The sequence below is a fragment of the Saccostrea cucullata genome, unplaced genomic scaffold, assembly GCF_032062105.1.
Source record: "Saccostrea cucullata isolate Sc308-1 unplaced genomic scaffold, CSIRO_AGI_Scuc_v1 ctg3557, whole genome shotgun sequence".
Lineage (NCBI taxonomy): Eukaryota > Metazoa > Mollusca > Bivalvia > Ostreida > Ostreidae > Saccostrea > Saccostrea cuccullata.
Window position 1 is genome coordinate 39,360 of NW_026930106.1, and position 71,398 is coordinate 110,757.

The window sequence follows — 71,398 nt, forward strand, 5'->3', positions numbered from 1 at the left end:
TTAAACATCTTGTTCTTAACAAAAAAATTAAATTCTGTTGTTCAAATATATTCTTTTTTAAATGTGTACTTCTGAGCATTATTGGATCAGTGATTAGATGCATAGATTTATCCTAGACGAAGCATGAAGAGATAGGAATTCTCTTCATTTCAATCAATGCGTTTTCAATCCGTATTCTGCATGTTTTCTATCAATGTTAACAATACTTTTTCCGGTGATAAGATTTTAACAATATTTTATTTTTAGTTAATATATACATCTATATACATTTTCGTTTCGTTTTAGACCAGGCGTGAAAATATGTGGTCGAGTACTTCGTACTGGATAAGTAATACAAAATATTCTCCAAGACGAGGTGTGAAAAAATACAGATTATGATTTTATAACCAATGTGTTTTCATTTATTTTCTATTTCTGTCAAGATCTTTTGTGATTATCGGGTTTTTAGATTGTAAATATAATTTTCTCTCAATGTGTACATTCATTAATATATTTTTTTACTACTTGTTTTACTTATTAATTTCAAATGGGTAAGTGTAGTCTATATTTTGTATAAATTTTTCATTTACCGTACGTTTTTGAAATCTTTTGATATACATTCGCTTCTAAAGAAAAGTTGGTGTACTGTTCCGCCCTGGTGTGGGGCGGGGTGTAGGTTGGGATAGGGAGGGTTTACGTGTGTGTGTGTGTGTGAGGGAGGGTGTGAGTGTGTGTGTGTGTGTGTTGGTGAGAGTGTATGTCTAGATATCTGCTCGTTCGCCTGTCCGAGTAGCTGTGTGTCTATCCATAACAAATTTTTCCGAGTTTTCCTGGAAACTACTTATTGCAGATGTACACATTTTGTTTATCAAGCACGCCATTTTGTAGGAGTCATTATTGTACAAATCCCATGTCAACTTCCTGTACATCTGTGCTTCTGCCCGAGTCAAACTTTCGTATCAGATTTATTAGCAACCGTTGATTACATATGCTTGAAATTTAAGCACACTCATTATTTTAGCATGCTATATTGTGGAATTCCTTTTTGTACGAACCCAACGGCAATCTCCTAGATATATACACGTTTGTACGTATCAAATTTCTGGCGCAGTTTTCTCAGCTACTGCTCAAGGCAGATACATGTACGTAAAAATTTGGTCACTCCTTGTGTAGGCACGTAACATACATGTATCAAGGGATCAATTGTTGTGCGAATCCAAAGTCCACATTTTTTTTATAGAGTACAATTGTTGATCTGTTCTTACCTTTTAGTATACCCACCTCTCTGGAAATACTTACACCAGAGGCGGGGGTTTACTGTTGTATTAGTTTTCTGATCTTTTTTGACACGTTTGCACATTCAACTAGGTTGTAAAAAACGCTGCCCCAACAGTTTTTTTTACATTTTAGACATCCTTCATCATAAATGCACACATTAAGAAAAAAATGCAACAAACCTTGATATTTCAAGAATATTAGGGTTGTTAGATAAATTGCAGACAGTGGCAATATTTGTTTAATTTTTAATTTCAAATAAATCAAGGAAGAAACATAGCTAAATCTACCCTTATGAAGAGTTTATAATTATTCAACGGAGCTTATGTCACTTTTTTTTTTATAAAATCAATGTTTTGATACCAAGGAGAACACTAAACAACATTTCAATTTCAATTTCACAATCTTACTTTCATTACATGTACACTCATTCACTCGAAACTTAAAAGCTTTTCCTAAGCATCATTTTTTTAGAAGTTTGAATGCGTTTGAAACTTATCATAATAATATATAAAAATTAGAATTTTAAATTGAATAGAATCAAATTAAAACTTTTCTAACGAAATCATTATGAACGTGACCAAAGCTTGCGGAATTGGAACAACCCTGATATATACATTTGTGCATTCAAATTGATATATTTTTAGAAAAATTCAGTTTGATTTCTATTTTTTGTGTTAATAGTTTTATTTATTAATATTTCCTTGTTTTGCTAATATGAACCATTTGAAAAAAAAATTTTCTTGTTTATACATGTTATACTCATGTGAAGAATTGGTTGATTTTGTTATTAGAGTCTCTCTCGAGAATATTTTATTCATATTGAGACGCCACCAGTGGCCGGGTGAGAGCTTTAAACTTTGACCTATTTTTTGCACTCAGGGATAATGAGCAATGAGCGATCTTTTTTGTACCAACACCTACTATACTGCGACTCAGTACCTCGGTTTTTACGGTCTCATCCGAAGGACCGTTCTCCACGTCACATAGTGGGATTCGAACCCGCGACGTAAGGATCAACTGCTGACTTTACATGTATGTCTTTAACCAATGCCCTACGCGGGCGGATGCGTTGAATTATAATGATTATATACACAGAGAACCTTACGCTAAAATGACCTTATAATGGAGTGACAGGGATGATCATGAACATATTACGATATAGAGCAAGAAAAAAATATTAAGATTATTTTGATGCTTCTTAATATGTTAAAGGTTTAGAAAGAGGAGTTTTGCATTTGAACTACATGTATTAGTGTGTATAAATAAACTTTGCTAACACTGGTTAGCTATTCTCATGAAGCACTAGCTTGCTTCATGAAATATGCCTACGTGACAAGTCGATGTAATTTACGTACCAATAACTCACACAAAACAAAAAGAATTACCTTTAATATTCAATTCAATGTCGACCATCGATTTTTAAAGATAATGATTTGTTAATTTTGTACATTTTTTGTTTAAATAAATAATATATAAAAGCATGAAATATTATCTTGATTCTAATCTCTGTTCATTCACTTTTTTCACTGGAAGTGAGGAATATTAATTTTTGATCGGTTTTTTGTGATGGTATTTTAGGCAAAAAAAAACACTCTTTGGTCTAAAGCAGATCTTTTCTTTTGAATTTGAGGTCAATAAGCATTGTAAAAGATTTATATAATATATTATATAGAATCGAATGGTTTCCAAATGATAACGGTAGATCTCGGGAGAAATTTTATATCTAATCCCTTAGCGACCCTGTTCATTTGGAGATTCAAGGTAAAAAAATATTTACACTGGGAGCAAAAAAGGAACGCAGGGTAACACTTTTTGATATTCTATGAATATTGAAAAAGGTTCGATGAATATACTCACACTACCGACTTGCATTATTATATATTTTTTAATATCTTAAAGACCAATTTCCTCACATTCAGGATCATGTGCGCTTACACACACATGTTTCTTGATAGACAAAATACATTCATAGGTAATTTAGCCACATATAATCCACATATGCATTGTCTTTCATATGAGGATCATATGTAAATCATATGAGAATCATATGTATGTAAAATCATATGAGAATCATAGGTGGCAAATGATATTAGAACCACATATTTACACTTATGTATATCATGTGATTATATTTACATATGATTTTCATATGAAAGGCCCTGCATATTAGAATCATATGTATATTTTGACAGTTGTCATATGAGAATCATATGAAACTGATCATATTAGTATCATGTGAAACCATATTCACTAATTTGTCCTTGTTATACTCAGGTGAAAATCATATGAATTTTCACAGTGATCATATGAGAATAAAATGAAACAGTGATCATATGAGAATCATATGAAACAGTGATCATATGAGACCATATGAGAATCATATAAAACAGTGTTCACTAAGTTGCCCTTGGTATATACAAGTAAAATTGCAATTTCAATAATATTTATATCAATAGTAATTTAAATGTTCGTTAATTCTACTCTTTTTTACACCCCCTCCCTTTCCCTTAAAAAAAGTTCACATTTTTTCTGTAATAATGTATTTCCCAGTTAAAATCATTAAATAATAAATTTGCTTTTTATTTCAAATCTTTTGTGTTTGGTTAATTACTTGAGTAAAATAAAAAAAAATCCGTACTTTTTTCCGGACCGATTTTGACTTTTATCGGATGAAAGTACTGTAAAATCACAAATATTCGTGGGGGATTAAATTTCGTTTATTTCGTTGTTTACATTATTCAACGAAATTAAATCCCACACGAAATTTTATATGACTATATATTGTATAGGGTTACTTTCAAAACAACGAAATTAAATGCCAACGAAACTATTTTTCATGACAAAACAACGAAATTTTATGCCCACGAAAATTTGTGCTTCTACAGTATACGTCATGTTTGACGTCACTGCTGTAGCAGAAGTGCTGGGTGTTGGAAAAAGTAAGTTAGCCTAGATCTATCTCCTAACATTTTTTATGAAGACCTTTAATTCATATTGTTTAAATATACTTTCATTACGGTTACAGGTTCGTATGAACTTATTTCTATAATACTCTCATCAATTGTAATTATTGAATTAATGCATTTCGCAAACCTTACATAATTTAAGTGATCTGTAAGTATATTTTGGATAAATTTGTTTCTCATTGGATGCAAACATTACAATTTACGTGTTAGGCTAAAGGCATTACTTTGTTTTCTTTTTGTTTTGACTTTTGTTACGTACTGATTTGAAAGTGAAAGTAGAAACCCTGTATAGCAGTTGGCGTTTTGTTTGTTGAAATCGTTATCAAGTCGATTCTTTCATCGACTTAATGGCAAATGTTTGTTTTAATGGCATATATATGCATTCAACAACTTGAGTTCAGTGTCACAGTGCTGCTTTTTTTATGAAGTCCACGAGGCCCAGAGCTGATAAGACTGGCGATTGATCCTAAAGCTGATTCTGACAGACGATTGCACCATCACAATAATATTTACATTCAGTGTAATATTCTTTATGAAATCCATTAGAAATCCACGACGTTTAAATTTCTATAACACACTTGAAACCTTGTCACAGCGCGGTAGAATACACAGTAGGAACTACATGCATTTTCAGTATTTAGGAATACCAAAATGTATATTGTTTTGACTCAAATTCATTTAAAAAAAAACTACCCTTTTAAAATTAACATAAAATACAGCAAATGTCCTTTAAAAACTAGTTGTCATTTTTTTCCTCGCAATGATTATTTGCGTTATTTAACTTTTCAACGTCACAAACGGCTTTCCAACGTCACGAACGGCTATTACGTTTATTAAGCACACCAATACCGAAGGGCTCTAAATTCACATTAAACATGAAGGAAATAAACAATTATGATAAAGGAAAATTAAAGAATGTAAATATAAGCATTGAATTCATATTTTGGGATGTCTTTGGTCCTATAACACACCTGGCCGTGCGGACAAATTATCATACAGCGCGTTAGCGTGGTATGATAATTTGCCGGCACGGCCAGGTGTGTTATAGGACCGAAGACATCCCAAAATATGAATTCAATGCTTAATTAAAGGTAAAATTATGGCAATAAAATCTGCAATTACTCCTTTATGAAAAAATATTTCTTGATAATTTCTTTTTGTTCCTTTATAATTCTACATTGTTTGCACAGCTTCATCAAAAATAAATTCAACTCAATAATATAGAAGTATTATTCTACATTATGAAACAATTTTAATTGTAAATGCACTTTTTAAATATGTAAATATGGATTGTATGAATAGAATTTTCTTGCTTTAAAAGCTATGAAACTATAAAATTACTTTAGGGGGTAAATTGAATTTTTGAATTTCAGCAGAAAAAAATAATAATAACTTAACAGTGGCAACTTTTAAGGTACAAATACATGTGCATGTGATTATGTGTTGAATGTACATCCATTGAATATTTACATCTATGTATTCATTGACATTTATAAATTTTTTCCAACACTAGAGAACCTAGTTTCAGGAAAATTGTAAGATATTTAGGAGAATTGAGACCCTACAAACTTGTACTCTCTCTTTTTGTAGTTCAATTTTTAGTTATGCTTAGAAAATATCTACTGTGTGAATATTTGTTTTACATGTTAAATATACAGTCAGCCTCTCATAAGAAAAAATCCAAAGATCCAAGGCTTGCTTCAAAGGTAAGGTAACTACACACTGTTTAATAGACTTTGTTATAATCTTCTCAACAAGGTCCGGGATATCCTTGAATCAAAAAGTCTGTTTTTTCTGCCTATTTTTGTCAGAATCTTCCTAATTTTTGGCAATTTGAATTATTATATACTATTTGAACATTCCAAATTCAATTGTCAAATAAAAAAAAATGCTTTTTAAATTATTTTAATATGAACATATCTTCCAAAAGTGTACTTGTCTTGCAAAATTAAATTCAATTGTCAAAATTAAAAAAAATGCTTCTTATAATTTTATTATGAAGCATATCTTCTAACAGTGTAATTGTCTTGCAAATTACATCATAGGATTCCACAAAACATCTTGTATAACATATATAACATTAGGTTTATCTCGAATCAAATCTGTGTCGGTGAATTGGGAATACATTTGTTTGCTGATGATAAGTTACTTTAATATAACTTGTAGAATTGATTTTGTAATTTTAGAATCATTTTAATTTTATATTTGAAATTTTTGTAGAGACCATTCTGTGCCACAAAGAAATTGTTTTGGAAGGGGAGACCTGGTGGCTTTGCATTTTTGGTACAGTTCAAAGAGATTTTAAAAATGGTCAGATCAGAGGGAGGACAACTGAAAATAATGGTTTTACAGAAGGAAAAGAACAAAGAAAAATAATGAATAATTATGAAATGGGAAGGATGTACACAATTTTGTCTGAATTTGACCTGTAAAGATTTCCCATTCTTATATGTATGCTGGAATATCAAAAAACTTGATTTTTCATAAATTTATAATAGAGACAAATGTTATTGCTGATGTTTCAATTTTGGTGTGGACACCTATATGTCATATGGTATTTTTATACAAGTACATGACCTAATCATGTTATTCATTTGTACATGCATACATATTTATATACTTTATCATTTTGCTGAAATCTTATAATTTGTACTCATTTTAGAATATGTTAAATACATGTATCGACAAACGCTACTGACTCGTTTGTATATTCTCTTGTTTAAGATGTACACTGTGAAAAATAAGTTACTTCTCTTGATGAAATAACTTTATCAAAAAAGTTGTGTTAGCATTAAAAGATAATTTAAAATATGTAACCAATGAAGATAGATCATTGTCATATTATGAATTTTCATCTAAAGCAGATATATCAGATTTTAAAATGTGTATAAGAATGTGAAAAATGTTGAAAGAGAACACACATAAGTGTTTCACATGATTTACATATGATGCCCTTTTCATATGATTCTCATGTGAAAATGGCTTTAAACACACTTAAATCATCCATATGAAAATCATATGTAGTTATTTTTATATGATTCACATATGTGGATCATTTGTAAATCATACGATTTGCTTCATATGATTCACATATGATGCCCTTTTTCTATGATTCTCATATGAAACCAATCTTGAGAATCATATGATACTCATATGAGATTCATATGTGGATAAGTTGCCTGTTTACTAGGCCAATATTTTTTAAAATATCACATAAGGTCGAAATTTAAATCTGTTTATTCATCCCAAATGCAAATAAAAAAGTATATCAGATTTCATGCTATCTTTATATAAATTATGAGAATCAAAGGCAACTACAACGAAACTTGCCTTACAGTATATGTTTAGGTGTGCTCTCTATGTATGCTATTTTGTTGATTCTAATTAAGAGGATAAAAGCATATTTTCAATACCCATTGCACAATGTTCCCAGAATGACTACTGTTTAGTAGTACTGTTTAATTTCGAATCATGCCAGCCTTAAAATTTTTTTGCATGTTGAATTTTGGGAATTTCTTTCTCCGCGAATATTTAATCGGCAAGTAAAATCATCATTAAACAGAGTAAAAGAAAAAAAAAATCAAAAGATAAAAAAGATTTTCTGCCTGAGTTTATCAGCTTAAAACATATCGATATTTCCTTTTGAGGACCTATTATATATATTAGGCAGCTCTATTACATTACCACATTTAAATAGATAACGACTGTGGGATGGTGGATTGGGGAAGGTCAGTTAATAGCAGATATTCATTGAACGAGTGAGTAAATACGGAAATTCCGAGATAAGTATCCGATCTGGGTTGTATGCTTTGCTTGTGTCAATTGTTAGGCATATTCAATTCCGGATTACAAAAATGGCATCGACACCGCTGAACGATTTCGATTCCTGGCAAATACCTGGTCTACAGCATTTTTTATCAACGAAGAGTATTAAATGTTCCGTCTATATGAAGAAAAATCTTATCAAATTATGTAAATTGGCGGTCGAAAATAATTTAGAAGATCAAGAAGTAAAGAACCTTCACCTAGATGCATGTTGCATTTGCAAAATGGTGAACATGGATAATGTCAACATGAGAGCTTGCAAACAGTTTGTACCTATTGTCCTGTTTGTACAATATCAAATGTGGGGAATCCTATCCTACGCGGTACAGCCAAACCAGAACGTCTCCAATCTCAATGTAAGGTAATGTTTTTAAGTCTGACAACTATTCATCGGCAGAAATATCCATGATGTGCGGTAAAACAACTTTATTGACTGTTCAGCTTACCACGTCGAAAGCACCAAAGTCATTATGGAAAAATACAGTCTCGTTGATGCCCTTTTGTTTCGTAAGAATCCTTTATATTTAAGGAAAGGGTCACTAATATAAAACTGTAGAAGATTATACGAATTCTGGAATATATATTCATTTCCTTGATATGAATGAATTTAAAAACCATATTCTTTTTTTAATTACAGAAATGATGATTCATGCAAGCAGCACTTGGCAGCACTTCTTTCTTCTCTTTGTTCGATAATTAATGAAAGACACAAAGACAGACACACACTAGTCGGAACTGATGTCTTATGTTCATCGGATTAACCACGCTCTGTATTACGACATGAAAAAAATCAGAATGTACAGTTTCATAGCTCCAACTCGACTACTGAAAGTGATCAACACAGCCCTTGTCATACTGTATACTCCTTGTAAAATTCTTCAGAATGAACGCGAAATAAAAAAATCATTTGATTTGCGCAAGGACTCTAATTCACTTTTACTACATACACTTGACCCACCATCTGATTATGAAGATACCAGTGAGGACATTCTAGGATTACATGACGCAAATATAAAAGTATATTGATTTCAAATTTAGGTGTTCTTTCCCTTCCGTGGTGCAATTTTGTTTAATACCAAACAAGGATTACTTACCTTTAAGTTATATTCAAATTTGATAGTGAAGTTTTTAATTCCATTGTACAAAAGTGTACACTTTTCATTGAAAAGTAACTTTATATGAATACTTTTCTATCACAGAGAACATAAAATGCGTACAGGATGAATAATTCTATGCATCATTGACATGATAATTCAGTTTTTTACTTGAAAAATTGTATAAATTTTTCTTTCGAGCATTACCATGCATTCATTAAAATTTACAAGTCTTAGGTAGTTTAATTCTGAATTGGTTTGGTTTATAGCCTAATTCTTAAGTGGGTTTGGTTTATATTTTAACTTTTTATATTACAGGTACCGGTACATCTTCTCTGACATTTTTGCAGATATTCTAAGCATAAAGTATACAATAAAGTTAGACCAGGTTAAACATACTGGTCACAGAGACTTCAACGCAGCACTGTTAAGGTTTACTATGAGAAATCAACGGAAAATAGAAGTGTAAAAACGGGAATTGTTTTTAAAACTGAATTTATTTTTATTCAGCTATCCTATTATCACAGAACTTAAATACTTATGGGAATAGCATAGTATAACCTATTCTGTACTGTATGGAGTTTGGTCCCATCGATGGACAGTCACGTTATGAATGCATAGTAGGTACACGGAATGTAGGTCATTAACAAATTTCAATATCGCAAGGGCATACCCTAGTTGAAATTAAAAATTCAAACTATTAAATGTTTCTGCATACTTTGTACTTTCTGGAAAGTGCTGCTGCTTTGAATAGAATTCGCATTTTAATAGTTAAAATTTCAAGTAAATAGGCTGATGTCGAAATATGTTTTACTTTTACCAAATATTTTGTGTACTAATGAAGTCATGCTCTCGATTTAAAGAAAGCAACAACACTTTTCAAATTAAGGAATATATCCTTTATTTATATTCAAAAAATGGTCAAGATTTATTTTAATTGTGTTTACTTGACGATCAGCCTTTCCCCTGTCGTTCGTAACAAAAAAAGATGCAAAAATTCAACACCACGCCGCATACTTTGAAACTTTATTATTGTTTCTATCTAAAGTTCTTATTCTATTGTTTTTGGAAAGTGCCGCTACAATCGTATGGTTTACGGGAATTGATGCATTTGTTTTCGATGTTATGAACAAAATGTAAAAATTTTTGGAAGGTTTCCTCCGAAAAATAATTATTTTTGTGATAAGACAGTGGGATTCTAGCAGCAGTTTTCATGGAACAGAGGTGTTTTTACATAAATGTTATAACAAATTGAAATTGATTATCCCCGGGTGATGTTGAACTTTTCACTTTTCATTAAGGCATACTTTCTAATTAAAGACGTCACGTGGTGACCTCGTTGTGAAGTGCCGCTAGTAGTATAAGTCTATAGAATGCATGGCGATAGGAAAAGTTTTATCCATGACTTTTCCGATTTATTAAATGTTACATATTATAACGCAGGGGTGATAAGAAAGCATACATAATATTCTACATTGACCAAGTCAGTAAAATAATATGACGTCATAGTAGGCGAGATAACGTCAATTTTAGAACACATGTTTTCGTAATATTGGTATTTAGAGATTAAATTTAACTCTAGGAAAAAAATTAAAAAGTGTAAAGATTAAAAAAAAATAAAATGTTTTTATTTTGTTATGCTGTATCTGTCAATTTAATTAAAATCTGACAACGATGACGTCATATGTGTACATAGAGTAAATTAGAAATTGATCATGTCGTGTAAAGAGAATTTGGCTAAGACAGCATGTACAAAGATACGCCAAATGGAGTTTAGAAGCAAATATCTGAAATATATTGTGAAATCCATAAGGAGTTCAATTAAATTAACAGGTATGCTAATTTATTTTCATCAACTATATTCTTTTTCGAGGACAGTCATCGAAATCCGTATCCCAGTCGGCCTATCCTCTGTCGTTCGTGACAAAAATAATGCCATAGAATAACAATGAGCTGGATATTTCAAAACATAAGATTTGTACAGATGGAAAGTTCGCCTTCTAAAATACTTGAAAAGTGCTGCTAGAATCCCGAGTAAAGTATGGTTTTATGAAAATTCTCGGTTCATATGTGTAAAATATAAAACGTAGGGTAAGGTTTCGTGCAAATGTGTGTTATAATTATTTTACTGACAGGACAGTGGGATTCTAGCAGCACATTTTAGGTAAAATAGATGTTTTTCGACTATATTATTTACTCAAAGAATGTATTAAACTCCGGGTAATTATTGTTCTGTTAGCTTTTTTATTAAGGAACATTTCGCTATTAATTGAAGTCACGCGATTCCGTGGTGGTGGCGCACGTCATTGTGTTAGATGCTCTTTTATCTTTATGTGATAGATCATAAAAGTTTACGTTTATCAGTGTTTTCGTAAATTATCAAACTTAATTTTCTTTAAAAAGTCTAAATTTCCCGAGAAATTATTGATATGCTTCATTAACATACCCGCGAAAAAAGTGTTAATTCGCCGAATTCTGATCCATGCGCTGCCTTAACAAAACTGCTCAAAAATGAAGTTTCGAAAAAATCATTTCAAAACACACACCAGGCATTTCATTTAATGTGTTATTTGAGGCATGATAATATTTTTACATTTTTAATAAATTCTTTTCGTCTGAAATATACATGTATCTTTAAATATCGGCTATAATAAAACAAAATCTCTAATCCAAAGTTAATTTATATCGTTTCAAATGATATATATTCTTCCATAGATAATACAAGTGGCAGCAAGAAAACATTAATGTAGCCATCAATTGTCGCCTGGAAAATATACGATGTAATAAAATATCCTGATTTAGATGTGCCTAATTTTTTTATCTTAAAATTCAGTCTTGAGGCTACAATGGAAATTATTCTTGATCATGCATGGAACTGCGTAGACTTGTCTGATAAAGATATGTGTCTGAAAGATGTAAACTCTAGTCATGAAGGTTTACGAAAAGCTTCCAATCGGATAAAAATCAAACAAACACGATACAGTTTTAAACTTTTATTTCCCCAAGTAACTGTTGGCTGCATAAAATCTTAATTAGAATCAGACACACGTTTCTCATCAAAAATAGATTTGGCTTAATGAATACAAAATAAAAACTGTGTTAAGTACGTTTTTATCTGATACGTAAAATCCAAATGTTCGAGTAAAAGGGAACCTGTCGTTATGTCGGTACTAAACGTTAAGCAACTTTGTATATTATGTGACACACATACATGTATAAATTTTCTAAGATGTACCTCATGGAAGTTTATATGTTGATTATCTCGTAATCTATAAATGTAAAAACTTTCTGATGTATAATCTTTTTAATGTTTAGATAACCTTTAAATCTGAAAAAAACTTCTCCCACCTCAATCCCCATAAACCAAAAGTTAAAGCTGACATGAACTCTTAAAAAGGCATCAGTTTTCATCTTTGTACGACTTACTACATTCCTGTACGCCTTTGTCCGCCATATTTCCTCGATTCCGCCATATTAAATCGAACATATTTGGCCACCTGTACCTGCTATATATAGCCTTTTAGAACTGTTTCACTTCAGTGATTTTCTATCCTGGCTGTCGACATGTGCACATCTCCGACAGCAAAGTTTCAAGAAGTCCATAAACTGACCAATATACATGTTTGAAAAGTAAAAATGCAACAAAAACTAGAACTATACCGAGAATTAAATTGTTTTTGAATGCATTTGCTGCAATATAGAAAATACACTTACACGGAAAATATTCAAGTAGAGCAAAAATTCCATGCAAGTCAGTCGAGAAAACGCGTCAAATGCAGTGATAGAAAGATTTACCTGAATACTGCTATCGTTACAGGGATGTGCACATGTCGAAAGAATTATCCTATTTTACTTTTATTGAAAAATGCATCTCATATATCATGTAATCCATTGCTAACTCGACAGTAAAAAACTGCTTGGACACACGTGGTCCAAGCCGATCAATTTATTTGGTCAGGGAAAATATCAAAGGTTGAAAGCGCCGTGGGGTTGACTGAAGAAAATGCAAATAATTTTTTTTTTTTCAAGAATAAACTTTACTCTTGTCTGTAAATGGTGTAAATAAAATTTTTGAAAACATGGTTTAACTTCATCAAATTTATAGTAAAGTATGCATTATTACGAATCATTCACCTATTGAAGATATGAAGACATTTTCCTGTGAAAGGGGGGGAGGTTAATAAAATATGCATAACACTCTCATAAAATTTTTTAAGAAAAACGTCTGAAACAGATCGGATTTCTTTATGATCAAATAAATACTGTATATTGGCTTAATTAGACCTAATATAATTTGATTTAAAGTTATTTATAATTCTATGCTCAATGAAAGAAAAAGTGAGCAAATTCACATACCCCACGCTCCCACATAAGTCGAAGTGCTGAAATTCACAGAAAAAATAAAGGAATCGTAATTTTCTTGTAAAATGCACATCTATACACATTGTGTCCTGATTATCTGCTAAGTTTGACGAAATTGTATGCACCGGTTTATGAGGAATTGTGTTGACAAACTGCTCATTTTTATATTCAAGATATGGCCAAAATCTAAATGTATAAAAGTGCGGAAATTCCCGAAAAAATAAAGATTTCAGAATTTCCTGGTGATGTACAAATACAGACACATTGACTCCTCTGAATATCAGCATAGTTCAACAAAAATCTGTGCATTAGTTTAAAAAAAAATAATGGGCTGACTGATGGGTCCAAAACATTATACCTCACGCAACTTGTTGCAAGGGGTATAATAAACGAATTGATTCTGTGGAACAATGATAATGAAAATAGAATTTAATGTGAATTAAATTTCTATACATAAATAATTAATGATTACTAGAAAAAGCAGATAAAAAGAGAGAGGAAACCCCCCATGATAATTCCGCATTCTACCTACAATTAGCTTTTTGAAAATTCTCTTGTTTGTTGTCCATGTTCAGCATTTAAGTGTCGGAACCGGTTTTTTTTTTTTTTTTTTTTTTTTTTTACAAATATATACTTGGTATAGACATTGAATATTGCTGCGTAGGTTTAGCCCCCTCCCAGCTTTTTACAGACAAGTCGCTGTATAAGTTAAAAAAGAGAAAAGTGTTGGTGTTTGGAGAAAAAATTTTGTTACTGAAGTTCGAACCCACCCAACCCCCTTTCCCCCACACGAAATAGGATATTTGTGTTTAGGAAAAGGACATTTCCCCTTTTTTTAAGCTTGTCAGATTTTTTGAATGTATAAAAAAAATTTCCTTGCGCTTAGCCCCCCCTTTCAATTTCCTTCCGAAAATATGTACTTTGCCATTATAACCATATGGGCGGCGAGTGTATCATTTAGTGAGCTCATTGCTCACAATACCTCTAGTTTCTCTTTCAATTTGGGCGTTCGGATTAACTTCTCGTCCAAATTAAAATTATTTTTCAATTTATGAAGTTTCGACATCCCGCCTGAAAAAAACCCTTGATCCGTCCTAAGGCTTAATAAATGGACAGCACAGAGTGCGTAGGATCTTATACCTATTATTGCCCTAAGAGATGGTTACAGATGGTTAAAGAGTGAGAGAGAGAGGGAGAGAGAGAAAGAGAGAGAGAGTTAGTTCAATATACAATTAGTAAATAAAAATTACTATCCGTATTCAACCAGTGTCAAGACTCCCTACCTTAGCTTTTAGAATTATCTCCCAAATACTAATACAGAAATTATTTTTAAATATAAAAAAAGTAGCTAGACTATCAGGCAGGGATACTTAAATCTCGAAAGCCTCTCTATAACACCATAATTATAAAACATTTATACATACCTCAAAATGCACATACACTGTGGTCGGAGTGACACATTTAAAATAAAATTTTCAAAATTGAATTCGGCAGAGAAGTCCATCTTCCAAGAATATTTAGATAACGGCCGTGTCAATTATTTTTCAGCCCCCCCCCCCCGCCTAAAAAATCAAATGCCTAAATGTCAATCTGAACAGGGGTTGGCATTTCTTCGTCACGTGTGTTTGTGTGTTAAAGAACGTATAGATCTATGTATACATAAAAAAAAATCATTCTGGTTAATTGCTTTTAAGATTTGAAGTAAATAATTGCCGTACATCAAATTACTAGATTTGAGATTAGTACTACAATTATCAGTTTTAATTGACAAATGAATTTTGCGACGCAAACCAACTACAGACTATATACATGACTTTGTAAATAATGTATATTAGAACTACATGTAGATAGACAATTTACAATTATAGCTTATGAACAGCAGTTATAACCCCCCCCTCTTCAGCCGCGCAAATACCAAATAACTTCTCTTTCCACTTGTGATATTTTCCCTGACCAAAATCTGATTAGCACGGACTAGGTGTATCGACGTGCTTGTATGTACGGAGTAATGACAGTGTGTTTTCTATTGAGCTTTTACGGAGTTTATTTCTTTTTTGTGATGCATATTTCAATAAATGGAATTCAGGGTGTATTTCACTTGACTTGTGCACATCTTCGAACCAATGCAGTAACCTTATTACCAGGTATGGGTATGTTTACAGCGTTCGAGGCGTTTTCTCGATATGCACCAATTGCATAGGGTCTGCAAATCAAAGACGTTGGTTGTTTTGCACCATTCAAATGATAATAATTTCAAAATGTGTTGCAGATTTTACTGCTTTTTATTTCAAGTTTATTCTGCATAAATTGGCGCACTGTAAAAATACGTACTCGTGCATTTAAATTTCTCACCAAACTTGCATTTTTTCTTTTGATTCATATCAATAATTATTCAGAAATATGATTATTATTTTGTCTATTGTGGTTTTGAAATGTCTTGATTTCCTTATGCGTTCTCATGTATGCTTTACCATCGGAGATGTGCACAAGTCGATACCCAAACCAAAAAATCATTCAAGTGTAACGAGCGCATTGGGGTATACATCGTTACAATGAGACAAGGTATCGGAGAGAAATATGGCGGAATACGGCTATCGTTGGTATGAAACAAGTCCTACATTGATGAAAATGTTGCGTTTTTAAGAATTCATGTCAGCTTTAAACTTATATGCATAGAGCAACCCGGTCCTCCGGGCTGCAATAAATACCAAAGTAGAGAAATTGCAGCTCTAGAAAATGCATAATGCTCTTTATTTTAAATAACTCTTTCTTTATCCAATTTCATAGAATTGCATTCATATCATCAATTCAGGGTTAAAAACATGTTGGCCTGAAATCCTCTCATCTGAGTATCAATGTCGGCAGAATTTAGATCATTAGATTATCGCACCTTCTCGAAACACAGAGAGGAGTGAAATTAAATTAAGAATTTTGTGCCTATGTTTAGGGAAAGGAAACTATTAAACTTGAACAGTTTGTTCAGTGTCCATTGAGTAAAACCAAACCGTGTGACAGCAGGTGCTATCCCATTTATCTAAAGGCCATAACTGTACCACATATTAGAATTCACTTTTAATTTACCAGAAATTATTTTGTGTTATTATGCAAGACGGTCTTTTTGTAAGAATGTTATTTTGGATCATATTATACAAGTTAGTATCGAATGTATACAACAGAAACAATCATTCATGAAATTTAATCTAGCGTTTTACAATAATACCAAATATAGAACTCGCAAAAATAAAGTGTAATAAAAAAAATTGATGATCTCCTTTAAATCGAAAATAATCCCCCATAAAAACTGCTTTTTAATTCGTAGAAAAAAATATTTAGGGAGTCTATGTACCTTTTAAGTTTTATCTTACCAAATATTTCATATTCAATCATATAATATTAACCATTATATAATTATACGTAAGATGTTCATTAGCTTTGAACCTTCAGAGTTAAATTTACTTTAAGATAAACAATTAAATTTACAGACAGGCATTCTTATTCAAACATAGTGTCCTTTCTATGACAACAGTATATAAGTATTCACAGTATAAATCAGAAATCAAATTCCATAGCAAATACGTATATTGTAAAATCCAGATAATTTATCTAATTTTTTTATGTGTTCATTATAATATGATCATATTTCAGTCATTGCCCTTTGATTTTTAATTTTGACCATAATTTTTATTAATCGGAAAAATACTATTGATTGATAACATGTATTTATTATCCCTCTCCACCCGTAGGTTGTACATAAAAATTCCTGATGATCTCGTCAATACACACGTTTAATAAGATCAATCATTTGACATTTAATAACCATTTTATCCCTGTACAAACACAACATGCCATTTAATTCCCTGTTGTCAATTATCACACTATTTCATCTCATAGTTCCTGTCATTTTAAATGCATTTTGGATTTATTATGAAATTTGATATTGCAATGGTCTATATATATTATTGATACTCAGCATTGTTAAGGCTGAAAAAGGGGGGGGGGGCCTTATTATGAGGAAAAAGTTTACTGTGACGTCACACACAAATATGACTTTTATGTATCCTCAAAATTTAAAGGCGAGGGCTTGTCCCGACACGAAGTTATTTTTTTTCTGAAGAAATGGAAAACCATAGAACAAGTCTGGTATTTTTTTTTAAATCTAACGATGTGAAATGAGCTGTCCTGATCAAAACATTTATGTCCTATGGTATCCATGTAGGTCTTTCTTTATTAGTCAGATCAACTTAATTCCCGAAGTAATTCCCAAAATGTCAACATTTAAAAGCACATTTTCAAATACCGGTAGGAGACATGTACAGTCCCTGAAACGTTCTACTTTCCCACCTGAACGGTGAACGAACGCTGAACGAACGGTGAACCAACGCTGAACGAACGCAGAGCGAACGGTGAGGGAACGATGTGAGAACGGTGAACGCAACTTGGTGAACGATGTGTGAACGGTGAACGGTGAGTGAACGCAGAACGCGAACGGAGCGCGAACGCGAGCGCAATGTGAACGGTGAACGAACGGAACGATATATTCGGAATGCCTTCGGTCTTTTCTTCTATTATTTCCGACATAATTTTGTTTTCATTTTCGGAATTTACCTGTGCGGGAATTCAATGTTTTCCAAGTAAATGAAAATAGAATGTTAAAAGTATTTATTATAAAATATTGATAAAAATTTAAAAATAAATCTACACATATATGCATATACATGTACTAGCACTAAGTCTAGGTAAAAGATTTCATTGAGCATCAATTTTTTCACTGCATCTAAAGTGCACTTAATTAAATGTCAGTGACAACACCACACTTATGCCCAAGTCATTGATAATTTTACAAAACTCAGATAATAGATTTCAAAGATTATTTATAATTTTTTTTTCTTTAAATCTTTCATAAGTAAAGTATTCAGATCTGTTACTAAAAGTACTACATATGTATTTGAAAAAATGTCGGAAATGAAAAATAAAAAATGTCGGAAATGAAAAGTTGATAATTACCAAAAATTCCGGAAATGAAATGCAGCCAGTTTAAATACGTGTTACTGTAGAAATAATTTTTTTTTTATGTATTCTTGTCCTGTAAAAGACTTGGATTAATTATTATTTATCCATTAATAATTTGTCATCTTTAAAATTACATCAAATTGATGCCGTGCGTGAAGCATTTGTACATTGCCCTTTTTCGAATTTATTATTTTAGCATCGTTCTACATACATGTAGGTAATTATATTAATTTTTTTCTAGGGAAAATTCATGAAATAAGTAACAGCTATAATAATAGAAATAGAAATATCATAGATAATTTTTGCAACGAAATAATTATTCTTTAAACACGATACATTAAAACTCGGTTATAACGAAGTCGCTGGGACCTATGAAATCACTTCGCTATATCCGTAATTCGTTATAACCGTATAAGAAAATCATTAAATTTAAATAACTGGGGATCCAAAATGACTTCGCTTTATCCATGAATTCGCAATATCCTTGTTCGTACTAAACGAGTTTTACTGTATCTAAGTTCTTTAATTAAAAAACATGTAAATCCTTACCATCAAAAAGATAAGTCCTTTCACTTCGGAGTTCCGAATGACATTGAAGACTGAACGATAAGTGAACGGTGAACGCAAGGTGAACGCAAAGTTAACGGAACGAAGAGCGAAGGGTGAACGTTTTGTGAATGGTGAACGCGAGCGCACGGTGAACGGTGAACGCAATACTTTGAACGAAGAGCGAACGGTGAACGCACGCTGAACGAACGGTGAACGAACGGAAAAATGGGAAAGTAGAACGTTTCAGGGACTGTATTTCTTTTACAATACTCTCAGAATTCTTGGTATTTGAAATAATACATAATTTGGGATCAAATCAATTTTAAGGCATACACAATTTGTTGTTTTTTTTTTAAATCTATTATTTAAGTTTCAGATAGGAAATTAGGAATTAAAAAAATAGATTCGAAACATAAAAAGGAAAAAAAACCTTCTAATTAATTCTAATGTTTTAATCATGCACCGTAAGGGACGGAATTATGTGATGAGAATGAGGATTTTTATTAAGGATTCAATTTTAGTGTAAACTTTGGTGTTTTCACTACTCAAAGGTATGCCAAAAACTTTGGCGCAATGTATTTTCGTGGACGCAAGGTTTCAACTCGTTGCAGATAAACACTAGGAAGATTTCTCTCTATTTAAGCGACTGAATATTTAAACGCCAACCCCCAAGCCCCCAAATTAGCACCCCGCTAAATAATATTATTACAGTATTTAGCAAGGATTTTGAGACCGCTAAAATTAAAAATCGCTAGCATGAATGCGTTTTTTTATAATTGATTTTTGAGTAAGCTTCTTAAAACAACAAAAATTATTCCATTTGAAGAACAGATGTAGGAGAGCCTGGTAAATTGCTATGAAAAAGAATATATATTAAATGAGGAAGGAAATGAATTGTGGTCCATGTTTGTCGTACAACATCCAATTTATTGAATTTATTATCTGTATCATTTAGAGAAACGGATAACAAACGATTTAACAGACACACTACGACTTGAACTCATATGAACATTACTAATCGTGCAATTTAATTTTTATTTTATTTGTGATGCGAATTCAAACTTCCTATTACCCTGGCATTCTTTTTATGACAAATATTTAAAAAAAAATACATTAACAATAAACGTGAAAAAAAATCGCTTGTAACGAAAGATTATTTCTATATATATTCGTATTTGACGCTCTAATTATAATATATGTTCATGTTTTCAGTTTTGCTTTTTATGCCTCAAATCGAAAGATCTGTCTGTTTATCTGTATGTCTGTTGTCAACTATAACCAAGCCCATAACGAGTGCGCTATTAAGAGTAAGAGTATACCACTTCAGTCTACCTTCCACTCCACCATCGGGAACATAGTGTTTCACAAACACATTTTGTTTACGCCAAAATTCAAGTGTTTTATTTAGTCTTATCAGACAACTTCAAAAGCAGTAACAGCAACAGGATTTGGGCAGGATGTGAAATTGATAAAAGAAATTTTTTGGGTAAGTCAGAAGAAACATATTGATCTTATATTGATTATTGAGAAAGGAAGTTTCCATATTTTCTAAACAGAGTACATGTATAAAAAAGTTGAGTTCTCAGTTTTGTTAAGTGGTCTTCCTATCATGATATCGTCTATCAACTCTTCAGATTAAATTTATGACTTCACACTAGCTTACACATTTAAACTAGATAAACAAAAAAGAAAAAGAAGAAAAATAGAAAATTATAAAAAAAAAATTTGAACTGTCACCAATCAAAATCACGTCTCAGTGAAAACCATATGAATTTTAAATGAACAATTTTATTCTTTTCTATTTAAACATTTCTTTTTAAATTGTATTTGAATCTTAGATGACATAAGAGAGCACTAAAAGAGCAGGATTCATTTTATGCAATAAATGGTCCGCGCTTTATATAAATGAATTTATATTGATCCTCTTTCCAATTTCATATTCCAAAATAAAGTATAGACTTAGTACTTTTATTTTCTATAAACAAATATTTCTTTTTGATAATCTTAATATTGAAAATCAAGCTTTGATAAAGAAGCTACGACGTTCTTGAATTTTGCGGAAAACATGCAAAATTGACTTTCTTTAGCAAAAAATTGATAATGAACACAACCAAAGATCAAACAATTTACACATATTTTTATCTTCAGAAACAGATCTTTCATTATGCAATTCCGTATTTTGGATCAGAGGTTGTGCTTCATAATTTTTTAAATGCTGCAATTTTAAGCCATTTTAAAAGAAACTTGCAGGATATCAGACACATTTTATGATGTCAAAATAAATTTACTAAAAGGAACATACATTATGTTTAATAGATACATTTTCACGAACAGTCCAAGAGATAAATATCGCTTTTTAAACCTAAGCTGAAGTTTTATTTTTTTCGAAATTGTCAGGGCATAAAAAGATCCTTAGTGTCGCTTGCTCTTTGCATTTTCTCTGTTTGGTGTACGGTATAATAAATTTTACAAATGTACTTGAACTTCTTTTGTTCTTTCTGAAAGATTTTTTTTTTGAAACAAGTCAAACGTTGAAAACGCTGGCCGATACTGTTGGAGTGACAAAACATTTACCTCCTATGCATCCCCAGAACTCCTTTACTCTTCATAGCCTGTGGGTTTGGACTCTGTCATGAAGACAATTAATGTAGTGAATTCCTCTTTCTGGCTCCCTCCTCTGATAAACCTTTCAATTTTTTGAAAACATGTTGCTTTCTAGACTCTTCCATAAAATGAAATTAATTCCCTAATAAGAATGTGAACAACAAGACCACTAATATTTAAGAAAATACCATATAAAACTGTTTTTGTGCTCTTCCAATTCTTTGCCCTTTTCAGCCCTTTTCTGTTTAGTCAAGTGTATCTCATTGTAAAATTGTTTTGAGGGTTTAAAGCAAAATAGCTTCAAATTTCTTGAATTTCATACAAACATGAATTAGAATAAAAAAATTAATGTAAAATAAATGTTTTATATTCCTACTTGCTATCGCTTTCACTCACTTTTCAAAATAATGGGTGACCTTTAAGTTTTAAACTTTATTACTATCAAATTTTCTTCAAAACAGTATGAACTACCCCCTCTCAAAGTCAAACAAACAAACTCAGGGATATTTTTTTGAAATTTCGCAAAAACATGTCTACATTGGTTGTTGTATGTCCTTGTAGCCAAAGACAGTACCTATTTCTGATGTCTATTATATCATTTTTGTTTATTGAAATTTACCTGCTCATGTGTGTAAAAAAACAGGCATTAGTTGCTGTAAATTAATAATAATTCCTGTCATAATCCTTAATAAATTTTAATATGCTTTTCAGCAGCTTTAATGAAGCGTTTAATTTCACTCTAGTTTACTGATTCCTGACTATTCATTTTAAATGCAGTGTCTCGAGTAGCCCTTGTTTTCCAGCTTCTCACAATGGAACTTTGTGATGAAAAGCGATCATCAACTCATTAAACATTCAATAATTAGAGAACGTCAAACTTAATGGCATATGATTTCTATGTTTTGTGTCATCGAGCTGATAACATTATTCATGGAACGTTCCACGTAATTTGTAAAAATATTTGTTTAATTTGTTGATGTGTGGAGTTTCTTTCCTCTCGATTTCAGAGAAATCAATTTACTTCATTTTAAAATCCCTCTCTAAAATCGTGTTACCATAGTGTTTCACAAACAAATCTTGTTTCACAAACAAAATTCAAGTGTTTTAATGTCTTATCAGACAATTTTAAAACCGCCAACAGCAACAGGATTTTGGGCAGGAAGTAAAATTGATAAGTGAAAATAATTTGTGTAAGTCTGAAGTTAAACGTATTGATCGTATTTTGATTATTGAGAGAAAAAGTTTTCATATTTTCTAAACAGAATAAAAATAGTTAAGTTATCCATGTTGTTAAGTAGTCTTCCTATCATAATATCGTCTACCCACACTGCGTCTCAGATTAAATTCGTGACCTCACACTCGCTTAAGTGTTAAGAAAAATAGAAAAAATCACAGAAATTTGAACTGTCACACATCAAAAACAAGTTTCCATAAAAAACATATGGAATTTAAATGAACAATGTTATTCTTTTGTATTGAACTAATTTTTTCAAAATTGTATTTGATTCTTAGATGACATAAGAGAGCACGGGAAGAGCAGGATTTACTTTATGCAATAAATGGTCCGCGCTTTAAATATATAAATTCATACTGATTCTCTTTTCCATTTCATATTCCAAAATAAAGTATAGACTTAGTTTTTTTTCATTTTCAATAAACAAATATCTTGATGTTGAAAATCAGGCTTTGATAACAAAGCTACAACGTTCTTGAATTTTGCGGAAAACATGTGTACTTCACTTTCTTTGACAAAAAAAATAATATATGAGCACAGCCAACGAGCAAAAAATTTACACATATTTTTATCTTCAGAAACAGATCTTTCATTATGCAATTCCGTATTTTGGATCAGAGATCAAAGTTCGTGGTTGATTTCAATCTTCGTTATATTACTCACTAGAAATTTGAAATAAGAACAATAAAATATGTGAAAAAATTGTGTTGTCGATGTTTGAAGTTTCTTTCCATTTGATTTAACAGAAATGAATTTACTACATTTTGAAATCAACATGGTTTGCACCCACGGAGCACAATTAACTGCAATGTAACGTCAAAACATAGCGTCAAGAATTAAAAAAAAATACTATCCCTATACATTTTACAAAATTGAATTCAATGTCCATTCATTAAATCCCTGATCTAGTACACTAGTATAATATCTTTGTAAGAATTACTGTCTTTGTACAACTTCCATTGTTAAGGTTTTTAATTTCTTTTAATACTTAATTCTGTTTTCACAGGATAATAACTCCGAAGCACCTATCTCTTTCCATGACCTTCCAACTTTTTAAAGTTTTTGCTCAGACTTTCACAATTAAAACGTTTTTTCACAGATTGTTCTCATCCGATACAGAATCTTTATCACTCAAATACCACCTGTACTATTTGTACACACATTCACAACTTGCTTGTGACATATTTTTTTATTCCTCCAATATTTTCAGAGTTTATTGTGGATTTTTCCTCAGTAAAACACAAAATTGCATTGTTATCTGCTGCTCCGTGACGTTCTAAAACATCATCGTTTTTGTCGTTTTCAATGACCTTCCTATCTTCTCAAGTGGATTTCTTTTCAACAAAGCATTATATTAAACCATATTTGGAATTCAAATCTAGTAATATTTTTTATTTGAAATACTAGGTTGTTCTTCGATTTTGCTCCAATTTACAGAGAATATGACTACAGTCGTTTTTAGTGTATTGTTGTAAGTTATTTAAGTTTGACCTGCTCCGTGGTTTGATTTTTACATTTTTAAAATCTGGATAAGTTTTGAATAATCGTCATTTTTGACAAAAAAAATAATTCAAATTTTTTGTGAAAAATATTTCTATTAAATTTGGAAAACATATGACGTCAAACAAAACGAAAATGAACTTTTCAAACAACCCTCTTATATTTTGAGAAAAGACCTTCCATTGGATACCAACAACTTTGAACTTTAGGCTTTGATCTTGGAGATTGACAACTTTAATAAAACTTTGACATGGACCATAATTTTTGCTCGACTTAAACAACATACAATCAATCAATCAATCTTAGCAAAACTTAGAATAAGCCACGGCTTATTTTCAAGGTTCTAGGGTATCATTGAATAGAATTCACTGTCCAGCTGTTTACTTCTACAGGGAAATAAATGTAAATAACATTAATTAAAATAAACTGGCCTTTTGAAAAAAAAGGTAAAGAATACTTGGATACATTACAAATTGTGTAATATACCGTGAATTTCTATTATTTAGAATTTACATCTAAGGGCAGATCACTCCAACTGCAGAAAAATACCATAAAATCAGAACTCATTAGTGCACAGTGTAAAGAGGGTTCTTAAACAGAGAAGGATGTCGGTTGTAAAATGTAGATATTGGAAAATAAGCAACAAAACAAAGAAATGTGGATAAACATCACACACATACCTTACTCTCACACACTTTCGAACGCTCTCTCTCTCTCTCACCTCAACCCATCACAAAGTGGTCATTCAGTGCTCCAGCTGTTTAAAGAGGCTGGGGGTGGCAGCCGTTTTCGGACTTTTTCGATTTCCTTTAAAAGAAGAGCTCCATATAAAGATATACAAAAATGATCAAATTTTAAAACTAAAATGTATGATTTTTTTCTTTGTCAAATAAATGTTGACAGCTTAAAAGATACGGTATCTAAAAAAAAACAAGATAAATCTGGTGGTTAATTTGTGGTTAATTTGTTGACCCCCGAGCCCCCTTAAAGCTATGTGGGCTGCATTTGATCCCGATCTTAAAAAATAGGAAAAAGTCATTCAGTGTTCCGGATGTTTAAGATAATATGGGCTGCATTTTTGAAAACTTTATTTTGCTGTTAAGATATAATACTATGACACATTTTGATATAACTTAAAGAGCAAGAGCCATGTTAGGCCTTATTTGGCCCTGAGAATTTCCGAAAAATCAAAACCGCTCAGTTTAGGTTGCAAGTGCAGTATTTATTACTTGGAGTGTTGGTGACCATGTATCTATTAATTGTGACGTAATTTTTCATCTAGTCAATTGATTATGACGTCATCAAATGCGTCATTTTCCTCATTTTGTGTAAATTCCTTTGAAAATGGACTTAAATTGAGGATTTTTTTAAATATTTCATATAGAGCACAACCTCTGATCCAAAATATGCAAACACATAATGAAAGCTCTGTTTCTGAAGATCAAAACACATTTTTTATTTTTTGGATCGTGGGCTGTGCTCATATCTTAATTCTTTGCTGAAGGTAGTGAAATACGCATATTTCTGCAAATTTCAAGAACATTGCAATTTCTCAAACCATGTTTTCCAATATCTGGATTCTCAAAACGAAATTTTATTATAGAAAATAAAAGCACCAAGTGTCTACTTTATTTTGACATATAAAATGCGAAAGAGGGTGAATCTTAATTATTTGATATAAGTACAGGGCCATTTATGCATAACTTGGCTCTACCTCTTTGTTTGATCAATTAGACTAAAATAAAGCAGACGAAAAACTTCTATATACAGTTTTGTATAAGAAATCATTATTGTCCAGAACAACAATAATGTAATGTTGATTCATTCGAAGCATTTAAATAATTCTTCCATCAAAAATATGTACAACAGAAGTTAATCAACGTTATTTTTTTCTGTCATTATAATTGTTATCAACAATTTTTTGCAACAAAAAATTCCGACATCAAAGTTGCAGCTCATGTTGCTTTGACGTGTTACTTATACATGTATGTATACTGTTTAACTTTTTTTGACACACTGTCCAAAATATCAAATCAGTGTCTGTATTCATCATAATCAAACGCGAAGACTTTGCTACTGGGTTAATATCATAATCCTGAAAAATGTTGTTTAAGTGACACACTGTTTGGTTAATATTATATTCCTGTTCTTTGGATTGTACGTTGTAAAAAACTTGAATATTGCGGTCATTTTTTGAAGAAATCAAAAGTTTTTTCTCTGTTGATTCTCTGCTTTTTTATGCCATCCTCAATAATTCAAAGAGAATAGAATTGTTCAAGCAGAATTAAAAAAAATACATACATCTCTTCTTTTCTTGCTGCTAAAAAAAGTGCAGATTCTTCTCGTTCCGTATGACTTGGATAACATGAACTAAAATGGAGATTTTGATGTGTATCTATCGGTTTGTAGTATACGTCCGTCGGAAGAAATTCTCTATATTTTGTTTAAAAGGCGTCAAAAACGGAATGCTTTCTCAACATTCATCTATTTTGTAGTTGATATAAGGATCTACATCGTTCATAATATCTAAGTAAACTGCTTAATTTACTGGATTATTTTTTAATACTATTTTACTAGACTCACAGGTGAAGACTCTGGAAAATGATATTTTTAACAAGTCATTCAGTGCTTTCTTTCTAATTCTAAACTGCAAAGAAATCATTCCGTTATAACTTAAGAAAAAGTATATAAGATATACTTTTTTGCATCTGTTTTTCATTGATATACCAGTATATAAAGTTTATAACTAACCAAGTTTGTACTTTTTATTACACAGGATTATTTCTATCTATACACTTAGTACTACCTAAATGAAAATAATACATATTGTAAATAACACTGTCACTTTAAGATAAACAAACGGAATTCGGCATTTAAATAATTCTGTATTAAAGTAACACAGGGAAGTTTTTTCTCCTACTGAAGTAAACGTTTGCAAAGTGATATAGGAATCACGGGGAACATATCGTCTTGATTCCCAGAATGACTCTAAATTTGTGGACGTTAGTTTTCTGTGTTCTGATGTACGGACCTGTGACGGAGGCCTGTCTTAGTGTCTGTAGCTGTTATAGGATTCCTTCATGTAATGGGACGTTTGTAAACTGTCATAATAAAGGGTTAATTAAAGTACCTACCAACATCCCCACAGATACGTGCAACATGTAAGTAAATGTTTCAAAGTATTCTTACGTAGGACAAAAGATGTAGTCGAATTCTCATGTATTAATTTTTTCTTATTCAAAGTGATGTTAATTTATAATAGCCATCAGTTTGATTTGACATGATGATCATATTGTGATTAAAAACTTGAAAAATAAAAAATAAATAATAGATTTTTTTTTTTAAAATGAGTTCAGCTTAATATCTAATTTTTTTTTTTAAATAATGCTTCGACCAATTATAAGCTAAAAAGTTTAGCAACATTCAATGATAAATTTCTGATAGCTAATAAATTAAAAGCATTAAATTTGAATCGTAATGACTGCGATCATAATTTCGAATACGATAAGCAATTCTTCTTGCAGAATTTTGAATAGATCAGAGGTGAGAATTAGTACAATGGAGGTGTTTAAACATTTGATATATTGTTTTGTTTAGAAATCGGTCCACGCATAAAAATTCGAAAACTATTTCTTTGTACATTTTCTTACTATTTAAAGATTTTCCACAAGAAATTTAATTTTACAAAATAAAATTAATATATATATTTTCAATTCTTGAAGAGCCCCCTCCCCAATCATCCACGTTTGCCATTAACGTAAGTCAAATTATAGTTTGATGATTGAGCTTTAATTTCTATATCGAGCTGACCAATATATCAGGAAATCTCCTTTGACGAATATAATTAAAAGGGCATTACACTTAACTCTGAAAAATAAAAGGTGGAATCAGGTGCCACGGATGAGATTGCATTCCGTCTTGACTAATCAGAACCGCCATGAGCCCTAGCTATTGATCAGTACTGACAATTATGAGCATATCTCACTTTTCCAAATGGTGCAGGTTATACTGGGTATTGAAAGGAAAATGTTTAATGTAGTTGAATGTTTTATTGTACATTTTTCAGAAATCTTGCAGGAAAAAAGTTACCACGTTGGAAGATGATGTGTTCGACAGTTTTATGATTTTTGAGATACTGAAAGTAAATTTTTAAAGAGTCATATATGATAGCAATAATATGTTCACAGAAGGGCATGTCTTAAATCCCTATTCAACAGTTGTTAGAGTCGCAAAGAAAGGATTCGATCCCTACATTACGGGTTCGAATCCAACTGTGGAACACGTAGACTGGTTCTTCGGATAAGCCCGTAAAAACCAAGATCTGTGTCGCAGTAGGTGCTTGGAATGGCTGTAGTTGCCGAGTATAAGACAAAACTTTCAGCCGTCTACCGGCAAGCGGTGTTGACAACATACATGTGTAAATGTCTTCAGTGAGACGTTAAACAACATACAAACAAATAAACAAACAATTTTTGCCTCAAAGTCCTTGTTTGCTTAAACAACTGCTTGCACGGCTTAAAATATATCTCCTATATTATTGATCTGCATCATTAGTACATTGTATATTATAAAATCATGGATTAATAATGTCTAGAGAAAGTTGTAAATATATTTTTCTTCTAAATTATATGTTTAGCTATCAAACACATAGATTAATACATTTTTGTACGATCTGAATTATGATCTAGCCATTATACAAATGTGAAATCCATGTTCTAGCTGTTAAACAGATTATATTATTGAGTCATGCGTATCGAATACTCAGCCAATTACCAACATTATAGGTATTTATATGTGGATAGAAAAACAAAATCAAAAACAAAATTACATAATATACAATTCTAGACACTTTTGATGGTGAATATATAAGGATTGTATATCACGGGATTTATATTGCATCCAAAGCTTCCTAAGGATTCCATTTCCATTAAATGGAATGAATTTCAGCCGTAAAAAGTAATCATAAAGGTATAGATTACTACTTGAAATTTCCGTTTTTACTTTTTGTGCGTAAGACATCGAAATAATAAAAACATAATCTTGTACGAGTACTGATTGACCCTACTATGAATAGGTTTTGAAATCCGATGACTATGTAGTTACTGTGTTATGAATTGTTTTCGCTTGTTAATATTATATAGGGACTATAAATAGACTATATAATAATAATTAGGCCTAAATAGAATTATTGTTTGTTTGGAATCGCCTCCCGCCTCATTGAAATACCCCCTTATGAACAAAAGTTATTGACCAAAAGTATGAAGATTCGTTTATTGCCCGTTATCACATACACAATGCAGAACACTGAATTGTAGTGTCAGATCTATGCAAAATTAAGTTTTTTTGTTGATGGTAAATACTTTTTTCAAAAGTCAGAAAATGTGTTTACCGAGATTTTTATAAAAAATCTAAAATTTACCTGGTATCTTCAATTTTGAAAAAAAAAATTAATTTCCCTCCCTCCCTCTTGTGTCTGAATCCCCCCAGGCGGCAATTCCAAACAAACAATTTTTTAAGGGTGGCCTTATTGTTTAATTATACTATACGTTTATAGCTAAAATACTACAGGAATCTCAGAATATAAATCATTTTCAGAGATCTTGGATCGAATCAGATAACCACACTTGGGGACAACGCCTTCTACGGTTTGTCAAACTTAACGCGACTGTAAGTATTTTGAAATATAATAATGAGTCTGTTCTGAAGAGATAACATATCATATTCAATATATATAATGACATATAAGGAACGCCGTAACTGCCTTATGTGGAGAACGTGCATTATATGCTGATAATTTGTCATTATCTGATGGTATTTTGTCATTATATGATGGTACTTTGTGATTAAATGATGGTATTTTGTCATTATATGATGATACTTTGTCATTATATGCTACTACTTTTCATTATATGCTACTACTTTTCAATATATGCTACTACTTTTCATTATATGCTCTCCACTGTACTACTTTGTCATTATATGCTACTACTTTTCATTTTATCTACTACTTTGTCATTATATGATGATACTTGAACATCATATGAAGATAATTTTAAATAGGTTTGACATCGGGATCAGGATACCGTTAACTAGTAAACTAGTTTAAGGGAAAAAATGGCGCAAAATTGTGAATACGCGATCACATTGAAAAGCATCATCAAGGAACTAATGATGGGTCTGCAGGTCATCGACAGATTTGTAGAGGACAGAAGAGATGTTGATGATATTTTAAGCTTGAGCAATGAACAGTTGAGCAGTTCTGGAATTACTACTATTGGCGATATAATTCGTCTAAGAGAAGTGGTCAAATGCAAAACCGAGAGAAGTTCAAACACCAGTGGCGAATTTGAGGGCCAGCGGTAAATCTAGTCTTCCCGACTCCCGACGGTTCCGGATTTAAGATTTTCAGCGATTTTCTTTTATTGTTCCACAGAATTCATTAAAATTTTTCGTAAAATTATCTAGGCTTAAATGAATTCGTTAATTCATTAAAAACTTCAGGAGACATGCGTATTTTTTACTGAATCAGCAATATGACTATCACCGGCCAAAAAGCGGTAAATCTAGTACTCTATTATAAATGTTAAAACCAAAAAGGGACACCGATGTTTTCGTAGAATCGAGATTAAAAACAACAAAATGAAGTATATATATATATATATATATATTTAAAAAAAAATAAAAGCAAAACCTCATTTACATACCAGATAATTTGTACGAACAAAAACTCTTCCATATTTTCTTTTTTTAATTTAAAGTTATGCTCATTAATTATCGATACATCATGATACATAGCGATGAGCGGAGACGTCAGGTTTCGTACATCATAATCAGTGATAATATTGATATTATTTTGGAAGATATTTCTTCTTTAAAAAAGATAGAATTAGTATTTCAGTGAAATTGGCGGTGTTAAAAAAATATGAACATATTAATTTTCATAAAATTCATAAAATGAAAATGACTTTTAAAGTCAAGTGCCTTATGAATTTCAATTATATAACTTTTTAAAATATGTCAATGGAGACGATAATCACATATTATTAAAAGCTTTATTGCAGCAGTGTTAGCTTAGGTAAAATAATTAATTTCTTAATCATCTAATACAGTGAAAGTGAAGAGATACTCTGTCAGTCTGTAAAATAAAAAAAAAATTGTAATTCTGTATGGTAAACTGCTGCTAAATCAAAGAAATTGACATAATGCTATTTGTGCTTTTACAGTAATTAAGTTACAAAGGTACAACCAAATTAAAAAATAAATAAATAAAAGGGGGCTCCGAGGTAGAACCATGTCGACGTCGTAGAGCCCGGCTGTGAACATGATGTGACAAAAAATTCTATTAGTATACAAGGAATAGAAAAAAATTAAATATTTGGGTGTTGTTGTGCATAAAAATTAACTGGCTTGTAAATGAGGTTTTCCTTTATTTTTTTTTTAAATTATACTTCATTTTCAATTTTTGTTGTTTTTAATCCGCAGCATTGTTAAGGCTTGAAAAAGGGGGCGGAGCCTAATTTATACGGGAAAAGTCTACTGTGACGTCACACAAAAATATGACTTTTATGTTTTTCTCATAATACCTGAAAATAAATAATTTGCAACTTTTAACTGTATTAGCATAATAAGCAACAATAATACTTATCAATGCATTAAAAAAACTTGCTAGTTAAATCCCTGGGAGCTGGTTATAAACAAAGCACTGATCGCGATGAACTTGTAAACATGACGTCATTTTGGTAAAAATGACCTATTACATGTACTGTGAGAGACATATTGAGGAATTTTTAAATAATGAAAAATGTGTTTTATTATTAAATGGAATATTATTTACAGGTTTTAAATAGTCGTTTAATACCAATGTATATGCTTTGTTTAGTGCAAGTATTCATTAACTATCAAGAGAATGTATTTTATTAATTATGTCGTGTTTTTATGTACAGGTTACGTATATTTTACAATAAAATGCTTCATAAAATCGCTCTTTCGCAAGGGCATACACTTAATCTACCTTAACCATTTTTTGAATATAGGTAAAGGATATTTTTCTTAACCTGAAAAGTGCTGCTGCTTTCTTTAAATCGAGGGCGTGATTTTATAAGTACACAAAATATATGGTAAATGTCAAATATATTTAGACATTGGCTTATTTACCTGAAAATTTAACTATTAAAACGCGAATTCTATTCAAAGCAGCAGCACTTTTCAGAAACTACAAAGTAAGCAGAAACAATTAATAGCTTGAATTTTTAATTTCAACTAGGGTATGCCCTTGCGATATTGAAATTTGTTCATGACCTATACACAGACTATGCATTCATCACGTGACTGTCCATCGATAGGACCAAACTTATACAGTACAGAGTGGGTTATACTATGCTATTTCCATAAGTATTAAAGTTCTGTGATAATAAACAGCTTAATTAAAATAAAATTATTTTTAAAAAATCCCCCTTTTTTGCACGTCTATTTTCCGTTGATTTCTCATAGTAGGCCTTAACAGTGCTGCGTCGCGATTCGGTATTTGTTTTTGGTTTTCACATTTATAATAGAGTTCTAGATTTACCGCTTTTTGGCAGGTGAAACATCTGGTTCAGTAATAAATACACAAATTTTTTAAAGTTTTTTTATGTACGAATGAATTTATTTAAACCTCGAAAATGTGCTTGAAAAGTTTGAATAATGTGCACCTTGAAAAAGAGAAATCGTCAAAAATCAAAATCCGGGACCGTCAGAAAAGACTAAATTTACCGTTTGCCCTTATTACGGCACAGGTGTTTGAACTTCTCACAGGCTTGCATTTGACCATTTCTCTGAGACGAATTTGATCGCCAATAGTAGTAATTTCAAAACTGCTCAATTGTTCATCGCTCTGACAAGCTTGAAATATTATCAACATCTAATCTTTCTTCTACAAATCTTTCGATCACATGCGGACCCATAATGTTGAAGTATCATTATATAATGACAAGATGTGTTTGTAAAACACTTATGCCCCCCGTATGGCAACATAGCAGAGATTAAAATTTTCTTAAATGCAAATTTCATTGATTGGTACCAAAAGTAGGGTACTCTCACTGGAAAACAATAGTGAAAATTGAAAGTAAGTCAATGTTAAAGTTTTTTTATGAAGTACAAAAATCTTCAAGGTCAAAAGGTCAATGTAATTGGTATCAAATGAAAGGTCTTGCCACAAAGAATACTTATGTTGAGTATGGAAGCCCTAACTCTAACCGATCAGACGTTATGGCCAAGATTGATATTTTTCAAAGTAGGTCAAACTCCAAGGTCAAGGTCAAAGGGTCAAAGTTCTTACTTTCAAGTGAAAGGTCTTGTCACAAATATTAAATATGTTAAGTATGAAAGCACTAGCCCTAACCGTTTAAAAGGTATGGTCAAGGACAGCTTTTTTAAAGAAGATCAGTCTCAAAGGTCAAGGTCAAAGGGTCAAAGTTATTGGTATCCAATGAAGAATCTTCTCACAAGGATTACACATATGAAGTATGAAAGCCATATCGCTTACCGTTCAAAAGTTATGGCCAAGGTTAAAGTTTTTTCACAAGCACAGATATCTACAAGGTTAAGGTCAAAGAGTCAAGGCTGTTGGTATCCAATGAAAGGTCTTTCAACAAAGTTTACATATGTGAAGTAAAAACGTCCTGGTATCTACTGTTCAAAAGATATGGACAAAGTAAAAGTTTAAAATTTTCGTGTAAAAGTGGCTCAAACTCCACGGTCAAGGTCAAAAGGTCAAATTTGGTGGTAGCCAAAGAAAGTTCTTGTCACGAGGAATACGCATGAGAAATATGAAACTCATGGCTTAACTAAATCAAAAGTTATGGGCAAGGTTAAAATTTTTGAGGACAAACGGACAAACAGAGAGACAGACAGACAGACGGACACGACAAAAATATATACTCCCGAAACTTCGTTTACGGGGGCATAAAAAGTAGTAGCATATAATGAAAGTAGTAGCATATAATGAAAAAAAAGTAGCATACATTTATAATGAAAAGTAGTAGCATATAATGACAAAGTAGTAGCATATTATGAAAAGTAGTAGCATATAATGAAAGGTAGTAGCATATAATGACAAAGCACCATCATATAATGACAAAATACCAGCATATAATGGCAAAGTACCAGCATATAATAAAGTTCTTCACATAAGGCAGTAACGGTGTTCCATAGACATGGGGAAAAAGCAATGTTCTAACCAAGAATTATAGAATTAAAAAAAGCTTGAAAATCGACTGTAATTTTTATTCAAATAAAAATTGATATATGTCTTCTGCAATAACACCAGTATCCTTAAATCTCGGTTTATAAAATATTCAACTTCAAATCTGAATTTGAACAATTTCATATTAAATGTAACTAAACGAAACATTGATAGATACTATGAATAAATTTGACAGAAAGAAAAATACAGAATCGTTATACATGCAGCTGTACAGTTAAGTTGCATATAACCAGACCAAAGAATATTTTGTTTTATATCATTTTGTTTTATTACATTTTATGAAACAATCAAAAAGAGCATTATAACATCTTGCTTTAATCCCATGGCAAAGTGCCATTACACAAACAAAAATCATAAAAAAAAGTTATTACATTTACACTTTGCGTTTAATGCTAGATTAATGCTAAATTTTGGGGGGTACCTTTTTTGTGGTCGAATGGGGCACATTCAAGATATGGACCATTTTTCGTGCTACACAATTTCATACAAAAACTCCACAATAAACAAAGGAATGGACAAATTAAAAAAATAAATGATGAAATGTTTTGTTTTTCACAAAAATCATGCAATTTCCATCCCTCTTTTAAAAAATGAAAAGAAAATCGGAGTTAGCCTTTAATGCAGTGAAAAGGGGACAAATCAAAACAAAAAATAGGACTTATTTTATCCAACTAAGTCGCAATGGATTTACATCACATCAACAAACGATTGCAATACTGTATTATTTCTATAACTTAGATAATTCTTACAATATGAAATAATTTTCTCTCCATATTCATTAAAAAATATTGAGTGTAAACACTGCAACATGTCCGATGAGAAAGACTAAAATCGTGTACCTTTGGTTGTAGTGTTTTTTTCTAACTCACAAATTGAAATAAAACAAGATAAAATTAATTAATCTGTAGCAAGAAATTGATACCTCAAAATAAATTATGTTTCAAAGTTGTTTATTGGTAATTTTTTTTCTTAAAACATGTAAATAATAGAAATTTCAGAATGAGCCAGCTTTCAACAAGCACAGTCAGTAGATCTAACAAATATGCAAGTTTATCGAAACATTTCAGCGCAATTTGACGTTATTTTAATTGTGATGTTATTGTATTCAATTGTGATGGCAGTCAAGGGTACTGTGACGTGCCTGAATCGACACTGCGTTAAAAAGATCAAGAAGATAGGGCCCCGTTAATTAAGAATAGCATTCATGCGTTCATCTAAGGACATGCCCTGTGCGAAAAGGAAGTGATGTAATTTAATTTGTAATCCATGTATATTGCTCTCTTAATTTTTGGATTTGTTCTTTTTGAAAGAGGGGGGGGGGGTGCTCCGCTTTGCAGTTTGCAGTTCCCTTGTTAACACAGTCCTAGACCAATTTGTTTTGAAAATTCGTGACACTTTATTTTCTAATATGTATGGTTAAGATGAATCGTACAAATATTGTAGAACAAATGACATTTTTGAAAATCGACTATTATAAATGGGGAAAAAGCAAGTAAATTATTTGAAAAAATTAAACATCAGCTGAAAAAAATATGAAATAAATCCGACCGGAAGCAGAACTTAAATCATTTTATACGCTAAACCGATAATGATCTAGAAGGTAAATACATTATAGTTTGTACATTATCTTATATAAATAATATTGCTTAAATTTAGGACATGGGCTGCATTACTATAAAATAAAATTGCGATTTCCAGTTTCTTATATAAAATAGTGTACATTTTTTTTTATATTATAATGAAACCTATTGAGATAACGATCAGTATTCATGATAAAAAGTCCATAAAACAATTCAAAATAGGAACAAAGCAAAAATGAGACTGAGACATGCTTTCTGGTCTATCCTGAATAATAGATTCAAATATCAATGATATATATCTTGGTGTTTTGAGTTGAAACAGTGATTTATAAAGCGACTGGAGGAGTATTTTAAGAATTTCCCAAACTTACTAAAGTTGAGAGCTTTGCAGTCCCAGTCAATGCTTTGCAAATAAATTTATATTCAATTGAGAGGGAGTCCAGTGAATATAAAATAATTATTTTCTGATAATTTAATTACTTTAAGAGTTTTAATTTTCAATGTGATTTAATGTAGAAAAAAAAGAAATTATGTATTTTGAATACAAGTAACGTAATTTTGTAATAAATCTAAGAAATAAAATTCTGTTTCTTGTGATATTTAGCGTCGAGAACAAAAAGATGCCTAAATTCTTGTAAATGGAAACAATCTGAAAAAAGATATCTGTATAAGCTTGAAACTCACTCTACAACTGTGTTCAAATCTTAATGAACAATTTCATTTTGATGGAATAAATTAAATGTCTGTTAAAAAGATACTTGTATAATATCTATCATAAATGAATCAAAACCAATTTGTTTATTTCAAAAATCTGTTTAGGGGGTTACGTGACAACGAGATAACCAATATTCAGACCAATGCTTTCAATGGTTTGCCAAATTTACAGGACCTGTAAGTATATATATCCATCATCTGTAAGTACCTCCTCTAAGTACCTTGATCAATTATTTGTTTATTTATATGCTCATGTCTTATCTGAATATAATTATATTTTATTATTATTTGGGCATACTTAGGCCTACTATTCATTATATTTAAATTCCATTTATTGTCATTTGGCTTTTGAGAAATAAAACTATAACTTTTCTTTATCGCAGCCCGGAGGACCGGGCTGCTCTTTACATATAAGTTTAAGTGTTGGTGCATGGTGATTGGGGTGGGAGAAGTTATTCAGAATTAAAGGTTTTCTAAACATTGAAAATGTTGTTAATCAGAATGTTCTTTCCCTTTCTAAATTATATTTACTTCTATAAAATGAATATGTAAAAATAAATATGTTTTACATGTTTAATATAAAAAGTCGCTTATCATATACTATCGAAAAAACGACAGATCCCATTTTTTAGAATATCGAATTTTACTTCTCGCATAAAAACGCACTCTGCATAGTTCCTGTTTTATATTCTAAAATTGAAAATTAATACATTTTTGAATATAGGTGATACATGTGTCTAACTTCAATTTATATCTTATGCAGCCAACATTTACATGAGGAATTGATCAAGTTCAAAATGGTATCATTTTTGTTTGATTTTTATCCGACTGTAAGTTTCAAAATACTCTCGACTATCGTCGCCATCAGTTAGACGCATGCCGTTTCACACATACTAAAGCGGTTTGATGATCAAGACTCATTTCCATTGCTTACTTTATATATTTCCCGGGCGACAATTGATGGTTACATTAATGTTTACTTGTTATAATTTGAAGTACATTGATTGATTGATTGATTGATTGTATATTGTTTAATGTCCCCCTCGAGAATTTTTCACTCACGTGAAGACGTCACCGTATGCTGGTGAAGGGCTTCAAATTTAGACCAACATGTATACTCGGCACTCAGGGCCATTGAGCAGTTAGGGTTCGTTATCGTTCCAGTGCATACCGTGACACGGGATCACGTTTTAAAGGTCTTATGCGAAAGACCTGTGACTTTCACTTCTGATACCGAGCGCTTGGCGAAGGAACAGTCAGTACCTATTTTTTTCGTCTTAGGTTTGACGCAGCGCCGCGAACGAGAATCGAACCTGGGCCTCCCGATCAGGAAGCGAACACCTACCACTAGGCTACCATGAACGGTCAAAGGTTTAGAAATAAGAAACAGCATCTTCATTAGCTAACGGCTTGCGAAGATAGATAAACAGAAATGGCACGTAAACCAATTATTTAATGTGAATTACCTAACTGAAATAAAATTCACCAATGAACGATAAAAACATTATATAATCAAAGTGAAAATTTTATCAAACTTCTCTCAGTACCACTTTTTAAAAACCCTACACTTCCCCTTCTTTGCACTGCAACATGTGCGTGTTTAAATGCTGGTGGTTGGAGGAGGGGGTAAAAACTATGCCTCATGGTTAAATACCTTGATTGACTAAGCCCCCCCCCCCCTCTACACCGGCTCGACGCTAATAAGAAATTAAATTCACATGCTAATATCAAGTCAAGTGACAATCCCTATGTTCTAGCAAAACATATCTGCAGAGTAAAAAATTCGTTGTGTCATTTGAAACTCTAATTCATTTAGTATTAAAAAAAATCTCCTTTTCAAAAAACTTCGTACAATATAAGTGACATTTTGGCACTGTAATTCATATCCGCAAACTTAATCGGTTTTGTTCTTAGGGAGCAGTTCATGCAACAACTTTGATGAAATTCAAAATTAATAAATATGTCTGATAAGAAATGAAAAACAAACTAAAACAAACTAAAACCTAGATCATAACCAAAATTTAGTCAAAGTATATAGCGACTTTTCAAAACATTTATTCATAACTTTTATGTTTTATAAATAAAGAATTATTTTATCAAGGCAATGACAAAATAACGCCTCAATTATATGCACATGCTAACGATAATAAACTTGGATCATGTCCATTATGATTTCTGCTGACTATGTTGCACATCGTGAGGGCGAACAGCATAATAACATAATAAATGTAAAGTGTAGAAAAATACCATTGCGTTAATTACAGCTCCAGCATATAGTTATAGAATTTGGGTATCTTAAAAGGAGTTTGGTTTTTAAGATCTCATCCGAAGGACTCGCAACTTCCACTTCAAGTGCCGAGCGCATGGCGAAGAAACAAACAGTTCTTATCCATTTTTTTTTATCGACGCCGGTCATTCGCGGTCCAGATTAGAACTCACGATCTCCCGATCACAGAGCGAGCGCTCTACCGACTAAGCTTCCATAAACGGTAAATAAACGCAGGCTTATTGATGGTATGTTGTTACTATGTCCAATTCGAAAATATTTAACTCATAAAGAGACATCAGCATATGCCGACATTGGATGCAAAATTGTATCCTTACTCAGCAATCAGGGCCATTATGCAGTAAAGTAAGGTTCCCGTGCTTACGCCTATGTGACACACGGCCTCGGTTCAAAGTCTTTTGCGAAGGACCTGTAGCTTTCACTTTAAAGTGTTAAAAGTGTCAAGTACTTTGCGATAGAATAAATGGTATTTTTTTAACCTAAAAATTAGATACGTCGCTGCAGTGATTTACAACATTCAAAACACGGATTGAGTGCATATCAATTAGCCATCCATTAGTGGGGGTTAATTGATACTTTAATTGGCGCAGGCTCCTTACATCATATGAACCGTTTTATAAGAGAAAATCAAAATTAAAAACAAACATTTATGATTAATTCAAACTTATTATAAGTTAATTAGTTAAAATACTATGGAAATCTATGTAGGTAAATCTCTTATAACAATTTCATGAAACAATTTTCAGAGATCTTCAACAGAATCGGATAAACACCTTAGGAGACAATGCCTTCGACAGTTTGTCAAATTTAGATACACTGTAAGTAAAAACTGTAAGTATGTAGAGATATTATAATGTTCTATCCGGATACCATATTAAAATACTAATAGATAAGAATTTAGCTTTAAATTTTTGTTGAAATGAGAACCTGTATTTTTTATTCTGTAATATCTTGAAATTTCATCTGGAAATACTAATTTGAACAATTTCATGTTAAAAGTACCTCAACCAAAACTAAGACAGAGTATACACAAAATTAAATTGACTGATATATAAATTTTCCATTTTTAAAAGCATTATTATAGATAAAAGTGACATATGTTAAAACCAAAGCGGATTGTACTGAAAATGAAATTAGAATTAAGATTTTTTTTTTCGATTGACTCTACATTACAAGAAAAATCAAGGTAAGTGCACTATTCGCAGTGGAAGTTTAGAAAAAAAACTTAAACACCAGCCTAGAAAAGGGTATGCTGAGGATCGTCCCAAAAACATAAGACATAAAAATTAGTAGTTTGTCAAGCGACTTGTATTAGAAATGAAAGTCAAGATCTTTAGGATGAGACGATAAAAAACAAGCTTCCATTCTGTGTCCGACGATAACATGAATGTTTTCAATTTTGAACTTCAGCCTCGTTTTCAGAGTTGAAGATGTGTTCTTTTACGAATCTTAAAGTCCCTTTAACGTACAGTGGCGGGTCATAATATGATAAACAAAATGGCGTCCCAATTGCAAAAGGAAATTGACGCTTTTATTTACCTGTAACTCCTCTCAGTATACATGTTTAAATAAAAAGGGCACATGACAGAGTAAAATGACGTATTATGTAATAATAAGATATGACGTGTTATGTTTATGATGCCATAAATTACGTCATTCCGTATGTAAACAGAGAATGGGAAAAGCGAAAGATTTATCAGCAATCTTAAAACAAAGGTTCGTAAACAGTTTTCAGCGTGGAACAAACCCATCAGAAAGTGCCTAGGATTAAACCGATGAACAGTTTGTGCAGTGATAAAGCGCTATTAGGAAAGGGGTTCGATGGAAAATAAGCCTAGAACGGACAGAAAAAAAAAACTTAGTGTGCAGGGCGAACGATCCATTTTGAGGTTACTAAAAACTCATCGCGTCGAACCTCTGAAAGATATCGCTGCCAGATTCAACCAGTTTCGGGGAAATACTATTTCAAAAGTAAATTTAAAAAGATGATTGTTCCGAATTAAATACCAAAGACGAGTCGTAAGAAAAAAAAACATACGAATCCGAGATGTTAACATAAAAAAACGAGTTGAGTGGGCCAGAAAGAAAAGGCATTTGAAAGTTGATGGTTAATGGAATTCTTTCTGATGAATGTAAAGTGATCATTTAATGCAAGATCTCTTCACAAACATTTCGATGAAATTAAAGATGAACCCAATGTTGTAGCATCAAATGTTATTGGTTTTCAGAAACAAGATTAACCATCAATGATGATCAGAATTTTATGATGGAAAGTTACTGGGCTTTGTTTAATCAGGAAAAGAGAAATGACAGCAATCGTCCTCATCATGGAACAGCATTATACGTTAAAGAAGACCATTTGATGACATTTATCTCAAAATTCAGTTAATTTTGCTTGAATTCATCATATAGCTTTAATAAAATTCAGAGATCTTTGAGAAGTGCAGATAATTGTTTTATACAAGTTCCCAGCATGTTCTTTTAAAGAATTTGAACGTGAAGTTATGTTGCACTAAAACCTTTTGTAAACACAGAGAAAAAAAAAATGATAATTCTAAGAGATTTCAATTTTGATTTGTTTACAAATATATATATATAAATATATATTTACAAGTCACAAAAAATTTCTGAACTTTATGAAGTTGAATTTAAAATGCACAGAATTGGTTAAAAAGTTAACTCATGATTCAGGTTCACAACTCGATTTGATTTTCACAAACTTCCCTCATTGTGAAACTGATGTGATTGAGGCATATTGGTCAGACCATGACATGGTTTACTGTACATATACTTCCTAAATCATAAATATGGGACGCATGAGTATCTATTTGGGGGAGATACGTCATCCTGTCCCCTCTAGATCTCCCACCTACCAATGTGCCAGTGTCACTTAGTGACATTTGGTACATTGATTACTGTATATAGGGTTATATTCGCCCTGGATGTGTTTTCACCCTTTCACGCAATTTTGCAACGTTTTAAATTCTCGCCAGTCAGAGTTTTATTGAAGAAATCATTCTGTGTTATAAATATGTCTACCTCTAAGGTGGATGACAGGGGGATAAATACAATGGGGCGAATATTTCCCCGTATAAAGTATCTTATAGGCACCAATTACTTGATGTAGAATTTTGTTTGTTCTGAGGCATGTGTATACTTTAAACTATTTGTATATGCATGCATGCATGCATGGAATAGCCTAAACAAATTTGCAAACAACTCATTATTGATCACCAAACAATTGGACTAAACAGGAATCCTTCATTATGACTTTTTATTGTGGATTAATTTTCAAAAGACAATTTATAAATGGTCAAAATAATTGTTAAGGAAAATTCATGTACCATCAAAGGCAGTTAATCATTCATGTCAAAAATGATGATCATTATATGATGTGTTAATTAATATTCATAAATTATATATATACTGTATTGATGTTTGTGAGTTACTTTTACCCTTACTGTTGAGATTCTTTTCTTTAATGATGCATGAATATCATTAACATGGTATTTTGAATATACATAAAATATTTTAAGATTACATGAATTGTTTACAAAGTTTAATTTAAAGAAATCAATGAGTTCTGCTAAATTATGATTAGATTTGTACTAGAAATATACACTTGCATCAAGTAATTGGTGTCTTTGAAATATGTTCAACACTGTATTCTATAATTGTATGAAGTTAATTCACCGAATATTATCTGTTCATGAACAAATTGCTGTATACAAATATTGTAAGGTTATCAATGTTACGCACATGTATTGTGTCATTTAGTCCCTGCAGAACAATACTGGAGTACATGAGAGTATAAACTTTTACAGTGTATAAGGATTAATATTTTTTCAGATCATATGTAATAACAATTTTTGTGTCAATATTCTTATCATATATGTAATTCAAGTCTTTATGTAATTACTTTATAATCAACCTCATGCAGTATTGTAGATATCACAATTGCTGAGGCTTTAAACAGGCTGAATTGTCAATGAACCAATAGATGCACCTGAAAATGAAATGCTGGCAAGTGTTCACCCATTATATTTAAAGCCATTATCTGTGACTTTATACAAAACTCTCAGAAATTAGTTTAATGATCATGATCATCCAGCATACTTATTGATTTTTTTAAAGTGACTTGTTTATACTTGTAGCTGAATTAGAATTAGATGCATGAATTTTTATAGCACAGCTCGGTTAGAGATTTTTATATATATATACTCACCGTCAATGAAAACGCAACACTCTACTTTTAGGGTGAAAAATTAAATACGGAATATAACTATGTACCAAACAAGTTAAGACATCTTATTCTTTGCCAAATCAGTTATTTAATGGTTGAATGGTTTTCATTCCATTACCGAGAGTTGATTTTTTTTAGCCCTCTTAACAGATAACATTTAAATAAAACACCACCCCCCCCCCCGTTCGACCATTTAATCAAAACATGCTAGTCCGCCATGTACAACAAACATGTACGCAGTCCGATTTCTACCATGCATTAGGTTAATCAATGTCTTTATCTGAGCGAAATATCCTTGGGCATTTTTAATTGCCTGTTGTTCAGATACTGCGATCGAATTTTATCTAACTTGGCGTAGTGTAGTAACTATTGGACTTCCGGTCAAGAAACTGTTTTTTATGCTATTGAAAAACATGAGCCTGATGAGTCGTTAAATAGTGTACATTTGCATCTGCAGCTCTTTATTTCTTGATTTTGAGAATCTCCAGCATTAGCAATGAAAATCAGTCATTTTGAGGAAATAAAGGCATCACATCCGGTAAAGAAAGAAGGATTTTTTCCCGGGATTTTAGTACAATACTTATGATAAACAGCTGCAAAACCATGAAAACCCGAAATATTGTTAAAAATCTTATTAAAAATGCAAAAATGAGATTTCTGTTAAGAGGGCTAAAAAGCAACTTCCGGTAGTGGAAAGAAATTCATTCAACCATTAAATAACTGATTTGGCAAAGTAAAAGATGTCCTAACTGTTTTGGTACATAGTTATAACCCGTATATACTTTTCATCCTAAAATCACAGTGTTGCGTTTTCATTGACGGTGAGTATATATATATCATTTACATCATTTTGTTTTGAAATAATGTTCATTGTATATATGAAACTTTGTGTTGAAATATTTTGACTTGATTATTTATCTTTTTTGATTTGTTGTCTTAAAATGTTTTAGTTTATTGTATATTTTTTTATTTCAAAACATCCAGAAATTGCTTTAAAAATTTACTTTTACTAGCTTTAGTTACCTGTGTAAAGATTAGGAAAGCAACCTGCATAATCAGAGAGAAACTGACAACTCATTCTAAATTATTAGTATATTGCTGATTTCAGTTAACTCCATATTAATTGATATTTAATTTCATCAGCATTGAGATATTTAATATGTGACCTTCATTATCTTATAATCTAATGAGATTCGACTATATATTAAACACTTATACCCGGTAAGTATGAAAAGAGGGGGTCAATGGACAGCCCGTAAAGGGAGGTACATGTAAGCCTGCCTCTATATCACATTATAATTTCTCCCATAAAGGAGAGGAAAAAAGGTAGATTACTATAATTTCTCATGACTAGTCTTTAAAATCAAAATAATTGATTGCAAAAAGATCTTAATCATTCCATTTTGGAATATTACCATCAAGTTTAGATAAGCTGATTCCTGCAGGTACTCCAATTAAATCTTACTTATTTAAAATGCTTCTGAAATAATAGTTGATATTCAAAGTCAGAGTCTGTTGACCATCAAATAATTATTCACTTTCAGTTGCAATCTTTCCAATTTTTGCTTTCGTTATGTATAAGAAAGATTTACTATTAAGTTAACTTAAAAATAAATAAATACAGTGTATTTCGTATCTTTTAAATGATTACTTTGATGTATTGAACTAACCTCTTAACAAATGTTTGAAATGTTTTCAAAGCATCTATGTTTACAGATAATGTTATTGTCAGGAAGTGTGTATTTAATTCTGTCACAAAATTGGTGTAATATTGCATATTTGATACTGTGTGCATTTATGTTTGTTGAATTCATATAAAATTTAGATAGTTGATTGTTATTAACGCCTTTCAGTTTTTTTTTTATTATATTATCTACTAATTCTCTGATAAATTTACAAAAGTCTGTTGAATTTTCTGTTTTTATTATAACCATCATAGCTAATGTTAAAACCCCCCAAAAAGGAGAGAAATGTTATTGTTCATTATTATGCTTTCTGTCAGTTTGTCTCTATATAACCCATACCCTACTATTCTCGTATAGTGTTCAAATGATTTATATAGCGTAAGCATAATATGCCGAAATAGTGCACGGCTTCCATTTCTGATGAAAATCCGACAACGCCCATACCGGGGAGCGAACTCACGACCCCAATATTGTCAGTCCGACGCGCTACCGATTACGCTACAGACGCCGTTGTCTATAGTATTGTACCATAATATATATAAAATTAGTTTCAAATATTTTACACTTAAGATTAAAAATAAACAGAAAAATTCTTCTAAAATAGTTCCCTGCAACCCCCCTTCCTTCACTCTTACCCCCCCTTATGTCAAAAATTTTCGAAAATGACTTTTTTCTTGAAAAATGATGTAGAACCTTAGGTGAATATAACCTGTAAATATTACAGGTGTATCTTGCTCCGTTACGGATTTACAGGTATTCAAAGTATGCATTATTTTTACAGCTGACGTCGTATTTTATAAAATTTTCTCTTGTAGCGACGTCGACGTTATAGCGCCGGGCTCGAGGTAATAAAAATATGAATTACCTATACGCATTAACTTGGTATTGTATTGCCGTTTCGATTTATATATGTGCTTAATTTGTTGTAATTTATATATTTTTTTATTAAAAAGTTCAGTTCATTCTTTTCTGATATTTATTAAAAATATGTCAATGGAGTTCAAATAGCCCTATGATTCGCTGACTTAGAGAAAACATCACAAATAATTGAAAGGTCTTTTATAAAGAAAAATTCACTTTTAATTTTACCGCTTAAGTTCAGCCCAAATCTTTCAAAACTAGCAACAACAAAAAATATTTTAGTTCCCATTAATTTATATTTTTTGATAATTTATGTTAATTACTTGTCCAACCTGTGCCTTCAAAACAGCGACCAAGAGACAGCATTAAGGGACACGGGCTTGCGTTTTTATCAATGAACGCGCCGTAAGGATTTTGTAAAGTATGGTATTTCAATGTAAAAAAAAAAATGAGTACCAATTATCCTTTTTTATAAATGCTCAACTACATATGCATTCTCTTTTCTTAATATTGTCCTAATTTGTTAAAATATATTAGAAGGAAAGGGGGAGGGGGTAATGAAAGAATAAATATAAGAGTACTAGTATAAAGGCAATTTAGACTAGATATATACATGTTAAATCTGTAATTTATTAATAGTAAAAGTGTGTATACTTTTCAGATTTCAAATTATGAAATAAATAATAAAAACATGACCTGAAATACTGAGAAAAAGGGTAAGGCATATTATTCAGCTTTATAAAAAAAAATGTATATTTTCTACAGTACAATCACGTACATGTAGTCTAATAGATTGCCAAACAAAATTATGAGAGTCGATCCTCTTGTGTTTTACGCATAGATCTATGAAAGTGAAAGTTAGACTTAAAATTTCTCAATATTTAAGTCAGTTATGCGATCCGATCTGTAGTTTAAAATACATAAATGTCACAGTTAAAAAAAACAACAACAAAACAACAGGTTTTTATGAGGCAAATTTCACAGGTCAACACTAATATATATCATGAAGATCCTCTGAAAATGTACCAGTTAGTCAAAAGCAAAAAAATATATATTTTAGAGACAAAGAAAAACGTGTAAGTCAGGGGCCTATTTAGAGCAGCTTTTAAAGTCCTCGAACCATTCAGAAACAAACGTAAAACATTTGATTACCGTCTTCATAGAAAAATAAACACATAAAGAAATTTTATAGAGAAGAGAACATGTTACAAGTGCGAATTCTGCACATTGGACTGTCTTCCGAATAAAATGCTTCTAATATATTAGTAATATATATTCTATCCCAGTCTACCCAACATTTTACACTCATACAAAGAAGTTCCGTTGTGTGCAGAAGCGGGAGGATTCTCTGGCCATTCTCTGTCACTACATTAACATCAAATATTCGAACGTCTGACCATCCTTACCAACTTACAAGGAGTCCAAGTGTTCTGAAAGTGGGGGGGGGGGGTTAAGTAGGTTACTTTTGTGTCTTATTCTTCTAGTTAAATTTACCTGGAGACCGGTCCATCGCATGAAACCGCGGTCCCATGTCGCAGTATAAGTGCTGGCACGAAAAAGATCCCTCACTGCTCAAAGGCCCTATAAGTACGGGTTATAGGAATATTTGCAGCTCTTCATGCACCGGCAAATGGCGGCGTCTCCTTATGAGTTAAAAATTCTCGAGATGGACGTTTAACAACATAAACACTTAATCTATTTAAATTTAAAAATTGAGAAAGGGTCATCACCTTAAGTTTCACTGCTAAGGATAAAAGAGGACAAGTTATCTAGAAACCTTTTTTTATACAAGATATTTCCGAAGTTTGCTAGAAACATTTTTTTTATACAAGATATATCCGACTTTTGAGTTTGACATCTGTAGCGGACAGTAAACTAGTATAGGGAACTTACACGTATACTTCCTCGCTGGTAAGCTAGCTTTTCTAGCGATGCGGTCGAGTCTCTCTCTTAGTCTCTCTTTCAGGCAAGTTAAGCAACGGCAAGCCTGTTTAACCCTTGGATGGGTGACCGCTCAAAAACATGGAAAGTAATAAGATATAGGCCTACATCACCGCAATGCTAAATGACATGCAAAAATTTAGGAGCTTTTCAGACTTACATAATTATGTATAGTGTCAACATCATTCATTTAATGATTTGTTTGTATCTTTCATTAAGCACTTTAAACCGAGACTCTGTATCATTTATTATTACAAACGTTGTTAAAGGATAATAATTTGAACAGCAAATTAAAAATTGCATTTTTTATACGCTTTTCATCATTTTACGCTGGTGGAATCTCAATATATTAACAAAATAAACTTTACAATTATTTCTCTTTTTTTCACATTTGCATTTACAGTGGAATCTCAATGAGAAGATTTTTTTACATACACAAAAAAAGTTGACAACAAAAAAAAAAAAAAAAAAAAAATCAAAACTTTACTTCCAAATTATTTCTCTATTATACTGTTGTTGGGGGGCCAACCATCTTTTCACATTTGCATACGTGCCTACAGTGCCAAAGAGTTGTCTTGATCCAGGTCTACTAAAATGATAACGGGTTGACTATGTTCTCATGTACATACGTTTAAAAAAACATGTCAGAACGCTTTTCAAATCATTTGACAAAAGTGTTTATAATATAAAAAATACTCCTAGCTCTCTCATTTTCCAAGATCTAGCGTTGTGTGAAAAAAATCAGGTTATGTTCACCTGCATGCATGTGATCTTCCTGGTGAAAATTACGAGCATGCATTTACTTCTTGCTACGTTAGATTAAGAAGTAGATCGGGAAAATCCAAATTGATTAAAATATTTTGGAAATGTATTTTATTTGCACTCGATTTACACTCAGATGAACAAATATTGTGATTACAATCATGCACATAAAAAACGGAGACAGGGGGTTGCATTTTTTTCTGAATGTGAAATAAATAATGTACGTGTGCTTGTCAAATACGGTATTTTTCAGAACTTCCAAAATTTTGTAAAAAGATATACATGTATGTATTTATTTCTATATATGCTTTATTACATATATTTTTTTTTGGTGGTGGTGATGGGAAGGGGGGGGGGGCTACAACAGTATTAACAAGTTATCGATCTTTTCAACACCTAAGAAAAAGGAGAATGTCGGATAGACGTCTATTCAATTAATGTAGCATTGTTAGCTGAACTAGTGTCACTTTTCCTCCAGGAGGTCCTGTGTCTACAATAAATGAAAAAAAAATACCCCGGATTTAGATCTGGCATTGGTGTGGTTAAACAATTCTATCATTCAGTTTGATTGGTGTAAATTCCTGTGCAGTTTTCTTGACATATGATTAAGTCAAATCAATTTACGCCAAGACTTCGGATAAAAAAAAAACATTTCAAACTACTCTTCCTTCCTTTTTAAAAATATTTTTTTACACTCATTATCATCATTGCATGTAATTTTTTGTCGTTGTTGAATAAGAAAGATTCGTAAATCTGAATTTTAAACAACAGTTGCATGTTTTATTTAATTTAACTGAAAACTTATATTGTACATGGAACAGAATAAACGTCGAAGTGTTGACAGATTTTGTGTATTTAATCATAACACTCTTAGGTCGTTTAATGTGTAATGCACATGTAGTTTGACAACAATCGGAGTCAGATATGTTATAAAATAGACAACACACATGTATAGTCATGAAAAAAAAATATATAGAAAGCACAAATGAGAAAATTCTGAGACATACATGTAAAACAAAAGATTCACCTGTAACTCAGTCAGTGCGCGATAGATTTTTTTGCAGTTTTTGTTGCAAAATAATGACGTCGCTTTTTCTATTGTGACGTAAAATTCTGTCAGATTACATAATAGGGGACAGTACAAGTGCTCTGTAAAGGCTTGAAACCCTCTTTATTACTGTGTTCCAATTCCAATAATCAATTTTATTCTGAAGGAATCATTAAAATTTCTGTAGAAAAGACTCTTGTATGAATTATTATAAATGAAACAAAGGCACTTTAATTTGTTTATATCAAAAATATGTTTTAGATGGTTAAATTTCAACAAGATAACCACTATTCAGACCAATACCTTTAATGGTTTGCCAAATTTACAGAAACTGTAAGTATATATTCATCACTTGTAAGTATACCTCCTCTAAGTACCTTGATCAAATATCTCTTGATTTTATAGGGTCATGTCTTATCTGATCATAATTAATTTTCTGTTTAACATTTGGGCAATTCATAATATTTAGATTTTTTTCATTTGGCTTTTGAGAAAACTATAACTTTCTTTTTTATTTCAATTTGTTGTACATATGATAAGATCTGGGTATGAGATCAGTATTTATCTGTGATAATAATATCATACCTGGAGTTATATTGTTTTACTGTGATAGCTATGATGAACCAAAACTCTGTAGCAATCACAAATTGATTTTATTAATGTAATTTGTATTATGATTAGTAATAGTGAGCTTAATATTGAAGACAATTTGCATTCAATTTCTTAATATTATTATTATGATAATATGTACAAATTTAAGTATGGAAAGTCAATGATTGTTTGTAAGTGTACCTGATGTCTACAACCTAATACCATTCAAACCTATGCTTAAATTCTGATTATTTGATGTGTCATTGAATGATGAAGACTTTTTAAAATACGACTTAAACCTTATTGACTGTATATAAGCCCGTCTGAGCTATGAACAGCAAAGCTCATCGAATATTTACAAATACGGAAGAGGAATATTTCTCCTGATAATTATTCAATAACATTTTTTATTTATTATGAATTTTTTTCCGATTACAACAGAATTTCTCTTTTCTTATCATAAATATCTATACAATATTAGTTACATGTACATGTAAGAGTTAAACGGATTTTCGTTTTATCAAATGTACATGTAGATGTATGTGTCGTAGAGAGGAGAAAATACAATGTGGCGTCACAAACACAAGAATTTGATTTTTAATATTCCTGGTAACTCTATGAAGAAATATATCGGAACATGTGTAAAAGGTCAAGTTCGCAGCATGTAAAATCTACTTGGAGAGAAAAGGCTTAACTGATAGATTTCAATATTTAACACAAACAATTCCTCGCACTTAGCCAATATCTTTTGAAATTATTAATATATATGCATTTGTAATTGTCTCTATCCTTAAAGAAAAAAATACGTATATTGTCATAGCATTTTTTATGATAAAGGTCCATTCAAAATCAATTTGTTTCTGCACAAAACCTATGCTAATATTGATGATGTTTCTGTTTTTTCATAACAACATATATCATTTTTTATACGAGATCTTCCAGCAATTTGAGGTTCTATTCTTAGGTTCAAATCATGCTTTTTTCATCAGCAAATCAGTTTTTGTTTTCCTTTGAAACGGAATATATTTCAAACTTTTTTTCAAATAAGAAACATTTTCAGTCTCATTTAATATGAGATATGGATATCTGTTTCATTTCGATTTTTTCCTATTGAAAGCTAGGATTTTTCTTATTGAAAGTAATTGCTGATACACAAACAATTAATTGTTATAATTTAAATTTCCGTCTCAACTTTTCTACATCATACATATGGCAGGTATACTGATGACTCGGCGTAAAACAAATTCAACTTTGAAGATCGCCATGACCCTGGTTCCCCTTTAGATATTTTCAAGCGTCCATATTCTCTTTGCTTTCAATTTTTCAATTCTCAGATTGTTTTGTTTTTATAAGCATTTCATTTGAGATTGGAATTGCTGGCTCTGCATATGCCTTTCAAATGAAATTCATCCAATAAATATTTTATTTAACAACAATAGCTAATGCAAAGGCTAAAACAAATACATAATGCTCTAAATACTTGATAATTTAACAAAGCTACATGTTTATGATCAATCCCATTCGAGTTTAAACGTAATGGTGTTTGTTGGATCCCTTTATAAATTTTTTACCATAATGTTTGAAACTGATTGAGGAATTACCAGTATGCTCATGAAAGGGTACATGATATATAATCTCTCCTGAAATCTTTTCTTAAGAGTAACATTCGCTGTAATACTTTAGCTATTGTTTTTGTTTAGGTCGTTTGTTTTAAATTGTTTAATTCGGTTTTCACGTAATTTTTATATACCATTGGTCCTTAATTTTAGTAAATAATATAGGGTGAGTTCACCATGCATCGGACACATACCTTGCTTCGGACAACTTTAGGCAATAAATTCTCTTTCAACTTAAGAGTTCTGTGTATTTATTTGTTTCTGTCATAAAGACGAAGATTTAAATTTTTAATGATATCGATTGTGTTTATCATGTTGTGATAAAAATACCCCGCAAATGGCCTTGAAGTTACGTCATATTTTACATCATCAAAGGGGAATAACCCGAAATTTATGATTTTGCAATTTTTAGAGTTATCGTTCTTTTAAATTCGACTTCCACGGAACGAGTCGGACTTTGGTGAATTTTGTCAGGGATTGGTAATTTTACATAAATTATAATTAAATTTCACTTCAATGTTTGTTTAATTCTTATTAGAGCTGGTTTTTACTAGTATGCTATTTTCACCGTACATCGGACACAAATTAACCATGCATCGGACACTTTTCGATGCAAAGGTAAGCACTACCATTTTCATACAGAACCCAGCTGACAGCTGTTTTTTGCGGAAAAAGAAAATAAAAACTCTATATTTTCAGTCAAAATACAAGTTATCGATATATGACGTCTGGAATTTTACTCAATTTATTTCTACAAACCAGAGTATGATAAACCATGAGAAAAAGGCGCGAATTACGGCATTATAAGCATTTTAAAGCATTTCTAAGGCAGAGTGAGGTCTCGAGAATCGTTCTACATTTGTGCAATAATATCGTCGATTAAATTAAAGTTTAGGGTTATTTCTTAGATAAAAGACGAAAATATATCCATATCAAGGATTTTAAAGCACTGTGATAAAGGTAGATGTTTTTCCGGTCTCCATACCGTCTGTCCGATGCATGGTGAACAATGTCCGATCCATGGTGAATTTTCAGTTTTTTCTAAAAACTCGATTTTGGGGGATATTTTCTCAATAAATGACATATAATTGTGTCCTAAATTGTTATTTTAATCACAAACTAAATGTTAAGCTCCATTTTGATAATTTTCCGTCGGTAGCGATATCGCTAGAACTTGTTGAAGTACAAGGGTATCCGATGCATGGTGAATTCACCCTATAGACATTGAATATGAAACACGTTTATTGATTTACAAGCTGTAACGGTATATACATGTATTGTATGACAACATTCACTTCAAATAATTTAAATGGAGTAGGCATTGATATAATAAATGGCAAAATTCTTAAGCAAAATACAGAAAGAGAGGTATGGGTTTACAACTTTATGATAAGTCGCCATATATTATATTTGCATAGTATACACATATTTTTGTATATACATGTAAACTGTATATGTTGTGAAATTTTTATAGGAATGACATTTTATTGCATGCTCAAAAACATTATCAAGAATAATGAATTGCATTGCATAGTAATTATACTGCATTTATATTTCTAACATTTTATTAATTACATAAAAAATAGAACTCATTTATTTGAAAATTTACATTTCAAAATCAAAGCAAGTGGCATAGACAATCAAAATTACGTTTGAAAGTATTCAATCCGATGCTTGTACAGCTCTGAAAAATTACGAGTTTCATTCATCGTTTTAAAATAGATTTTTTTTAAAGATCAATTTTCTTATAGGATATATATTGTAGAAGGACTATCTAAACTGGATTTCTGTTTTTCGTTTCGTAGATATCTAAACGGAAACATAATCACTACGATACCGCACAATGCCTTCGCCAGCTTACACAATTTAAATCTCCTGTAAGTATGTCTAGTACTTCTTGTAACAGAAACCGTCAATAGTTTATTTCTAATGTGTCTACCACAGTCCCTGCTGGTCAATAATTTCCTACCAGCATCTACTATTTGCTTCCATGGAGACATTTCTCTTCTTCGTAAAAAAAGTTTTATTTCAATTTTACTTAAAAAATTCTTTTAAAAAATATTTCTTTGATAGCTAGGACATTGCCCGTATTATTTTCAATGTATATTGCATTTCTCTTTGAGACGAAGGTGAAGATTGCCTTTTACATTATTCCCAAACGGTTTTATTGTTGTTGAACTACGTCTAATTGTGTACATATAATTCTTTGAGTCTCAAACCGTTCTCCATCCAAACAGCTCACGGAAGCTTGTTTTTGCTTAAGCTGACATATACAACAGAACAATTGCCTGAGAATGAAATATGTCATTTATTACAAATAAGAATTGGCGAAATATTGGATTCACAAACAAAGGGGGGAATCAGCAAATATCAAACAGTATAACATATAGTTACATAACATTAATAAGTCACATAAATACCCTTATCCCCCCTCCCAGCCATCCCCGTTCCCCAAAAACAAATTTTCATTAATAACAGGAATACTGATTAATTCAATAACAAACCTCAAAAAACTTTTGAAAAGCTTGTTTAATTTGGATGGCTATAAGAAAATTTGATTTGAGGCTGTTTTTCTGCCTTTATTGTTGTTGAATTAGGAATTCTATGATTTCTAGAGCAGATTTCATTAATGTGCTATTCTCCACAAAAAGGTGAAATCTTTTCTGCTTTTTTGATTAATTGCGTGCTGCTGAGTTTTGTTCCGAAATATTTTACTTTGATTTCCGTGAAGACAATGAGACAGTTTTTCCTCCAAATATGGCTTCAAATTAAGCATATCTTAAAATTTAACGTCAAGAGGAGTAATACGCCATTGACTTAACTTATCGTGACGTAGGCAAGTTTTGTTATACAATATTAATTGAATCTTTTATCCAATCAAATGACGTGTTACAACTTAAATTAAAATATTGCAACTTAAAATTATACAAAGACTGTACCTATGAAAATATTTGTAGTCTAACTTGTCCTGAAAACAAAGTGTAAATTGATGTTATATAATATGTTTATTTCTTTTCATTATATAAAACATCAATATTTAAAATTTGCTTTTTTTGCTAAAATTATGAATGGAAAACGTTCATTTTGAGGAGAACTAAATAAATATCGAAGGCATAAGGCATTCGTGTCTAAATTGTCAATAGATGATCATGATCACGTTTTCATCGCCTGGATACAAAGTCAGCTGTTTGTCGGCTGTTGTTCCTGTTGTTGTTCATGTTGTAATTTTGACAAAATAATGTAATATTAAAAGGTGATTAGCCACATTCGAGTAAAAAGACTGATTATTGTTTTAAGTAAAAGTATGTATAGGGATTTTAAAATTTATTTCAGATTGTTAGATTCCAACAAGATAAGCATAATTCAGAGCAATGCCTTTCATGGTTTAACAAATTTGCAGGAACTGTAAGTAACCTGTAACATTACAAAGCTTTAATATGTCAGATCCCAGAAATAAATATATGAATGAATTAAATATGTGTTTTTCATCAGTTAATGAGCACAAGAAATGTTCTCAAATGTATTGCATTTACTACACTAACAAGACCGGGATACTGAAACTCAGTATTAGTTTATGTGGGCAAAAGAAGACATTTATGTAAACTCCAACGGCTTAAGATAAGTAAAAAACCAAAGAGGGGGCAGGTATTCCCTTGACTCAATTTCAAATTCATTTCTTGTAAGCTTAATTCACACCTAACCTTGTGACTTTAACAATGGTATTATGTTAAATAGGGAGCAAAAATAAACATTGAACTTCATTTAGGATTTTAAATTCTTTAATAAAAATGCAATGATTCATCATTTTCTTTTAAACGTACGTTTATCAGCAATATATTTTCCAACTATGCAAAAAGAGTGTAAAATTTCAGCTTATGTTTTCGGCATCTTTGTATTTGTATTATTTCATTTTGAATAAATCAATTCATAATACCACGAATATGAAGGGTAAAATATTCATTCAAACATTATCATTTACTTAACATAACATGCCAAATTGAATACACGACTATAAAAGATTTATCGTCGATTAATAAAAACTATTTTAATATTTTTGTAGGTACATTGATAATAATACCATTACCATATTGGACAAAGATATTTTCCTGGGACTTTCAAAATTGGAGATTCTGTAAGGATACAATATATATAATTTGTCAATCATTCCAGTCTTACTGATTTCGAAAAGCTTAGCAAAGTTTATATTCTTTTTTGTATTCACATATTAATTTAATTGCTTTTTGTTGGTTTCAAATGCTAGACTTTTCAAATGATTGAGATATTATTTTAATTCAATATTTATGTGAGCATATTAAATTTTTAAACTTTTGTAGAGATTTAAATAATAATCCTCTGCACTGTGGTTGCATCTTAGCCGATTTTGTCAGGTTTTCCCAATCAAGAAACTTGACGTTAGGATTTTTATCTGAACCGAAATGTTCAACTCCCAGTAAATTGAAGGGAGTATTGTTGCAGGATCTCTCCTCAGAGGACATGAATTGTGACGTCACTACAGCAACAGCACCAGTAAAGGAAACGACAGGTAAAATGGTTATTTTACTTAAGTAGAGGCAGAAATATTCGTGGGTGATCAAAGTTAGTTTTTTCTTTGTAAGCAATTATCAACGAAAATGAATCCCAAACGAATTGTTTTCATGGGACTCTATTTTGCATTGTTTTACATGTAATTTCGAAACAACCGAATTTTATGTCCAGGAAACCTTATTAAATGACAAATCAACAAAATTTAATGTCCACCAAATATTGTGTTTCTACAGTATTTTCAGTATAGTAGAAAAAATATTCTATAGAAGACGCATAGACAAAAATACTATAATAGACACATAGACAACATATCCTATAATAGACACGTAAACAACATATTCTTTATAAGACATATAGACGGTATATATCCTTTAATAGACACATAGACAACCTATCCCAAATAGACACCTTTTCTTGAACTCAACTGAGGTTGAAAAGTCGGGTAGGTATTCAAAATAAAGTAGCATCGATGTTGATAGAGGCGGAAAGTAAATGAAACATAAGAATAAATTAAACGATGTTGTAAATTAAAAACTACTTTACTTATGTGTTTTTGTAAATATTTTACTTTCATGGAAATTGGTTACTTTGAATTATCGAGAAACATTTCCTAAAAACCACTATTACCCGCTGTATAACAAAGCATCGCCCTTCAGGGGAGCACAAGTCAACATTGCTTGACGACAGGTGACATTCCAAAAGAATTTTGACTGTGAAAACTGTATTCGTACAGTTCACTGTAATATGTATAAAGCATTCAGTATAATATGATAGATATTCCATGTATTTGTGTTTAACATTGAAAATTTTTGCCACTCGAAAACCATTGTCAACCTCGGCTGCGCTTAGGTTTAAAATGGATTTGGGGTGAAAATCCTCAAATTTTGCACTCAACTGCATGCAATATTTATTCAATATCATTCATCTTTAATTCATGAATACATATCCATGAATAAAGAGCTATAGTTATCTTTATATTCTGTTACCAAACATGGTAATAAAACGAAAATTTGAGAAATGATCTTTTATCATTCTTTTATTAAAATTTATTTTGCACAACAAAATTGCTTCCTTGATACTTGGTATTCTTTGCAGAGTTGAATAGGCATTCTATAGCTTATAAGATAGAGAGGAAGTAAGATTAAATATGAAGATGGAAGGATTTATCGATTGTTATACCCGCACTTTCTAAAGAAAGTTCGGGTATATTGTTGTTACTCATGTCCGTCCGTCCGTCCGTCCGTCTGTCACACTTTTCTTCCCTGAACTCCTCTTACATTTTACACAGTAGCCTAATCATCTTTGGGGAGAAGGTTTGTGGTGTCATGTAGATGTGCAGTAAGGTTTCGGAATTTTGATTTTGCCCCGGGGGGTCAAATGGGGGTCGAAAAATGACGTTTTTTATGCAAAAAGCCCCGTCTTCCCTGAACTCCTCTTACATTTTACAGAGTAGCCTAATCATCTTTGGGGAGATGGTTGGTGGTGTCATGTAGATGTGCAGTAAGGTTTCGGAATTTTGATTTTGCCCCAGGGGGTCAAATGGGGGTCGAAAAATGACGTTTTTTATGCAAAAAGCCCCGTCTTCCCTGAACTCCTCTTACATTTTACACAGTAGCCTAATCATCTTTGGAGAGATGGTTGGTGGTGTCATGTAGATGTGCAGTAAGGTTTCGGAATTTTGTTTTTGCCCCGGGGGGTCAAATGGGGGTCGAAAAATTATGTTTTTTATGCAAAAAGCTCTGTCTTCCCTGAACTCCCCTTACATTTTACAGAGTAGCCTAATCATCTTTGGGGAGATGGTTTGTGGTGTCATGTAAATGTGCAGTAAGGTTTCGGAATTTTGATTTTGCCCCAGGGGGTCAAATGGGGATCGAAAAATGACGTTTTTTATGCAAAAAGCCCCGTCTTCCTTGAACTCCTCTTATTTTTTATACAGCAGCCTAATCATCTTTGTGGAGATGGTTGGTGGTGTCATGTAGATGTGCAGTAAGGTTTCGGAATTTTGATTTTGCCCCAGGGGGGTCAAATGGGGGTCGAAAAATGACGTTTTTTATGCAAAAAGCCCCGTCTTCCCTGAACTCCCCTTACATTTTACACAGTAGCCTAATCATCTTTGGGGAGATGGTTTGTGGTGTCATGTAGATGTGCAGTAAGGTTTCGGAATTTTGATTTTGCCCCAGGGGGTCAAATGGGGGTCGAAAAATGACGTTTTTTATGCAAAAAGGCCCGTCTTCCCTGAACTCCTCTTACATTTTACACAGTAGCCTAATCATCTTTGGAGAGATGGTTGGTGGTGTCATGTTGATGTGCAGTAAGGTTTCGGAATTTTGATTTTGCCCCGGGGGGTCAAATGGGGGTCGAAAAATGACGTTTTTTATGCGAAAAGGCCCGTCTTCCCTGAACTCCTCTTACATTTTACACAGTAGCCTAATCATCTTTGGAGAGATGGTTGGTGGTGTCATGTAGATGTGCAGTAAGGTTTCGGAATTTTGATTTTGCGCCGGGGGGTCAATTGGGGGTCGATTTATGACGTTTTTTATGCAAAAAGCCCCGTCTTCCCTGAACTCCTCTTACATTTTACACAGTAGTCTAATCATCTTTGAGGAGATGGTTGGTGGTGTCATGTAGATGTGCAGTAAGGTTTGGAATGTTTAATGTCTAATTGTGGCCTCACCTAGCCTTTGAGGTTATGATTTTAAAAACTAGAAATATGTCTATAGGACATGAATGTCCCACTGGATGTATATTACTCATGCTACAGGAAAATTTGTATTAGCGTATTAAGTTTGTTGAAAATATCTTGAACAGTTTCTTTAGAATTGAAACTAAAATCTAAATAAATTTGATATAGATTATAAATCCTCACCAAATTATGTACATGTATAAGTGCATGCTAAACATAAAAATGTCTTAAATTATTTCTTTAAAACTAAGCAAAATACAAATTAAAAAGGATGGAGGTCAAGGTCAGAGGAATGTGCAAGGTGAAGTTTTTGACGAAGTTATCAGCATATTATGTTTGATAAAAATATCTTGAATGATTTAATGAAACTGACCTTAACACTTTTTCTAAGAAAAGAGAGGTCAAAGGAAAGGTAAGGGCCAATTCAAGGTCAAAATAAGTTGATGTATTAATAGCTCTCAGCAGTATGTATCAGCATATGAAGTTTGATAAATATATTTTGAATTGTTTACTCAAAACTGATTTAGACATTAATTTTAGAAAAGTGAGGTCAAGGTCACAGGAAAGGTCAAGGTAAAAAAGAGTGAAGTATTGTAAAGCTTACATAAGTATGTATCATCATGTAAAGTTTCATTACACAAATTGAATGGTTTCTTTAAAATAAAGCTAAACAGTAATTTAAGGAGGCTAGGGGGTCAACAAATTATTTTTTTATTAACCACCGGTTATAACTTAAATTTGGGGATATGATATCTTAAGCCGTCAACTATCATTTGGCAAAAAAAAAAATTTCATAAATTTTAGTTTTAAAATTTGATCATTTTATCATTTTTATTATACCTTTATATGGAGCTCTTCTTCTAAAGGAGATCAAAATAGTCTAAAAATGGCCGCAACCACCCAGCCTCTTTAAAGAAAAGTTACGTGAAGGTCAAAGGAAAAGTCAAAGTCAAAAAATATTGCTGCAGTTGGATATTTACATCAGTATGCATCAACATATGAACTTTGATAAAAATATCTAGAAAGTTTCTTTGAGCCCAATGGAAAGACAGATGGAAGGGTGGAGGACGGACATGACAAAAACTATACATGTATTCCTAATCATGGTGTGGCATAAAAAAACTTGAATCTACATTATATGACGATGTTTCCATCTATCAAGATTATACAAGCAAATTCAAAGAATTGTGGTCCTCTGCTTTCTGTGTTTTAGTGAATGGGATGCCATAATTTATGGCATATTATGTCACTGAATATGCACCCATATCATATATCAATTTTTGAAAATTAGGTCAAAGGGGTAAAATCATAGCATGTTCTGAAACATTTTGTTGCAGGTAATGTACATGTCAAATATAAAAGTCATATCTCTTTTGAATCAAAATTTATATATACAATATAATATTTTTGAAAAGTAGGTTAAACTTCTAGGTCAAGGTCACAGAGTCAAAAGTAATGATATATTTAGAAAAGTCTTTTCACATGTAATAAACATGTATAATTTGAATGCCCTTTCTTTTCTCTTTCAAATTGATCAATTTAAAATGTTATTTTTTGGAAAGTAGGTAAAACTTTAAGGTCAAGGTCTCACTTGGGTTAAAAAATCATAGTATATTTAGAAAGTTTTGTGGTAATGTACATGTGAAATAGGAAAGCAGTATCTCTTATTATTCAAAAGTTATGACCAAGGTTAAAGCTGTCAATAAAATGTACAAACTGACAGACAAATGAGATTTAACGTCCCCTCCCTTTCCCCAAAACGGGGGACAATAATGCCCTTGCTGTTCTTGAGAAGAAGATTTATGATGGAAAAAATCCCCTGCATATTTCTTAACGCAAATCAATATTGTGTTTTTATGTCATTTTGTTTGTTATTAAACATCCCTCTCAGGAATTTTTCACTCATATGGAGACACCACCACTTGAAAAATAATGAGGACAAGTTAGATTTGAGGTCAACATTCATTTTAGGAGTTTTCAACCATTAAGACATAAAGAAATATTAACTCGATCCTTCCCCTCACCCCTTCCCAGACCCCTGTTTGTTTATGTATGCAAACTACTACTTGTATTACATTAAAAAAAAATTATACAAATAGTTTAATGTGGTCCATCTCTGAATGATTTTCATTCCTATTCTTAAGGCCGCCGCCAGAAGATAAGTTGACACAAATTCATGAAAAAAATGTCAAGTAATCTTATCATTGATGCACTTTTATTTAATTTAATGCAGTCATATTGTGAACATTTCCAGCTCATTAGGAGTGGGAATGACCTCCAGGGGTTAATTCATAACCTTTATACCATTAAATTTACATAACATAATAACACAAGAAACAAAATTATGGAGAGTCAAATGGAAAAACTTTCCAACTATTTAGGAGTCACATGATCATTTGTCATTACAGGGACAGGGAGTGGATTGGCTGATCGCCCTCTCACCCCCCCCCCCTTGGAATTTGCAGGACTATAATATATACTGGAGGAAATAAAAATGACTTTGTATGCCCTAAGTGTCCCTCCACCTTAGAAAACAGACCCAAACATAACTTCTTTTTTTTTTTTTAGCTTCTCAGGAAATTCTGGTCTGGAAACCCCCCTCCCTCCCAGTCCCAGAAAAAAATTCTGGATCTTGTAACTAAATGTAACGTTGATAACGGGGGATAACTCTTCAGAATGTCAAAGCATCGGATGACCTTTGATCCTTTAAACTTGAACCTAACCGTTTGCATTTCAGACTATTTTACCCAAATCTATACCAAAACTTTGTACTTACCGATTGTCATTATTTAGGTCCTGTAATCTTCATGAAATATAATCCAATTAAAACACAAAATGAAATAATTCCTATATGCAACGATGTGTATACCACACTAGTAGCCTACTGCACGTGCAGTGAAATCTAAAAATGATAATGCCAATGGTAAAACTAGTACTTAAGTTGGGTACGTGACGGAAGCCCAATGTGATGCAGGTGTTCAAATACATGTATAGTGCAAGAACAAATTGAAAATTATAACTTACGAAAGATGTTTTATCTTAACTTTCCATCTAGGCCTATTTCCAAAAACAGGCAAATTAGGTGTGTTTGTGTGTGTGTGTTGATGGGAGAGGGGTGGGGGTTGACTAAATTGATTGTGTATACATGTATATGGCAGCTTTCAAGAAGTTTAGAACTGCCTTGTCAAATATAAATAAACTTTGCACATTTTGAAAAATTCATCAAAAACTCTTTACACTAATTTGAATAATATTATTTGTTGATTTATAGATATGATAAAATAGATTTAAAATGTTCCAATTATTTGCCAAAAATTTATAACCCCCCCCCCCTTTATCAAACCTTATTTACATCATTAATTAATTCTGTTGTTTAATTCAGACTAGTAATGAATTTAGGATATGAAATACTTATTAGATGGAGGCCCATGGGTCACATGGTCACCTGAGCATATTATGCTCAATTTGATAAAACATGTAATATGTAAATTATTGAATTATATTGACTTTTTCCTTGGTAAAGCCCAATATGAAGAAGTGTGCATTTAGAGGCAAACACCTTAGTGCGGGTATTACTGTCTCATGACAGCATCTAGTTTTATATTTAATATGTTTAATATTTTACTGTAAATGAGAAAAATTCAGGTGTGCTGGTGGTTTATCATGAATTATTAGACATTAGAAATCAATATTGTTTTGATCGTCCCGAAATGAATCTTAAAAGGTATCTCATATTACATTTTTATTTTATTTGTCCAATCAGGCGTGCGCGTTTCTTATTAGTAGATTCGATATCTTCAATTTGAAAAAAGGGCTTATTGTAGTTATATAACAAACTTAACACACAAAACACTTTTTTTACAAGATAAATTATTGTGTACTTGTGTATTTTGAATAAGAAAGCAGTATGCGAAATTATGCCCGTCGAATCTATCTCACACGGTAGTCGAGCTACCCTGATCCAGTTCAAATTGAGTGATACACAATATATAGTGATGATCATTGACAACATTCTATGGTAATTAAAAATAAAACAAAATCAGTATATGCCTGACTTTTATCATGTTTTGGAATCAAACCTCGTGTGCTGTACAAAAATGCACGGGATCATATATTCTTAACTAGATACGGTAATCTGCAGATTTTATCGATTAAAATAGACAAGTTTACGGTGTTTTGCATCATCATTCAATACTAGAGGCGGACTGGTTAAATGCTGGAAAGGAAATAGTGAAAATAATATAATGAATAATATATTCTGTGTACCAGGTAAGAATATTTTTTTTTATATTTAAATGGAAATTAGGAAAGCTATTTCAAGGCTGGAGAGAGAGAGAGAGAGAGAGAGAGAGAGAGAGAGAGAGAGAGAGAGAGAGAGAGAGAGAGAGAGAGTTTATTTAAATATTAATCAACCACATAAAACGTTTTATTGAAACGGACGGTTTATTTTTTCATCTAATGGATCTGGTTTCTTTTTCATCTGATGGATCAAAAATAAATAAATAAGAAAACTGTAGATCTGGTTTAAAATCACTTCGTATCAAAATTCAGATTGTCTTGTTAATCGGCTATAAAAGCGATACGCAACTACAATTTTTCGTCACGACTTTTTGCGCTAAGAGAAAATGATTCACCTTTATAGATTTGGTTACCTTTTAGATAAGATTTTTATTTGTACAATACTCACTATTCAAAACAATAGTGTTTTGTAAGAAATAATTTGATTTTACGATATAACCAGAAAAATAACCCCTTTTTAATACTGGAGAAAAAGTTTTTTTTCGCGTGGTATTATTTTACGCTATGTACGCGGTATCAAATTTTCCGCGGAAATTTGTTCCATCAAACTTAATACATATGTAAGGGATATAAGGAGAGTCTTAAGATATCCATGTAATTTTCTTCTAGCTGATATAACAGAAATAGAGATTCCACGGAATTATGACCCATGGAAAAAAAAGTACGTCTACAGTATATCAATTCGTTTTTGTACATTCAGCAAATTACTTTTTTATTTTTTACGATGATCTAATGAACAAATTTAGTGATAAATGAGAGTACCTGAAGAGGTAAGATTCTATTTCATACATTCAATTACATTTAGCTTGTTTACAGTGTATGTGTATTTCAAGACCGAGTTGTAGATAGAAAATGAAAATTAAGTGTTCCTAAACATTCTTTTATTTACACAACATATTTTACAACTATTCAAGGTAAATACATGCAGGGTTTCATTGGTAAATGCTCTGAAAAATCTGACATCCTTTACATGTATTCATTCTCTTGATCAACACTATTTTTCTTCTTGTCTTCCTGTTTTCTGTTTGTTGTAAAGGCATGTTTCGATCACTACGAAAATGTCAATACAGATTTTCTTTTGATTTGTAATTTTTGATATTCAATGTATACTTTTATTTCCTATCTTTTTTTACAGAGTTCAAAGAATACATGTACATAGTTATTTATTACTCTAATACGAAATATTTTTTTTTATTGATGATGAGTTCAAATACAATTTTCAGATATTTTGTTGTAAGTCATGTTATTTTTAATAATTGTGACTCACTTCTTCATTGAATTTCTTATTGACTGATATAAAATAAATATTTTTGTACAGTAAACAGTTATGCCAATCTTGGTTTAAATGTGTTTCTGAAACCATGAAGTGCTTTTCTTAAATAGAAATGACTCATCAAGTCTCAATTTCAAATAATAATAAATAAATATTTGACGGGAAAATAAAAAAATAAATCTATTATATGTATCTAAAACAATGAGTTTGAACCAATTCTATATTAAAATTGAACATCTAAAAAAATAATACGCATCAAGACACTCATTCATTTAAACTTTGACACAAACCATAAGAAAACTGGTTTAGCGAAGAAGTTAATGTTTTCAATATTAACCATTGTTCTAGCCAGGGAAGAATAGTTCCTTGATCATGTTTATAGAGATAATGTCAGTATAATTAATACCTGATAATGAAAGACTCAAAAAATATATCAAAAATATAACGTCTAAATAAACCAACCAAGTAACAAAATCAGGACAAAATTCCCTAGTACTATAAGTCTGTACCCACGATGCAGATGATTTATTCCAAACAATTCACTATTTAATCTTTTTTTCATGTAACAAAATAATTAATGCCTGTCTTTTCGGACAACATTAATTATGTTAGCCTCCTTGGATTGAAATAATTGTCATTTGCCCAACTGTTGGGCAATTTTTAATCCAATGGAGGCTAATACTTACAATGTTGCCCGCAACCCCAGTCAGTATGTGTATATTACCACGAGCTTTAGAGAGATTTCAAATATTTTTCGTGCTAATAACTTGAAAAAAATAAGTGGATATTAAAGTATGTTTAAGTACTTCAATAACAAAAAAGAAACTAATAAAATTTGTTCACGAAAACTTTATATTGACAGCAAAGTTTTTCTTCTTATAAACTCCGACAGAAAGAATAACGTCAAGGAACACGAACATTTCCTTACATTGTACACTTCCACTCTTTCATCATATTTTTCAAATCATCTAGTCTTGAAACAAATTATCAAAATCTGACACCTTGAAAGAAACATTTATTCTCAAATTTCTCAGATCAAAGTTTGTGTCCCAAAAGCTTTACGAAAAAACAAAACCATGCATAAATATACTATACACCCCAAGAAAATTAGTAAGGAACAGACATGGAGGTCATATCTTGCTCTACCAATAACCTGGGCTGAGCAATACAAAAAATATTTTAAAACTGTTATATCTTTCCGTTTAAACTAATTCTTGTTAAGTTATATTTCAGTAGGGTTGTTTACTTAACCTGTCATGAAGTACACTACAGGTCTGCCCGATCGGCAGGGATACTCACTCCTCCATATGGCACCTGATTTAATATATAATATTGCACTGGTTTGTATCTGTATTGCTCCTGCTTCGTATTTTTTTTATTATTTTTTAGCTTTGATACTCATAGCCATTTCCATGTATTTTATTATGTATATTTATTTGATATATATTTTCTTCACATAGGTTTTTGCTTCTCTTCGCAGCTGAAATTTTATCTCGTATAGAACCCTGAATGCCATTTGGAAGTACAGGTACAAACAACAGGTAATGAAATTGCTTCGACCTTGATGAAATCCAGCAATTTTGAAAAAAATATAATCTTGAGATCCCATGCAAGATTGTACCCCAGTAGCCCAGACGACCCATCTCAAAGACTAAACCCTGTTGGAGTATTTCATTTACCACTGTATAAAGTTAATCACCGCCTTTTTTAAACATTAATTCGTCATGAAAGTTTATATATATTTCTTGTACACTCCATTTGAAAAATTAACAAATTATTTTTATTGCATTCTGTTGTTTAAAAATATTGTTTTTAAAAGATGTACCTTTGAGCATTATGGATTAGTGATTGAATACAAACATTTATCCTAGACCAGGTGTGAAATGATATGATTAAACACTACTCTATCTTATACCAGGCATAGAAATATATGGAGTCTTAACATTTAAATCAGTGCGTTTTTATCTCTTTCCTATCTTCTAATAACGTTAATAGTTCTTTTCCAATGATCAGACTTAAACATTTGATTTACTGTCAATGTATACGTTTATTAACATATTTGGTTTGTTTTAGACCAGGCCTGAAAAGATGTGGATAAGTACTACTAGATCAATGATACAAAACCTTCTTCAAGACCAGGCGTAAAAACATGGATATTGATATTACATCTAGTTTGTTTTCATATGTATTCTGTTTTTATCAAGATGTAATAAGTGTGATTATCTGGTGTTGAGATTTGTAAGTTTTTTGTCCCTCCATGTGTATATTTTTCAGATATTTATTTACCAATTGCTACCTTAATTTATCTATTATTTAAATGGGTTTTGTATTTTTGTATAGTTTTGTTATTCACTGTTCTTTTTTTTGATATACCCATGCTGCAAAGGAAAAGCTAGTGTTTGTGAGTTTTGGAGGTTGTATAAGGGTGTGTGAGGGGATGTTTGTGTCCTTCAGTCTATAAATCTAGCTGTCCGTAGCTCTGTCTAGCTTTGTGCTTTGCCATAAGATTTTTGTCGCAGAATTCCGAGAAACTACCTATAGCAGACTTAAACATTTTTTTTATTATTAGGCAAACTATATGGTAGGAGTCATTTTTGTACGAACATATTGCCAATGTCCTGCTTTTCTGTGCTTCTGTCCAAATCAGATTTTCCACGCAGATTTATTAGAAACTGCCAATCGCAGATGCTTGAAGTTTAAGCACACTGAAGCTCGTTAGTTTAGCATGCGGTATAAGGGAATTCCTTTTTATACGGACCCGTGTCAATCTCCTGGCTATACATACGTCTGTACGTATAAAACTTCTATCATAGTTTTTTTTCAGCAACTGCTCAAGGCTGGTGCTTGAAAGTTTAGCACACTCCTTCTTTTATAAGGTATATATACCTTATTGAAGGATTATGTTTCGATTGAATCCGAAGTACTCTTCTTGTTAATATGTGCAGTCGTTCATCTGTCTTTACATTTTTGTGTACCCACCAGACAGCAAGTTCTTTATGCAGGAAAACTTTTGTCCATGTTTTATTTTCGCCCCTTTTGCCTAAACTTCTATGGCATGAATTTAAAACGGGGCAAATTCAAAGAGTATAAGTATAATTTCTTTAACAAAAGTGAGACTGGGCGAGTTTAAAAGGAGACAAAATTGTTTGCAAGTGTGAAAAGGCCAAATAAAGCTGGGTTAAGATAACCCTGTATACAGTACTTACATCATAGTTAGATTGTATTAGATTTCTGTATTTTTTGTTTAAGTTTGCAGATTAAAATATGCTTTATGACACGCTCAATCAAACGGTTTTATTACATTTTAAATATCCTTTATTATAAACACTTGCACACTCATAAATAAAAACACTTTGTATTTGGAAGACTTGGTATAATGAGACAATTAAATGTGAAAAGAAATATATGTATCTACCCTCATGAGGCGCTTATATTTATTCAACGGAATTGATGTTACATATTTCTTTTGAATGTTTTGATGACAAGGAGTATATTTAACAGTATTTAAATTTCAAAATCTCACTTTAATTACATATGCACACATATTTACGTGAAACCAAAAAGCATTCTTTAAATATTCAGTTCCATTTTAGTCACTTTTTGAAAGAATTTTGAATGCGTTTGAAACTAAATACAAAAAAATTAGAGCTTTTTAATAGCCCTAATATATAAACACTTGTACATCTACACTTGATATCTATAAAGATGATTTATGTATATTTTGTTTTAATAGTTTTGTATATTTACATAAGCTTGTTTTTCTAATATGAACCATTTGAAATATTGATTTGAATGTCGTTTCTTTTATACTCATGCGTGGAAATAATTGATTTTGTTGTTAAACGTCTTTCTCGAGATTTTTTCACTTATATTGAGCCACCACCACCTGGCCGGAAGAGCTTTAAATTTTGTCCTATTCTTAGCACTCAGTGACAATGCTTGATCTTTTCCGTGCCATTACCAACTGTTACACGATACCTCGTTTTATACGGTCTCATCAGAAGGACCAGTCTTCGCGATCGAAAGTGGGATTGGAACTCGTGTCGGAAGAATCGATTCCTTACTTTGTGACTTATAGAATTCTATATGTGTAGAATTATAATGATTATATGCATAGTGAACCTTACGCTTAAATGACTGTATGATGGGGTTAAAAAAATGAAAATGAACATATTATCTTAAGCAAGAGAAAAAAAAGATATTGATTTTATTTTTACGCTTCTAAATGAATTAAATGCTAGCATTTGGATTTTTTTTTTAAAGTTGCATTTGAATTATAGGAGTGTATACTATAAATAAATCCTGCTGATTAGCTATTCTATTGAAGCATTAGCGCGATACATGAAATATGCCAAGACATTTAAACATCTGTAGCTCACATGAACCTTAAACAAATTCCTTAAATATTCAGTTCCATTTCGACCATCGATTTTTATAAAAAATGAAGATGTCTGTTAATTTTGTAAAATTTTAAATAAAAATTATATAAAAGCTTCAAGTATTTCCTGATTGTTATATCTCTTCGTTCACTATTTTCACTGAAAGTGAGGGAAATTAATTTTTGATCCTTCTGGTCTTTTGTAATGGAACTTCCGGTCATTCTATAGACTAAAGCAGATCCTTTTTGAATCTGAGGTCAATAGTCAAATGAAAAAGGTGGAGATAAAATATGATATTGCACCAATTGGTTTCCAAATAGTGGCATGTTCCTGTATATATACAAGTTTGCAAGTTTTTTTGCATGATTTTGCAGGTTTTTTTGTGATATGCAAGGAAAATGTAATTGAATGGAAATAAAGGTTTTAAAATATGAATATGCTAGTTACCGTTCCCTCCATATGCTTTGGGTATATTCGTATAATAGGGGGTGTTTACACCTCTAAGGCAGCTGATCCAACTTACATACAGAATCTCTAGGGCTCCATTTTCTATACTCTCTTCAGAAATTTGTATTGTATTTTTTTTAGATCGATCACTATTCGTCATCTTTACTTTTTACATTCATTTTCATTGATATCAACTGATTGTTGGTTAACAATTTAACACATGTAATTATTATAAATCTTTTCACGAATATTTTTAATATGAAAGTACCGCGTTCCAATATTAATAAAACCCTGTCAAATGGTTTTCAGTCTTTAATAAGTTTACTTAACTATCTTATATGTATACATATCAAGTACATGAATGGGTGCATAAATTTGTCAAATTTACTCTTTCGATATAAGTTCTTTTGAAGAAACATTAAAAAAACAATCAAAATTTGCACAACCGTGATATTATTTATTAACAACAAGAAGTCAGACATTTAATATAAATATCTGTACTGACATTTCTTTATCAAAATATTTTATACAACAAACGTCCTATTTCCTGACTTTAATTCTCTGATGAATTAAATTTCTGATAAAAAGAAATATTGATAAAGAGTGATAAATACCTGTATGCAGTTATGTGCATTGTCTTCTAAATGTGCATTATGTTACCCCTGTTGTCATGGTCATATTGTTAGATGGATGTCATAACACTTTTTGATCTAAGGTATCGAGCATTATTCCATAAATGACCATCAATTCGAATGAATGTTTATAGAATAAAATTTGATAAATGTACATTTCATGTCGTAAATATCAGTGGTAATGTACCCTTTTACCTTTTCAATGTAAATGTTTACCGAGTTTTCAAGATTTTCTTTGGACTAGGCGTACCAGTAAGATCGCATTTCTCTGAAGACGGCATTCTGCATGCGGTACATAGAGTCAGTTGATACAAGTTGCTGTCCCCACTATATTTCCTCCAGCTCTCTTACCATCCTGTATATGTCTTCGAGCCATAAAAGTCTGCAGAATTAAGAAAAATTCTCATTAAAGACTAGTAAAACCTTTATTTTTGATTTGTTATCATAAATTCATAGAATATAACGTCTTGCTAAAATAAAACTTAGAGAAAAAAAAAACTTGCTATTGGTAATTATCCTGCACATAAGACATAATTACTAAATGAATTAAATTAATTCTTTTTACCGTATATAAGAATGTAGTGATTTTACTAGTGGAAAAAAGGTATCTTTAATTGAAATGATTTTATATGCTATTTAGCAAAGGAGATTAACATCCTGGCAAGTCCCTTTTGTTATTTTATTTTCTGTAATTGTTAATAAACCTAGAAAGAGGCCTTTTGAAACGTTTTTTTTCTGCGTGTACACTCTTTTCTGTTTTGTTGTGTATGTTTCTAGAAAGATATGTTTTGTGCATTTTGGAAAGTGGAATGAAATTTTTTTGCAGTAAGTATATAAGAATACAAATTACAGATAATGTATCCTTAAACTTTTTTAAATGTACATTAGTAGTATCATATTTCAGTCATTGACCTTTTATTTTTAATTTTGACGATAGAATATTTTTTTTCAACCGTAAAAATACTATTGATTGATACAATGTATTTATTTTTCCTTATTCTCCCTCTACACCCGTAGGTTGTACATTAAAATCAATTTGCTGATGGTCTTGTCACAACACAAATTTAATTAGATCAATCATTTGACATTTAACAACCACTTGACCCCTAAACAAAACACACACAACATGCAAAAACTTCCCTGTTATTAATTATCACACTTTTTAATT

The 71,398-nt window shown here is 31.5% G+C and overlaps 1 protein-coding gene across 1 annotated transcript; it reads left to right on the forward strand.

Annotated features, from left to right (window-relative positions):
* The first annotated feature begins 27,329 nt into the window (after positions 1-27,329).
* On the forward strand, positions 27,330-56,541 carry LOC134282936 (carboxypeptidase N subunit 2-like). The gene is made up of 9 exons (XM_062765357.1): positions 27,330-27,562; positions 29,997-30,068; positions 37,044-37,115; positions 39,972-40,043; positions 50,027-50,098; positions 53,778-53,849; positions 55,306-55,377; positions 56,033-56,104; positions 56,307-56,541. The coding sequence occupies exons 1-9, from the start codon at positions 27,384-27,386 to the stop codon at positions 56,539-56,541; spliced, it is 918 nt and encodes a 305-aa protein (XP_062621341.1). The 5' UTR covers positions 27,330-27,383.
* Positions 56,542-71,398: the final 14,857 nt, after the last annotated feature.

Bases quoted from the DNA above. Each gene is read 5' to 3' on its own strand.
- LOC134282936 (XM_062765357.1), top strand. From the start codon at position 27,384: ATGACTCTAAATTTGTGGACGTTAGTTTTCTGTGTTCTGATGTACGGA. The intron at 50,099-53,777 runs GTAAGTATATAT...TTCGTTTCGTAG, and splicing joins TTGCCAAATTTACAGAAACT to ATATCTAAACGGAAACATAA. The intron at 56,105-56,306 runs GTAAGGATACAA...AAACTTTTGTAG, and splicing joins CTTTCAAAATTGGAGATTCT to AGATTTAAATAATAATCCTC.